Here is a 72,089-nt window from a genome sequence, read left to right on the forward strand (position 1 = left end):
GGTAAGGATAACCCTTTACTTTAAGGCTTTTTCTTTTTATTCATCATCTTGGCCAGTTTAACTGCCACCTACTGCATTACTTGCTATCTCAGCATGGATCGAGGAAGGATTCCTATAAATAATTGGCTTCATTTTGGTGTCAAAACCCAAATATCCAACTTTTATGAATCCTTGTACCCTATATTTCAAAGCCATGCAATCTTTAAGAGAATGGCTCGCGATGCCAAAATGGTATTTACATTGGGTATTAGGGTCATACCATGTGGGAAAAGGTGGTTTACGGGGTTCAATAGGGACATGGGCAATGAGGTAGTTTTTCATGAGCAATGGGTATAATTCTCTGTAGGACATGGATATTGGGTCGATAGAGATTTTTCCTTTGGTGTTGCAAGAGTTTTTCTATTCTATGGTTAGTTTGCTTTTCTAGAAAAATGATGGTATAATTGGTCTTGGAGTGAATTGGGAAACTTTGGGCCGAAAATTAGGTTAAAAAAATGGTGACAAGATAGCATGCTGAACAAGTGGTTATGAAATAAAGGTGGTGGATATGAATTCAAGTGTGAACTTTTCGGAGGTTACATGAAATTTAGGGGCCTAATCCTAAGTGCTTTGACAAGAGATCAAAAATAGTCATGAGAAAAATTTAGGTGCAGGTTTGGACTTAGGATAGTTAGTGAGGGTCATTTGAAGCTAGGTGAGTCTATCTTCGAAATTAGACTTTTAAGTTTAATCATTTATGTGCCCAAGTCACCCATTCCTTTCTTGAGCTCGTCCAAACTTTGGTCACTTTTTGAACTGCCTAATGCCTTGGTATGCTTGGGAAAAATGTTGGAACCAACAGGAGCTAAGTGATTTTGATTTGATGGAATCGAAAGTGACAACAATCTTTTAGGAGCAACAAACTCAACTATACCACTACCTTTATCCATTTCTATCAATTGAGTAATCTGTTGTTTCATCTCTTAAAGCTCGAGCCAAAATTTCTCTCGATTCAACTCCAACACACTAATCTTCGTTTCCAATTGATTTTTCATTTTCACCATTCTAATTTTCACCAAGACAGATACTTTACTACGAGCCTTAGGCCAAAAATTTTATATTATTACCCTTATTCAATGAATGCCACAAGAACAATTTTTAACTTATATGACACATAGAATCATGTTTATGAATGCACGAACATGATAAGGATGTAAAAAAATGTCATAAACTGTAAATATGCCTAAGGCAAATGGATTTTCACATGTACAAGCCCCAAATGACAAAAATTTCATCCATAAATTTTATGCAGGGAATGTAATGTTATGTTACAGAGATGGTGGGATATGAAATACAATGCATGTTCTATAAAACCCTACCATTTATGAATCTTTGTGCATCAAATGTAATGCATGTACTATCTATTGATGTGGATGAGATTAAAATACATGTATTTTTTTAATATGATATTCATGAGATATGATACATGTACTACCTACTAAGATGCCTGAAATGTGATGCATGTACTATCTATTAGGATTCATAGGATGTTGGTGATATACTATCCTATTATTTCCATTTAAAAAATAATAAAAAATGTATAAAAATGCAAAAGATGAAATAACATTCAAATTTAAAGCTTTTTTTTTCTTTTTTTTTTAGGAAAAGGAAAAATTCAAGAACACATTTTTTATTACACAGAATGATTAAGATTCAAAGATTTTTCCTTTTTCATTATTTTTTATTTAGCCTATAAATGAAGAATTTAAGAAAAACCTTTATTTTTGAAAAAAATTGTTTTTTTTTTGGATAATGCTAAAAAAATTTCTTCATTTTATTTTAAAACATTTTTTAAATGCAAATTTTGGATAACCTTAAAATGAATTAACTATATATCAAGAAAAAATTCATTTTTTTTCAAGAAAATGTTTTTCTTTATTATCTATTTTTTCAAATTTTAATACATATTTGGGTTATTTCTATAAAAAGGTCGATAGGGCTCTACTCTAGGCAAGCTTCATATGGCTCACAAATATGCTGAGTTTAGATTTATATGCTTAAAGGTTTCTAGATTATTCCTCACATCATTATCTGTTATAGACTAGTAGGGCTCCTTAATCATTACCCATTAAAGGTTATTAACGAAAAGGCTTCAATATGAGTGAAAGTATATCACTAACAAATGCGTAGGTTATCATCTCATGAAAGCATAACTACTCTACTTTCTCTTAAAAGAAATAGATGTCATAACATATAGATCTGTAAATCTATAGCTAGACTTAACAAATAGATGGAGTTATCACCAATCTTTTTTACTAGGTGCAATTGGCCACCTAAGGAATCTATCATCTTAAGGAGCTCTTAAGGTTAACTAAGGGTCCCCAAAAGAATAGGTTTGGGTCTACAAACCAAAACAAGGTTTGGGAGTTCAGTTACATGTGAGAAAGGTTATAACACCCCTACATGCACATCCGAAAGATGATACCATATTATTTTAAATTCATCATAGGGTCTTAGTTCTAATGGTTTTAAACTTTTATATTGAAATATTAGAAATAATTCTTACGATTTGTCCATCAATTTGATAGAATTCTTAAAAATATTTTCTCACCTCAAGAGTATTCAAGAATTCCATTTGTTTTCTTGAAGAGGCTCCGTGGTGGAAAAAGATTTAATTAATTTTATGTTTGTTGAAAATATATCTAATTATTCCATCATTTGGGCCAAATTAGAAATATTTGCTTATTTTTAATTTTTAATTTTTTTCACAATTTGGGCCTATTTAGAAATTCTTTTTTTATTTTTTAATTTTTAAATTTTTCATCATTTGGGTCAATTTAGAAATATTTTCTTTTTTTTTAATTTCTAAATTTTCCACCATTTGGGCTTATTTAGAAACTTCCCCTCTTTTTTTTTCTTTCTTGGAAGGAAAATAATATGAAAATTATTTTTATTGAAATTTTATCTAAATTATTCCACCATTTAGGACAATTTTAGAGAAAAAATTTTTTACCTAGACATTTTTTAAGAATTTACCATTTGAAATTTTTAAAAATCTCATCCTTGGATAATTATCAAATATTTTCAACCAAAATTTTTATTTGGAAAAGAATACAATTACTTTTATTGAAATTTCATCTAAAATATTCCACCATTTGGGATAAATTTAGATAAAATTTTTTACTTAAAGATTTCTTAGGAATTTACCATTTGAAATTTCTAAAAATCTCATCCTTGGGTAATTTGTATTTAATTCCAAAATTTTTATATTTTTATGTTTTTTTATATTTTTTGGTTTGAAAATAAACATTAATTATTAATATTGAAACTTTATCTAAATTATTCCACCATTTGTGACAAATTTAGATAGAATTTCTCACCTAAGAATTTTATAAAAATTTACCATTTGAAATTTCTATAAATTTCATCATTGGATAATTAACATTTATTTTCAAATTTTTTTAATTATTTTTTATCTTTTTCTAAATTTAATCATGCAAAAAATACTCTTAAAAATAAACAAACACATAAATAAAAAAATAAAAATAAAAAATACCAAAAAAATACAAAAAAAAAACACATAACGGCTCGGCTAGAGGGTTGGCGCAGCTCGGCTCCAAACAAAAAAAATGACTCGTAGGTGCGGCTCAGGAGTAAATTGGCTCGGTTTGGCTCGACAGCAAGGTCTACGGAGTGGGTCGAAGTGGGTCGCGCTATAGGTCAGGTCGCCTAAGTGGAAACGCGCAAATCCTGGACTCTTTTAAATGCCAAAATGATGTCGTTTTGAAAAGGCTATAAAACCCAAGTTTCAACCCTCTACCTTATATTTCTCCTTCTCCCTTTTCCCTTCTTTTTTCCCCTTTTTTTCCCTTTCTCTCTCTCTACTCGGATGAACTCTGATTGAATCCTTCACCAGATTCTAGAAAACATTGTCAGAATCTAGGTTGGATTGTCGGATGGTCGCTAAAAAATTCAACCGTACCAAAATCTTTTACCAAATTCTAGAAAGCTTGCCAGAAAATTCAATCGACACCGAAAAATTCATCAAAAAATTCATCCAAAACTAAAAGTTTTTCGAAAATTTTTCAGAAATCTAGATTTTTCAGATTTCTTCCAAAAAACCCCTTTTGTTTTCTAAACCCAAAAATCTTTGATTTTTTTTTACAAATTTTTGCTTGTTGTGTTTTTTGACTTCTGCTATCTTATTTTTTATTTTCTGTGATTTAGCTCCTGATCATTACGGGCATATATAAAATGAAATCCAAGAGCCCTAAAATCAGATAGGATTTCAATCCCTTCTGAGTTTTAACTCTAAGCTTTAATCCAACTAAAACTCCTCAACCTAGTCCAACCCAATTTCAACCACCCTTTTTTTCTCTTTTTTAAAGCTTTTTCATTTTTTTTTATTTTTTTTAAAAAATAAATGTAGACCCTCGAATAGATTGGGGTGTCTACAATAGAGCTCAAGTCTAGAGCTCATGCATACAAATGAATATACAAAGTGTGTGCAAAGAGATATATCAATTAAACAACGTAAGAGAAAAATGAATAACAAAACCAAGGTAGGATGTTAACATGCAATTTTTTGCTTTCTTTAAAAGAATTAAAATGGAGGGAATTAAAATTAAATATAAATTAAAATCCAACAATTCAAATAACACATGATTAACTTTTGGCTTGACTCTTAAAAATTTTCCCAATAGAGTTGCTTAGCTGCTGTAACATATCGATTTGGAGACTTGATCGCTAAACATAAAAAATTTAAAAATCATGAAAAAACATAAGGAGTCACCACCAATATTTTTTAAGGTGTAATTGGCCACCTAAAAGTTTATCTTTTTAATAAAATAACGAAACGGGTTTAAAGTTTATTAAAAAGATGATTTTGGTCTACGAAAACAAGATCACGTTCAGGAGTCGATTACGCGTAGAGAAGGATTAGCACCCTATAGTGCCCATAGAATTAATATAAATTAATCATGTACTATTTATAATTCTGGATACAAATAGTTTTTTTATGAAATTTAATTATAATTCCTTTCATTTTTAAGAAATAAAATTAGTTTAAAAAATCTTTATTTAGGAACATTATAAAAATCTTCAAATTAAAGAAATACCTTCAAAGTCTCCAACATAAAGCCAGAATTCGTAGTCTTTTCATTTAAGATTTATCATAAAATGTTTTCAAAAAGAATAAAATAACACTCTTTGTAACTAATAATCATCGATGATTCTCTTATATTTATGCAGAATACTAACAATTATATTTCATAAAATGTTATTTTAATTTTATTTGTTCAAAATTAAAAATTTTTAAAATTTTTTATACAATAAAATAAAAATGAATAGTAATATAATTAATATTAAACATCCATAACTAGAGCAAACATATAAATATATGAATTATAAATCAGTACATTAATTTTAAAAATGAAACATATGCAAATGATGATCAAATATGAATTTAGAAATTGGGTCTTCAAATATAAAGAAGCCACCTAGACTCTCCAACTTTTAGGTAGAATTTGGGTGGACTTTTTACATTTAAAAATCCTGTCCTATTATTTTTATTATTTTATATTTTTATATATTTTTTTAACAAAATAAATTTATTTTAAGTTACGGATATGTATGAAAATTCTAAATAAAATAAAATTTCCTAAATACCCCACCATCTAGGCAGTATTAAAAAACAAATTATTTCATAAAAGGTTTTCATGTAAATTTTCAAAAACTTTCCTAAATATCCCAACATCTAGGTGGTATTTGAAAATTTATTTAATTTACTTGCATTACATTTATGATTAGATAAATATAATTATAATAAATTAAAATTAAAATTAAAATTTTAGCTATTTAATATATTTTGTCAAACATAAATTTATTATCAACAACTTCAAAATAATTAATTATGCATGCAAAAAATAAATAAATAAATAAACTAGAAACTAAATAAATTAAAATAAATTTACCATAATTTGGGTTCTAAACCCAATTCAATAGAAAGGGCTAAAGTAAATGGGCTAGTGGATCGGGCCTAGATCATAATGCAAGTTGGAACCTACTGAAAAAAATGGTAGGTTTGATAGGGAGCTGGGCTAGACAGCTGGTCAGGTCGAGTCATTTTAGTGGGCATGGATTGAATGATCTGGTTCATGGATCAAATCAATCCACCAATTTTTTTCATAAACTATAAAACAACTTTTTTTCTAATTTATTTCTATTCATTTTCTAAAAAAAACCTTTTATCTCTTTCTGGAAAACCAAACTTAATTCCAAAAGCTTTAGCCACCGCACAGATGTTACGTAATCATTGTTTGCCATTTACCGCTCCAGCTGTCAGAGCTCCTCGTACGTTGTCATTAAATCGTCAACCTTTTTCCAACATCATTCTTTTTGCGACACTGTTGCTTTTAGTGGCATTGATAACCTTTTTATTTTTTTATTTTTTCTCTCATTTATTTTTGTAAGTTGTGACTAATTTTTTTTTTCAAGTTAGCTTGGCACTAGTGGTTCCTCTTTATAGGGAGGACTGTGTTTTTTTGTTTTGATTTTTGGCTGGGTGCTTTTTGGTATTTTCTTGGTGATTTTTTGTTAGAGAATAGGTTTATGGCGATGATGAATTGGTTTTCTGGTTCAAAGGCTATTGAGTTGGTGTAGGGGATGAATGGCTTTTGGTTGATTAGAGCTTGCAAGGGCATGGTTGCATTGGTATGGATGAATGGTGAGGTTGGTGAAAGTGGTAGCTAAGGGCTATTGACATGTATACTTTTAAGGGTTTTAGGATGGAAGGATCGATGATAGGTGAATTGAGGGTTTTTTTTGTATTGAGAGGTTTTTTGTGTCTTAGAAAGGGCTGGTAGGCATGAAACTTGGGTCGATGGAGTCTTACGAAGGTTGTTAAGGAGGGCTATAGAGGAGGTTAGGTGAAATGATGACTGTTCAAGGTTGATTCCTATTAAGTTTAATAAGGTGTTGATAGAGAGGCCTTAACGGAATAGAAGGGCTAATGATGGCTTTAGGTAAGTGTTGACTGGGGTCTTGAAAAGAGGTTGATGAGTATGGGTTTAGTGAAGGGACAATGTTGAGGGGTGTTTGTACAGAGGCTATGAAGTGTAGGTTTTGGTTGAGAAAGATGGCGATGGTCGAATGGCTTTGGTCTGGTATGGGTGAAGAGGTTTAGTGCATACAAGGCTGGATAGCTTAGGTGTAAGGGCATGCAAAGGGTATGATGCTGGCGAAGGTGTTGAGGAGTGGCTATGAAGGTGCACTGGTACTAGGTTAGGGCAAGGGTCTTACGTGACTTGGTGATTAAGTTTGGGTTTAAGTTGGGTAAAGACCAGGTTCTAGTATCTGCTGGGACTGGGGCTGGGTGAAGTTGGATTGGTGCTTGAAAATGGTTTGGAACAGGCTGAAGGGTACCAAAAAGTCTTAGTGAGGTTTTAAAAATGGTGGCTATAATGCATGAGAGATACTGGTGCTGAGTTGAAAGCAAGGGTTTTGGGGGACAGTGTTAGGTTAAGGGTTCGTGTGGGGTGCTATATGTTGGGTTATAAGAGGCACTAGGAAGACTTGAGGAAAGGGCTGCTTAGGCCCTTATGGCTTGAGGGGATTATTGTACGAGAAGGCTTTAAGTGGAAAAATAAGGCTTGACCCCCTTTCCTCTGGTGTTTGGTCTCTTGGTTTTTAGTTTGTCAAATTTTTTGTTGCTTTGTAAGAAGAAATAGCTTTGGCTGCTTGTTGTGTAAAGCAGGTAGGGTGCTGGTGAGGGCTAGTCCTAGCCTAGTGCGTAAGGTAGTAGAGGGTGCACTATGCAAAACCGTAGTTGGCCTATTATGGAATGGTTGTCGGCCATTTTGTTTGTTATTTTTTTTCTTTTTTTGTAATTTAAATTTTTTATGCAATTTAATTTTTGTAATTAATTTTTATTATATATATTTTATAATTTGATTAATTAATTATATATATTTTTTAATTAATTAAATTAATCTTAAATAATAAAATAAAATTAAAAATAACTAATTCGGAGCAAGTTCGAACAAATTCAATTTAATGCTTAAACTGGCTCAAAAAATGTACAAATTGAGCTAAAAAAAATTCGATTAAACTAGCTTAAATAAAAACAATCAAATTGAGTCTGAAAAAAAGTTGAACTAATTCGAATTAATCAGGACAAAATTGAGTATCTACACCCATAATCAAAACCTTCTATAATTAGTGCACTCCCTTTAGGCGATGGGTTTTGTGTTTTTCTAAACCTTTCTTTCTCACGTAGCAAGGCAATCACATAATCCAACTTCAAAGTAGACTTACCCACTAACAAAGTCTGAACTAAAGGTCTATAAGACTTGTGCAAAGATGACAACAAAATTAAGGCATTCTCTTTATCTTCTTAACTCATTAGCACAAAACTACCAGCAATTGAGAAACCAACCTATTAAACTCATTAAAGTGATTAATGAAAACTTTAACCTTCATCCATCTTCAAACATAATCTGTTAGTCATAGTGTATTTGGATTGAGGGGGGAGGAACGAAAGGAAAGAAATGTAAAGAAATGTAAAGGAATGTAAAGGGAACAAAACCCGCTTCTCTTGTGTGGATAAATTTTTAATTTAAAAAAAAGAAAAGAGATGAAAACCAAATAACCTTTGGTTTCCCTTCTAAACCCAATTTTTTTAATACCCCAATTTAAAGGAAAAGCCAGGGAAAGGAAAGTTGAAAAATATTTTTTTTACAAAAAGACTGTTATGTCCAACTTTTTATTAATACTAAAAACCTAATAAAAAAACCTAAACAGATCATAATCATGCTATAATTTTTTTAAAACCATATCTTTTTTCAAGTAAGTTTCACATATCTTTTCTAATATAAAAATCTTTTATAATTTTTTGGTGATTTTATTTTGATGAATGGTTGAATATGAATAGATATATTTTTTAAGTTTATGAGATGACAGATTAGCTCAAAATCCATCAATGTATGTTTGTAAAATATTTTTTGTTTCACTTGATTAAAAACCATTGATATAGTAACAATTGTGAGGCCAGACAATATAGCAAACATATCATGATCTAGGAGTGCTCTAAAATCATAGGCAATGAAAGGTTATAATTGAAAAAAATTATTATAATTAATCATTTTCTTTCTTTTTCACTCTTTATCTAAACAATGGTTGTTAGAATTCCTTTCCTTTATTAATTTTAATTATCCAAACAAAGGTTACATGTTTCCTTTCTTTTCCTTTAAATTTCTTTTCCATTTTTTTCCTTTCCTTTCCTTTCTTTAGTAATATTTATCCAAACATAGCGTTAATGACTTCGAAGCGTAAATACCCTCAAGCTTATCTCACAAACTTTTTAGAGTACTCTCAATCAATACACTATACTTTACATTTGGAGCTAATGCCAATCTAATGTTACTAACAGCTTTTTTTTTTTTTAATTTTATGCCAGTTACTATAAGACATTCCTTCAGACTTACTAGTCTCTGATGCTTGATCCAACCCTTATTGTACTAATAAATCTTAAATCGTACTTTGCTATAACATAAAATTACTTTTTTCATCAAATAATAAATTTTCAAACTTAGGCATAAGCATACTAGACATACTTTCTTCAAACATATTGAAATTCTTATTTTAGATCTTTTGGGCTTGCTTTTCCTCTTTTTGAACCTTAAACCTTGAACTTCGCTCTAATACCACTTGTTAAAAAATCAATATGTACATGCAACATCCACACATAAAATAGCAAGCTCAAATCAAGACTAAGAACATACAAATATATATTTATTTCGGCCCAACTTAAAATGGCCTACTCCAAACTCAATTCACTAACAAATAAATTTTTACAACTGTGAGATTTTTGGAATGAGAATAGTCACTAAAAATTTCTTACTCAAAACTTAACTTAAAACTTAATTACGTCATTTTAATAGTCTACTCACTTAACTATTCTCTTGTATCTAACTATCTGAAATTATCAAACTAAAAAAAAATATCTTATTTATAATGGTGAAACCCCTTATAACTTCACTAAACTTCTGATATGAGATATAAAATAAATTTAAACTTTTATAACTTCACTTAACTTTTAATGTAGAATTATGAGATTAAAAGTAAATCCCAACAATATTTAAAATTATAAAACAAGTCATTTTTAATATTATTTAGGAATATTATATTAATTGGCCAAAAAAAATTATATTAAGATGTATAAAAAAATAATTGCGAGACTTAATTTTAAAAATTTATACAAAAGTACAATTTTTAGATTTTTAAAAATTAAATTCCTTCAAGCTAAAAATAAATAGATGTATTGTCTCTATATTTTTATTTTATGTTAAAAATATATCAATATATTAAAAGAGGAGAATGCTATATATTTAAAGTTAATTAAAAAAAGCTAAATTTATTAAAAATATAAAAAAAATAATGGAGGAATAATTTTATCATAATTTTTAAATAAAAAAAGTATTTGATAATTTCTCCTCTCAGCCAATCTGCAAAAGCACAAGCACTTTCCTAAAAGCTTTTGCAATCGACTTGAAAATTGCAATAAAAAAACAATTTTAGACCAAATTATATCATATTAGATATTGCGGAGCAGCCTAAATCTACATTTTTCAAGTCAACATACAAAACACTACACACGTCACTTCAAGGAATCATGTGCTTTATTATAAAAAAGACTTAATTAATATTATACTGGTTAGCTTTTCGTGTGTCCTACGATATTGTGTTTTTTTTTTTTTATTGGTTGAATTTACGTGTTAATGATTTTTCTTCCAAAAAATTTTAAATAAAAATTTTTAAGTGAAATTTATAAAATTTTTTATTAAAAATAAGTAAAAAATAAAGTTGATATATTAAAAATTTTTTTTTATATAAATTAAGTATATAAAATTTTAAAAAAATTTAAAATTTTTTTAAAAAACTTTGATATGTATATTTAGATAAATATTTTTAATAAAAATATTGATGAAATTTTATTTTTGAATAAATATTTATCAAATTTGAATTATAAATAATATTTTTAATAATTTTTTATATATTATTAATTTTTATATTAAATTTTATTAATTTAGTGATTTAAATTTTTTTATTAAAATTTTTATTGAATTATTTTTTTCAGAAAAAAATTTACAAATTTTACCTAAAAACCTTTATTTAAGTTTTGTCCACCTACATGATACTTATATTATTATGTTAGTTTGCAGGAGAGCATTGTAGAGGAGAAAGAAGATAGAAACATGTCAGTTAATGTGCTTGATCTTGAGCAAGATTATATCTCTTTCGATGCCACTCATTATAAGAAAATTTATTTCTTATCATTCAATTGGTTTATTTAGGTATTATCCCTTACGCAGCTTCATTTGAGACATTTTATTTTCGAAAGAGTTAATTGATTTTGTCGATGAAACTATTGCATGCCGCATGTACCATCTCTATGAGTGTTTGCCATTCTGGAACTGTTAATTTGTGTACTTTCTTGTTAGGTTAATGATGAAACAAGTGTTGAAGAAGAATTTTTGTATGGGTTTGGGATCTTTAGTTAAATTAAACTCTAAGTATATTCATCGGTTTATAAATATAGAAATTTTTGGATGATAAAATTCATAAATAGTAAATTTATGTAATTTAAATTTGATTTATAATTATTTATATTATTTAATAGTAAATATGAATTTAAATTTAAAATTTAAATGGCACGAAATATAAACTATATTTATTCATAATTAATCAAATTTATGAATACAATAAATTTATAAATATTTAAGTCATAAATAGTTAATTCATGTAACTTAAAAGAAATTATTTAATAATAATTTAAACATGCATGCAAGTGAATTTATACGTTAAATGAAATATTACTAAGAATAAATATCAAATATTAGTCAATATTTAAAAAAAAAAAACTGGTGTCAATCAAAGAAAAATTTGCAGATAAAAATAAATGTATGTTAGATAAAAGGAATTAATAGTTTTCAACTTTATCATTTTGTTTAAATAAATCCTTATAATTTTATTAGACTCCAATAATTACTTAATTTTTAATTTACACTTAAATAAGTTTTTAATTTTTAATTTATATTTAAATAAAATTTTAATTTATATCTAAATAAATATTTAATATTAATTATTTTTTATTTAAAATAATAATTTATTTGAATATAAATAAAAATAATAATAACTACAATAAAAATATATAAATTTATTTTAAAAATGCAAATTAACTTAGAATTTTTTTTAATATTTTAACCTAAATTGAATCTGTTAACGAATCGAACTACGCACTCAGGTTGGGTCTAGATATGATTTTTTAGACTCGGGGTCGATTTCTGCTCGGTCTGGGGCAGACCAACCCAGTTCATTTTACTCGATTTCCGAAAACCTGAAACTCTCTTCCTTGAGCCCTTGTCTCCCGAACTAGAAAGCGACACTACGCAGAGCTACGACTGTTCCAGCCGCCCTCTGTCACTTCGATCGGCCACAACTCACTCGTCCGCCCCCTTTCTCTCCCTGTTATGTCCACTTAAAAAAGGGAAATGTCTGATTATAGTAAAGCAGAGGTGAAAAGGTTGTTCATAGGAGCGGGTTGCAACAGAATAGTTAACAACGTTTCATGGGGTGCTTCTGATTTCGTGTCCTTCGGTGCCCAAAATGCTGTTGCTATTTTCTCTCCCAAGGTTCCCCCTTTGTCTTCTTTCTCCCCTTTTTCTCCTTTTACTTTTTTTTTTCTTCTTTTATCTTGGTTATTAATGAGCCTTTTCCTTTCTTCTTTTGTTATATATAGTCTGCGCAGATTTTGACGACACTTTCCGGTCACAAGGCAGCAGTGAACTGCACCCATTGGCTTCCAAGTAACAAGTTTGCATTCAAAGGTACGGTTTAAGATTGTTACTTTTTTTTTTTTCTGTGCAGAAGCGTATAGCTTTGTAGTTAATTAATTACCATTAAAAAAATGCGAACCTGTTTTGTTTGGTTTCTAGAATATGAAAAGGAAAAGGAAAAAAGAAATTTGGGTTTTGTACCTTGTTCATTTGGGTTTATGGATTTTCCGAGTTAGGTTTGATTTGCTACCAAATATTTGTTAAAAATTCAACCTTTTTGACTGTTTTATAAAGTTGGAGGCTAATTTTGAAGGATTTGAATATATTTTCCCCATTTTATCGGTCTAGTAATGAATGTTTTTCATCTGTTATTTGCAGCGAAACACTTAGAGCAGCATTATCTACTTTCTGGGGATGTTGATGGTGCTGTTATTCTATGGGAACTGTCTCTTGCTGACAATAAGGTATATACTCTTCAATTTTTTATTTTTTTTTTTGCTGTCTTAGTTAGAAAACAAAATAGAGTGAGTTACTGCAATGCCTTGGTGGTATTTTCAAATTATAGTATTGTTTGAAAGAAGTTAGTACAGTGAGTTTTCATTGGATCTTTTAGTTAGATTGTTTTATTTTTTATCTTCTTTTTGCCTTTTTTTACAGTGGAGGTATGTTTTACAACTGCCACAATCACATAAGAAGGGCATTACATGCATTACTGGATTCATGGTTTCTCAAAGTGATGCAATATTTGCTACTTCTTCTTCTGACGGCACTGTTTCCGTATGGGATTTTGTGTTTCCATCATCTTGTGGGGGTAAGTCTAATGTTTGACAAAACTTATTTCAACCATTTTGAATTTGGTGTCTTTGTTAATCAGAAGTTTTTACTGTTCTCCAGTTCTATAACTTGCTGCAATTGTAAAACTAGTTATTGCAAAAATTTCCCCATGTAGACACATGTTATCTTCCAATGTGCTTCAGAATTTAATTATGTCTTCTTTTTTTTTAAACTATTGAGTTTGATATTTGAGTCTATTGAGCTTTTATAACTTTAGGGTTTTGCCCTAGCGATAAGAGTTTGATATTTAAATCTATTTAGCTTTTATGGCTTTAGGGTTTTGACCTAGGTGAGCTAATAAAATCTACAGTCTTAACTGATGCGGATGAATGCTTATTTTTATTATTGAGTTTGGATATGTGCCAAGTAAGTGCTCTCTATTTGACAAGAGACACTATGCTGGATAATGTTTGACTTTAAGGATTTTTGCGGAAAGAGAAAAAGATTTTTGTTATCTCCTTTATCCTTAAGAAAAATTCATATGAGAGTCGTCCTAAAATGCTGCATAGATCAGCTATAAAACTGTCTTAAAGTGGCAAAAGAGATTTGAGGATTTGAAGCATGCTTGACATCTCAACTGCTAGTTGACATGTACAATCCATCTTGTTGTTTTAGGCAAATTGTTATCTAATAGTTAAGCAATATGATCTTCTTATGCAATGCGAGCATCAGGTTGATTTAATATCCTTATATGATTTTGAAAGGACTTTGGCTGTTCAAGTTCTATTCATGAATTAATTAGATGAATGGGCCTCACAAATCTGATTTCTTAAAAACTGGAATCAATTTGGTCCTCTAAAAAAAAAAATTGGTAGAGATAAGGGACAGAGAATAGGTTCTTTGAACTTTCCATTCCACTATTTTGATGTCTTGTTTCTGTTAAACAAGCATTAATTGGACCAAAAGATCATGGTTGCAATGCAGGATGCAACCAAGCTAGAGGCAGTGTCTTGTAGCATTCTCTTTGTATTGCTTCAATTATAATATTTTTTTTAGCATGTGGTTGCTGATAAATTTGGGTTCTATATAAATTTTTTGTTAATCAACCATTTATTATCATCTTAAAACAAATCATTGGACTGTAGTTAATTACCTTTGAAACCTTGATTTTTTTTCCCTCTAGGTGACTGTAAATTGTCATGTTTGGAAACTCTTTTTGTTGGCTCAAGACCAATGGTAACTCTATCACTTGCGCAACTGCCTGGAAATACAGGGCTTGTATCCCTGGCAATGGGGGGATTGGATAACAAGATATATCTTTATTGTGGGCAGAGGACAGGAAAGGTAACCCAACAGCTGCTTTTATCCATCTTCTTTTTTCGTGCATCAATTATTTTCTACTAATCTCAACTGAAATATGTTTTCAATCACAAACTGATAGAGTTTCAATATGTAAATCTTTTTTCTCCATTCTGCCTTATCTAGGGCCATGCCTTCTAAAAGGTGTCTAGATAGCCCAATAATTTTGGATATTTTTGAACCATGTGGTTTTTTATCTCCCTCAAATATTTTATGTGGCCTATAAATAATTTGGCTTTTATTTTTATATTTGCATGCCCAGTTTGTTTGTGCTTGTGAATTAAAAGGGCATACAGATTGGATCAGGAGTTTAGACTTCTCGTTACCTATATTCAGTGGTGAGGCCGATAGTATTCTACTTGTAAGTTCATCTCAGGACAAAGGTATACGCATATGGAAGTTGACTCTTCGAGGTTCTATAGCCAACACAGAGGGTACATATAGAAGAAGTGAAATAAGCCTGGCATCTTACATTGAAGGTCCTGTTTTTGTAGCTGGTTCATTCTCTTACCAAATATCTTTGGAATCTCTTCTAATTGGACATGAGGATTGGGTATATTCGGTACAGTGGCAACCACCTTCGGCAGCTGCTGAAGAAGGGATTGGCTTCTATCAACCCCAAAGCATTTTGTCTGCTTCAATGGATAAGACAATGATGATCTGGCAACCTGAGAGGAAAACTGGTATTTGGATAAATGTGGTCACTGTTGGGGAATTAAGCCATTGTGCTTTAGGTTTTTATGGTGGCCATTGGAGTCCAGATGCACGTTCTATCTTGGCACATGGGTATGGTGGATCATTCCATATGTGGAAAAATATTGGCGTTAGCACAGATAATTGGCAACCACAGAAGGTCCCTTCTGGACATTTTGCAGCTGTGACAGATATTGCATGGGCAAGGGGTGGTGAATACATGCTGTCAGTTAGTCATGATCAGGTAAGATGTTAACCATGTTTCAGAAGTAGGTTTATGAACTTTTATTCATGCTTTGAGTTCTCTTTTTGTAGTTAAATGGTAAATTGTAACATGCAAGATAATATAGTCGTCCAACTATCTATGTTTCCTTCCCTTGGTTCACATTTATATCTCTTTTGTGCATGTTGATTTAAGTGCATCTCCTTACTAACCTACCTTGCGTGGTCAGTCAATGCCTTGTTAGGGACAAGGTAAGTTCAAATCTGTTACATTTATTAAAAACTTAAATGCTTCAAACTAACACATAAAATCTGTGAGGAAAGTACTGCATTGGTACTTGCCAAGATACTTTTAAGTATGCTTGAAAGTATATGGAAGTAGATTAATAGCTTTAAGTTGAAACACTTTTTTTTTTGTCATTCAATGGAAAATAAACAAGTAATCAAGATTTTTGAGAAAAAGATATTGCAATGGTGTTTCCTGAAAGCATGTTCCTATTGGAGCACTTAATGTGTGTCCCCTTGGAAGACCATATCAGGGAGGAGAAATTGCTAATATTAGTTAAAAATGCCAGAAGAAAAGTCACCATCTTGTTACTTTCAAATCTCTTGTTTTGCATACTCATATGTGAGCTTTATTAACATTTTGTAGATACAAAAATCAAGTTGCATTTCTGGGTCCCTTTTGTAGTTAATTTATTTCAAAGAGTAGATGCTGATATTGATAGATACTAATGTACATTCCTTTGAATTTTTCACAAATATTAAATGGTCATATTGACACTTCAATCTCTCATTGCAGACAACTCGTATTTTTGCTCCATGGCAAAATCAAGATCCCCATTCTGATGGGGACTCCTGGAATGAAATTGCTAGGCCCCAAGTTCATGGGCATGATATTAATTGTGCAGCTATCATCCAAGGAAAAGGGAACCATCGTTTTGTCAGTGGAGCAGAGGAGAAAGTTGCGAGAGTGTTTGAAGCCCCTTTATCCTTCTTAAAGACACTGGATCATGCTACTTCAGAACAGTCTAGTTTTTCCGAAGACCTCCAAGCAGATGTCCAGGTCTTGGGTGCCAACATGTCTGCTCTTGGTCTGTCACAGAAACCTATTTATGTAACTGGTTAGTCTCTTCCAATTAACTTTACAATAGGCAATATGTGCATTCCATCTGAGATCCTTAGGATACCCACTTTTTACCCAAGATTATTATTTGATATCGAATAAATTTAAGTGCTGCATACTAGGTTTTTTTTTTTATTTTAGTTAGATGATGTGAACATGACATTTTTATTACATTTCAAATTATTAAAAATGTTTTTTCTTGATTTTTGACAATTGCCAAATCCCACAACTCAGTTCTTAGCTTCTAGAACAACAAATTCAATTCTTTTAACCTTCTCTTGACTTCCTAGTCTTTCCATTTCTCCTATGATACTAGGAGAAAATTGAAGAATAGTAAGCTATGGCTATGCCATGTAGCCTGCTATTTAATTGAGAGGCAAAGGGAGAAAGGTGCAATTACATGTTGGAAGCACTATTCTTATTGCCTGGTATGGCATCACAGAAAGCTAAGACACTTTTCTTGTACTTTTATATATATATATATATATTATATTTTATCAGATGACTGTGTGAACCAAACATAATTTTCACTGTCTTGCTTTCTAGTTTCTAGTGAATGATTTAGATTTTAATGGAGTTTCCTTCTATAAAGAGGAAAACCTTTGTTAGTTTACAGGTAGTTGGCATCTAATTTGGATACCCTAGTACCATTTTTGGTGCTTATGCCTTGAGAACCTTTTAAATGTAGACTAAATTAACATTTTGCTGTCCTACCGAAGCCAATATCTTGCTTTAAAGGGGAGAAAAACTGGAACGCAAGTATTTGGCACAGCTCTTTATTCTGGACAACTGCCCATTGACTGAAGCATTTGCTTCTGCTTTTCATACTGAACAACTGCCTGTGAACGCAAGTATTATGCAACACTAACACTTTTGTTATTGTTTTTGTTCTTGTTTCCTTTGTAAGGTGAAAGTTTCTTTCTTCGTTTATGTATGCACTGACCTAAGTTTATCTCTATCAGTTTTTGTGCATGAGTCTATATAAACAAATTATTTGACTGACAAATTTTCCTTGCAGCAACCCATGAGATCCCAGATAATGTAGGAAATGGTCTTGACACTCTTGAATCCATTCCTGATGCTGTTCCCGTTGTTTTAACTGAACCTCCAATTGAGGATCAACTTGCATGGCATACGCTATGGCCAGAAACGTACAAACTCTACGGTCATGGGAATGAGCTGTTTTCTTTATGTTGTGACCATGATGGCAAGCTCGTTGCTTCATCATGTAAGGTACATGTCTTTTTTACTGTTTGGTTTACTAGAAATTTAATTCCAATGAATTTGCTAGTAGTGGACTGTGTTTTGACATAATCTTGCCCCCATGTATGTTTCGAATCGACATCTCTTTTGACATTGGTTCTTAAATCGCAATGGTTACAAGACATGTGGGTGCTTATTTTGGGGACATTGTTATCTATGTTCATTTCAGAGAAAAACTCTGAGAAGCAGGCAGTTATTTCCCAGATGATGAGTTTACCTGGGGTGAATCTTGTGACAGTCATTCCGGAAAGAAAAAATGTTAAAAGTTAGAGAAACAGAATGGAAACATCATATTAACAAGTTTGGCAATATCTAAAGCATCATAAAACATTTAAGGAAAGAGATTTACATGCTAATTGAACTTTGGTAGGTTAATTTGGTATCTGGGAGATGTAAATGTCCTTGAAACTAGAGTGCTCTGTGATATTGATTTAGCAGTGCTGAAATGATTGACCATCAAACCAAGTCCTTTTTCAATTGTTTCTTATACCACTTATTTTGCAGGCCCAGTCAGCAACAGTAGCAGAAATATGGTTATGGCAGGTGGGTTCGTGGAAAGCTGTTGGTCGCTTGCAGTCTCACAGTTTAACAGTGACACAGATGGAGTTCTCTCATGATGACAATCTTCTTTTGATGGTCTCAAGGGATCGCCAGTTCTCCATTTTCCAAATCAATAAAACAGGTAGCCTAAGATCTAATTGTGTTATAATAATGTTTCATTTAGCTACTCTTTCTAGTTGGACCATCCCCAAATGAAGTGTGAGGAAGTATATCCATCTTCTCGTAGAAGGGAATTGTCACTGCAGTTGTGCCAAGAAGACATCTTTTAGCATCTTGTATACTTTTTATAGTCCAATAATCATCAAAATGAGGAGGGCAGTAGAAAACCATTATCCTACATTTTTATGCATATTTTCAGTGACTAAATAGAGGGGAATTAGAAATTCCATGGGGAATCAATAGAAAGTAATATTGCATTTATGGCTTTTCTGTTGTCATTTTTGCTCACTGTACAATGATTGAATGCTCCCTTTCTTACTTCATCTGCTGTTAAAATCGTCTGGTTTATCTGATGCCTTAGGCACTGGTGAAATTGATTACAATCTTTTGGCAAGGCAGGAGGCCCATAAAAGAATAATATGGGCATGTTCTTGGAACCCCTTTGGTCATGAATTTGCAACAGGTTCTAGGGACAAGACGGTGAAGATTTGGGCTGTGGAAAAAGCATCCTTAGTTAAGCAGCTTCTAACATTGCCGCAGTTCAACAGCAGTGTCACTGCCCTCTCTTGGGCTGGTCTTGACCGACAGCAAAATCAGGGGATTCTTGCAGTTGGAATGGAGAGTGGACTCCTTCAACTTTGGAGCCTTCAAGTTGAGAAAACTGATGGTAGCATTCAAACATCTGGTGTGACAGCTGCTCTAATCATTCAGCTTGATCCTTTCATGAGCCATGCTTCTGCAGTTAACCGATTGGCCTGGAGGAACCGTGAGAATAACGAAAATTGCAGAAGCCTCCAGCTTGCTTCTTGTGGGGCTGATCATTGTGTGAGGTTGTATGAGGTAATTGTTGACTAATGCGATAATTATTTTGTACTATTAGGTATTTTTTTTTTCCTCAAATCAAATACAACATAGCTATTCCTATGTCTTTAGATTTTATTCATATATCTATTTATTGTCTCATCCACTTGAAAGTTGAAACATGTATGCTTCCTTTGTCAAACATAGGTATTGTCAATGAGGTCTGCTATGTCGTATTAAATATTGGTAATTTATATGAAAATTATATGTTACAGTTTGAGTGGACACATGCAATATGAAATATATATTTTTATTTTTAGTAAATTTATATGTAAAATTTATTAAAATTTAACATGTTTTTGAAATTAAAAACCAATTTTGTAGTAATTCATGATTACACGTGTCTTGGAAAAAATATATATATATATATATGTATATGTGGACATCCCGGTCTTCTAACCAATCATATTAGGAATTAAACTCAAATTTGTTTATTATACTATCAATTAATATTTAATTTATCATTATATTTTAATTTTATTGAACTTTATGATCGTATTTTTAAATGTATTGATTTTTTACATAAAATAACAGAATTGATAGAAGAATTTGTATCAACTGAATATTCCGTGTGAAACATTTTAATTTCATTATATTTTTGTAACAAAATAACAAAATGAAAGTCAAATAGCAAAATTTGACATTTGAATTAATAAAATATTTTTTAAAAGATTTTTTAATCCAAAATGGATAAATTTTTTTTTAAAGAAAGGACAAATATTCAATAAATTTGAAGTATATTGACAAAATTTAATAATGAATGATGGTAATAGTGATAATTTCACCTTAATATAAAGGTATCGAATGGATTGGGTGATCCTTGACACAACATGATTTTGTACGATATGAATTATGTTTACATAATTTATTGTTTAATAATAGTGTTAGGCCAAACATAATATATATATATATATATATGTGTGTGTGTGTGCACGCGTGTATGTGTATCTACGTGTGCATTAGATTAAAAGATTTTAATTTTATGGATTAAAGGTGAAATGTCCATTGGCATAGTAAGACACGTAAGTCTAGATATGTTAGATTAGCCCATAACTGTTATAAGTGGGGCTTTTGTTCTTTGAGTATATTCATATTATTTTTATATTGCAACAAAATTATGCATATTTTTTATATTTTGTTGGTAATTTATAAAAAAAAAAAGTTATATTAAATATATTTACTTGTTAAATATTTAGATTCTTAATAGACAAATTATATTTAATTAGTGATTAGCAAAAATAAAATGATAAAAATAAATTAAGACTTCAAGTTAAATACAAATTTAATTAACAAAGTAAATTACTTTAGAATAAAAGGTATAAAATAAATGTCCAAAACAAAACACATTATATAAGTGAAGTATCAAATAATGAGAATGAAAAATAAAATAAAAATATTGAGTTTTATAATTTTTTTATACATGTGTATGTGTAGTTTTTTTTTTTTTTTAAATATTAGGATTGTAATTTTAATATTTTTATCTAAAGAATTTATTATCTATGCCTATGGATGTAGATATTTTGTCAAACCACATAAATTATGTATTCTTTTTATTTTATTTTACTTTTATTTATCTCTAGTATATAATTTTTAATAATAATAGATAAATTTTGTAAAAAATAATTAAAAATTTTAAAAAACTATTAATGTGTTGTGCTTGGTCTATCTCCACACAAAAAATAGTATCATATTTGATACAGCATAACTCATAAAAGTTACGAGTCATGTATTATATTAAATCGTACCCTTAATTTTTACATGCCATATTAGTATTACTAATTTAAAAATAGTGTTAGATCGATACAATTTATTAACACATAAATTAATATTTAAAGGGACAATCTAACTTAACATGGTAAATTTGACATCTCTACCTTAATCACATCATATGATATAAATGAAACTTGAGAAAGATAGCCGTTATCTAATATTTATTTAAAATTTACAAATAAGTTATACACTACCAAAAGTCCGCATGTGACAAGAAATTATAATAAATAAATTTGTAGTTTTTTTAATATTTGTAGTTGTAATATGTTATATATATATATATATATATATTTCTATGAGATTTTTATCGCTTTAAGAAATTAATTTTGTAAAGATGTGCCTGCCTATTTTAGGATAGGTACAAAATCAAGTAAATCTTGAAAGATCTTGGACCCTTTTCTATTACTAATCTTGAAGAAATTAATTCTAAATATACTCTCTTTTTTTTTGACATTTTTTAAAAAATTATTTTGGTATTTTCTCTTCACGCTCCTTTTACTTTCAAACTTTCGGATTTGTAAATCCGAAAGTTTTTAATAATTCTCAAATTTACAAATTTAAAAAACCCTTAAAACCTTTTAGAATTGTACATTTGAAAATTTTTAAAAACTTTCGAATTTGTATTTTCAAAGGGATTTAAAAGTTTTTAGATTAGCATATTTGAAAGTTTAAAAGTTTTTGTAAGATATTTTCTCTCAATTATTTTTTTTCAAACCTAAATATAATTTATCAATATTATCAAATTAATATTCAATATTATTAAATTAATATTAATTAAAATTAAATTTTATATTATATTCTTAATTTTTATCAATTAATAACTTTTATAATAAATTATAAGGGTAAAATAAACTTTTAAACTTATTTCATTTATATCTTTAAACTAACCAAATTTCATCCTCTATTCCATTCTAATAAATTAAATTTCATAATATATATATATATTCTATTCTTCTTATTTTCTATTTGAACAAAATACCAATTTCATTGTCCCTTTATTTCATCCCGCAAACCAAATAATATTAAACATATTAATATTAATTCATCCTCTATTCCATTCTAATAAATCAAATCTCATAATATATATTCTATTCTTCTTATTTTCTATTTGAGCAAAATGCCAATTTTATTGTCCCTTTATTTCATTCCGCAAACCAAATATGGTACAAACATATTCATCCGCCCAACCTCTGGATTTTGCACATTTGAATGACCATTATAGTTTATAGGAATTATAATTACTACACTAACACGTAGAATCGGTGATGCCAACGAAATCAAGAAAATCTTTGGTGCAATTTCAAGAATCTTATGTGAACCATAAAAGCTTGAAAAGATTTATTCATGTCTGTTTTGCCTATCTTTACTGAATCCGTAGTTATCCCAATTTCTCTTTATACTCCTCACTACATGATAACTCAATGTGCAGACCGTGGAGGTTCATGCCGTAAACCAAAATCAAACGCTTGGATCAAATGATGATAACTTTTCATCACCACCTTTAGATTCTGACGCAACCTCAAGATTAGATGATATATAAATCTTGATATGTGCCATTCTTTTTAATTTCTTCAAGTACATCAATAATTAGAGGGAATAGACACATCATATTCACACATTCAAAAGCGACCCACAATGAGATCTCCAATGAGTATCAGCAGTTCTTTTAATTATTGTTTCTTAGTTCAATCCTCTCTCTCTTTAAAGCTAATAATTAATTAATAATTCCATAACTTCTTGTGCTTGTTTTTCTTTAAGCTTGTTCTGATGCTTACAAGAAGCCCCAATCATATTTAACAAGCCAGAAATTGATTCAAAGAATTCATTAATAACAAAATGATTCTTGGCAACAAATATGAGTCCCAATTGCAATTGATAAACGAAGCAATGAACATAGTATGCACAACTTTTTCCTTCATAATAAGAGTTTTCAAACCATTAAACTCACTTTGCACGTTACTAGCTCCATCGTAACCTTGCCCTTGAATTCTTGATGAAATGAGTCAATGTTCTGAAAGCATATAATCAAAGGCAACTTTAAGTGATGTGGCTGATGTATCAGTAACATAAGTAAGTCCAATAAATTGCTCTATAACAAAGCCTCTTCGGACGACATAACGCAAGACCAAGGCCATTTTCTCTTTACAAAACACATCTCGAGATTATCAACTAAAGTCTCAAAATATCATCTCCAAGATCTTCAATTATAGCATTGGTAGTACATTTTGCAGCAACATGTACAATGTCTTTTTAATTGAAGGAACAACAATTTGTTGATTATTAAGAGCATTTTTCAATATAACATTACTTATTTTTAGATTTCGTTCTGCATAAAAATATAGAAGTTCAAGGAAAATCCCCTTATTACTTGAATCTTTCTATTCGTCATGACAACGAAAAGGCAAACTTTGTCATAAGAGGAATCTTGCACGATCAACAGATACATTCAATCAAGTTCTATACTTATTCTTTTGAAGCTTTGTTTGGCTATGAAAAGCAAAACTGCTGGATTGAGATGCTTTAATAAATTTTGGTATTTTTAAACAACTAATTTGTGAGCACTTCCAGTATCCTGACCACTGAATCATGGTTTTTGTTTTTTTTTTTTTTATTCCAAGTGTTAAATCCTCTAATGATTCAACATCAAAACTAAGCAAAGAACAACACAAACAAAAGCTTGTCTCTTCCTTCATACTATATTCTAAACGCTGGATTAAATTGACGCAATCTACCTCCAATTTCTCTTTGTGAAAAATTATGAAGGTTGACAAGGTCCTTTTTGAAGGTATGTTCGTCTGATTTCATCATGATTATTTGGATGGTAACTATCAATTGGTGGTTGTTCTACATGATTGGCTGGAAAAACATTCAAATCTAACTCAACCCTTGTTTGGAACTTTGAGATTTTGGACTAGAACTAGAAAGAGTATTACTAATTCTAGCTTGTTTTTGGTTCACTGACTCAAATGATTGCGGAGTACTAGATTCGGTAAAGGAGCAGTAGCACCTTGTTTTTTGAAATATCATAACATAATTACTGTTAATAAAGAATAGTATAAATCAAATTAGCACAAATTCCATTTAATCATACTGGATATATTGTTTTGCCAAAAATATTGATCATATATGATTTTCTCCACAATATTGAAGTACAATTGATAAATTATACCTAATTATGATCAAGTATTGATTCTTTTAAGGTATAAATATAATAGGTGAATTTAAGACTATCTTTAGCACCTCAAAAAAGGTCACGCAAAAACAAAGAGATATGGATGAAGATAATTTGTCCAAACACTGCTTAAATCTATGTGAAAGACATGATACTACAAACAGAGAAAACAGATCGAGCAAATAGTCATTTTCTAATTAAATGTTGGACAAAACATGAGAGGTTGGTGTAACTTTGGAAGATTGAAGAGTAAGTGCAACTATAAATAAGTCAGTGCTTAAAACATGAAGAGCAACAAGGAGACGTGAAAACTTTAATTAAGCAAAACCTAAAGTATTGCTTGAATTGAAATGAAGTATATAGGAAGGAAACAAAATAATCATAAATTATTTGACAAAAATAACAGACCAAGCAAAGAAGGTGCTAAAGGGAAAGATAAGAAGAGATGAGAGTAAGAGTAACGAAGGTTGTTTGTTTAGGGGAATTAGGGGCTTTTCGATTTAACTTTTTTTTTTTTTTTTTTTAATTTGGGTTTAGGGTACTACTTTAATATGAGTAGGTACTACTTTATTGAATTTTATTTTCTATTTGGAATTAAACACCTCAAAATAATTGAGTTTTATTTTTTCATTAAATATTTTACTTTTGTTTTGAATGTAATTTAGAAGGAAAAGCTAAACAATTGGTGAAAAAATGGGTACCTAAAAGATAAGTCATTTCTGCCGGTACTTATAAATGCCGGGGAAAGACCAAAAAGTGCCAATTTTACCATTGCTAGTAGTATTTTGACTATTGATTGACCGCCGATTGAATGCCAGCTAAGTGAGTGCCAGTATAAACTTTTCGACGATCAAGCCACATAGATCAAAATTGGACATGTACTCGCCGGCCTGACTTCAGTACTTTAAATTATTGTTATAAGTAAAAAATTTTTAAAGACATTTTAAAGTACCAATAAAAATTATGTTTTACTTAAATTTTTTTATATTTATTAAGTGAGTTATATTAACACTTAAAATCATTTTTAAAAGTCTGAATTTATATTTTAAAAAATAATTTTCATATTTCTAATATTTATGCCTAATGAAATTAGAAAACAATTTATACCAATTATAAGCCTTCTTTTTCCTAATTTTAATAGAGAATGAAGGTTTGGCAATGCAATTCCTTTTAGTGGACCAAAAGCAATATAATTTGTAGGCAATGCAATTAGATAAAACCTGATACTATATTTCTACTTTTCCCGTTTTCCTTTTGCATCATTACCAATCCCATTACAAATGGCATTGTAATTAAAAATTACAACCTATCAAAATATCAATGAACATCATTATAAAGTATAACAAAACTCAAGTATCAATTTCAAAGTATAATAGTTTAATGTAATTAATTAAAACATAATAGAACTAAGGAATTGATCCTCAAAGCTATCGCAACACCAAAAAATTAGCAGAATAAAAATTATCAATGATAATGCGGTAACATCATCGTCAAAGTATAATAGTGTAATGTAATTAAAAGATAATAGTGAACATCATTTTAAAGTATAACTAAACTACCAAATTTATCTTCAAAGCTATCAAAATACCAAAAAGTTATTAAAATACCAATTATCAACAATAATGTGATAGCATTATCCTCAAAGATTCCATATTTTTTTAGTTACACGTACTGATCCCAATGAACTTGATGCATTGGAAACCTATAATATAAAACAATTTTTAGATTATTTCAATTGATAAACAGTATTGTGATCATCCTATATCATATATATTCCATAGTTTGCTTATGTTGTTTTATAGATCTATTACTAAAAATAAGGAGACTAGAATTTCACCAAGTATTCCCTTTTCAACCTATTACTACATTAGAAGGTTATTGAACAATCAACCAACTAAATGTATATTAAAAACAACAATTGCTATTTGAGTTCATCACTTTCTTTCAATAATCTAGGTCAAACAAAGCTGATGAATTAAAGAAATTTAAGTAATTGTAGTAACTACCTCCAAGACTGGTATTAGCAAATAATCTCTATTGTACCTAGAGCAAATAACTATTATTTACTAATAAATAATACTACTTATTATTGTTACCAGTCTACTACCCATTGGTATAGAAGCTGAGCTGATGTCCATGCTTGGTACTTATGGAAATTTCTTTTGCATAGCAGTTACAAATTTAACTAACTCAACGTTTACCTTTTTAAGTGAAGCTGTTATGACCTCAAGTTTGCCCACTTTTGAAACTTTTTCTTCCAACTCCAACACTTTAGTTACCTTTTCTTCCAAATTAGCAACCTTATCTATCATAGCATCCAGCTTTTTTTACAGCCTAAGTACATCTTCATCTCTGCTATTTTCAACCTCATTCAAGGCTTGAAAGTGGCAAGAAGACAAACCCCAAATCTTTGTGGGTATAGGGTCTAGTCACAAGCCCCTTACACAACCAAAATGTTAATTCCTCATGACATCAACAAAAATTTCATCCACTAGAGAAGTTGTTGCTTATGATTGCTCCAAGTTAGTAGAATGTTGAGATAACAACTCTTTTAACTTCTCATATAAAATATTCATCCAATAAGTGAGGCCAACAATGGATATATCAATTTTGAGTTGAGGTTTCACAACAATGAGAGAGCAAATGTAATTTATAATCAAGTAACAGCTTACAACAGCTTGTACAGCAGCAACATCCATAAAGCTTCCATCGTTACGTTAATGAGTTATCACAAATAGTTCTATTTTGTTTGGCTCTTCCCTATTACTTTGTTTCTGTTACCATAAACTTCTTTATCAAATGACAGCTCTTTCACTTCCTAACACCATGCTTTAGTAAAAAAATGACCATATATACTCAACCTCTAAGGACAAACTACCAATAAGAAAGCAATAGTTAAAGTTTCAATCAACAATCATTAATTAAAACAAATTTCAACATTCATGTATAGCTCTAGTCACTAAGGATTTTAACAACACCCAAACTAAGATGCAAGACTCAATCCATAATTGTCAACAATTCAAATACAAGTTTCTATCATAATTACTCAGATATACAATGCTTGAATTATACAGGGACCAAAAACAAAAAAGCACAACACAAGACTTATTGCCACTAGCTAATCATATCCACAAAGGTAAATTATATTGTAATCATCATTAGCTATTTATGCCCCTTGTTAGCCTTGAATTGATCCATATTTTGATATGACAAAACATTAAGCTAAATAAGCTTGATTAAAATTTTGAAAAAGATTTATTTAGTACATATTCTTAAATTATATTGTTTTTAGTATTGAATAAATACTAGTAATATTTGAAATGAAAAATATTTTGGAAAAAAGATTTGGACTTTGAAAAGATTCATTTTGTATATGATTCTTATGATTTATTATTTTAGTGCTAAATAAATATTATGTCTTCCAAAATATTATTTGATTTGGAAAATGTTTCTATAAAGCTTAAAAGTTTTTACATATATATTTCATATTTCTCAAACCAAAATTGTCTTTAAAGATTATTTATTTGAGTTTAAATGCAAGTCCAATTGTTATTTTTAAAGTGAACTTATTCATCTCAGACTCAATACATATTTGATAATATAAGTTTTGAAAAATGAATTAACTTGAGAAAATTGTTTTATAAGAACAAACTTTTCAAACATTGAATTTATTTTATTTTTCTATATTAATCACAAAATTTTAATATTTGAATTTTATATAGATGGAAAGCTTTTTAAGTCTACTTTCTAATGTATCAAACAAAATCTAAATCTATGTTTTCTAAGAAAAGATTTTGAATTTTTGCTAGAGACTATGTAGGTTATCTAACAACTACGCAAGGAGTAGTTTTGAAAAGACACTATAATTTGTATATCTCAAATTAGATATTGAATTTTATATGAATAGAAAGCCCCTAAAGTCTAGTTTTTAAATCTTCAAATGGATCTTGATTTGGAGTTGTATAACTCAAAATGTGATCAACTTAGTTAGTAAAATATAAAACAAGACTTAGTTTACTATTCATCCAAAATCATCCCACATGTAAACCACTTAACCAAATCTATTCTCTATCAAATATATCGATCCATTCTCATATTACAGTCAAATTTTGAATGAAATTTAAGAAGTAGTCAATCCTTTAATGTACTCGATTGATCCCTGCATCCCTATTAGCGTCCAATGATTAGTTTTTCAAAAGATAAACATTCATTTTCTCTAAAGAATCCCCAAAGGCTCCAAATATATTTTCTCTATAAAAGGGACTCTTCCAATACTATTGAAGCCAAGAGACAACATTTAAAGAGCATTAATTCGATTTCTTCAAGCAATTCAAAAAAAAATCATGTGTTTAGAGCTTAGATTCTTTATCTTTATATTAAATATTCATTTGTATCCACTTAGTCTCTTCTTGTACTTATTTGGCAAACACCTAACATTTGTGAGGTTATCTAGTTTGTAAAAAACTTGTATCTCATTTGAGATTGTAGGTTTAAGGGAAATGAAACCACGAGTGAATTTATGAGATTTTGAGAAAATCATTAAGTGCGTGTTTGGATTGAGGGAAGCGAAGGAAAGGAAAGGAAAATAAATGAAAGTAAAGGAAATAAAAAAACCTTTCCCTTGTTTGAATGAAATTTTAATTTAAAGGAAGGAAAAATAGGTGAAAACCCAACAAGCTTTCATTTCCCTTGTAATCCTAACTTTTTTAATACCTCAATTTGTTAGAAAAACTATGGAAAGGAAAGTTGAAAAATTTTATTTTTATGAAAAGACTATTATATCCATATTTGTATTAACACTACTTAATAAAAACTTAGCTGCATCACTCATGGCCATCTTGTAATGCAATTTTTTCTCATCATCTCTCTTTTCAAGTAAGTTTCACATGTCTATTTCAATATAAAGATTGTTGATAGATTAATTGTTTTGGTGATTTGATTTTTGATGAATAGTTAAATATGATTAGACATAATGTGTTGAGTAGATCACACTTATATATAGGATAACCTTTTTTTAGATGCATGTACTTGCTTTTTGTTATTCACAACCTTATAGTCTTTTGTCTTTTGGATATTTATTTCTTGCTTTTGTTTATGTTGAACCGAATAATGTATTATTATTAGTTATGTAAAATCAATAAAAAATTTTTTAAAAGTTTCAATGACCAATCAAAACAAAAGTAAGATTTGACTACTAAAAGGTGTATTCTTCTAAAAAGTTCAATCATTTTTGAGTTCTTTATTCAAAGAATGTAGTATTTGAACTAATACCTATAAAGGAAACAGATCCTATTTATCTGAGTTTTTAATATTTGATGAATTAAAGATTGATCTTCGAAGTTATTAAACTAAATGTTTGAATGTATTTTTTAAAACTAAATTAGAAAAAACCTTATTAATTTGTTCAAAGAAGAAAAATAGAAGCCTTATTTCAATTAAAATTTAGGAAGCAAATCAAGAATTTTTATTTTAATGGTACAATATGGCATTTGATATTTAATTTAATGGTAAGTTACATGTATTTTTCAATTGAAAACTAGTGTTAAGTTGGAATGTTGTCTTTCTTAAGATAATATCCTTTCTAATTGTTTCAAAAACAATATAGATACAAAGATTGATAGAATTAAGTATTAATGCATTGAATGTGACAGATTATGTTTTATTAATAAATCTTAACCATGTTTCTTTGCAAACAAGAATCTTCATATCATATCTAGTTGTGCTAGTTGTATAAAACCTTTCTCCCCATTCCTCATAAATCAATGTTCTTAACAGTGACCAACATTTGTCACGAAATATCAATCAAGTTACATTAATTTGATCTGTAAGATATAGACAAGTTTCTAACTAAATATATTAGTTTTCAACTTAAAGAATAAAAAAAAACCCAACTATAGGGCTAATAATTTTCTGGCCAACTCTATTTCTAGAAGAGGTTTAAAGTAAATTGAAAGGCTTTAATATTCTTTTCTTTCATACAAGCAAAAAAATACTCAAATTAAATCATGAAACAATTTGTCATCTAGCTAAAATGTATTCATCATTTTGTAATTGAAAATCCTTGAAGAGGTTAAGATAATATATTATACTTAATTTTAGTTGTAGTAATAAAAACTTAATAATAAAAAATAGATAAAACTAAACAAAGTTAGAAATTTAGTTTTAGTTATATTGAATCATATGCTTATACATATGATTTCATTTTTGATTTGCTATTAGCTATTAAATAAACAAATTATTTTCTATGAATGTACACTACTATTAATTTGTTTCATACAAGAATATATATACAAGTGTAAGTATATTTATTTTTACGATAAAAATAATTATTGTTAATATTTTTCTATTATAGATGGATAAACAAAGAAATGAGGCAATGATTGAATATTTGTGGAGAGAAAGTCATTAAAAGGTAGTTGTTTGCATTATGTATTTAGTTGTTTATTGGTATGTACGTAAAAAAGATCATGAAAAAAGTTATTGATCATTGTATGAGTCTAGAAAGAGATCAGGTTAAAGATGAAATAATGAGTCAAATTGATGGTAGTGAAAAAGGTAGAGATATTGTAAGAATGGGACCTAAAGCTTTTCTATATTTATATGCAATACTAAAAGAGTATGATGGTCTAGAACTAACAAGAAAAGTTACCATGGAAAAACAAGTTGCTAAAACTCTTTATGTATTATCTTATCATGCAAAAACTAAAGACATACAATTTTGGTTTAGACATTCAAGAGAAACAATAAATTGCCACTTACATCGTGTTTTAAGAGCTATAATAAAGTTAGAGGAGAGATTCCTTAAACAACCAAATGAGTCACATATTTCAGTTGAGATACTTGGAATCAATAGATTCTACCTATATTTTAAGGTAAAAAATTATTAGTTACTTTAATTTATTCACAAGTTTGTTTTATATTCAGTAAATATTAATATATAAAATCAATATCTGGATCATGTAAGAACTGTTGATGAAACACATATTAAAGTTAAGGTATCAAACACAGATGCTTAAAAAGATCATGGTAGAAAAGAGTACCTAACGTAAAATGTATTGATAGCATGTTCATTCGATTTAAAATTCATTTATGTATTACTTGGATGAGAAGGTATCATGTCTAATTCAAGAATTATGAAATATGCACTATAAAAAAAAGACTTATGATTCTAGAAGGTAATGAATATAATATTTTAGATTTAACTTAGTTACTTATAAGACCAAAATAGTGATAGGGTTACAATTTTGAATAGATAAATATTATCTTATTGATGCTGGAATTATGTTGAAAAGTGGATTGATTGCACCTAGTACCATTTGAAAGAATATTCAAATAACCCGTTAATAAATTCTTAGGAATTATTCAATCTTAGGCATGTATCTTTGTGTAATGTAATAGAAAGAGCATTTGGTGTACTAAAAATCGATTTACCCTTATAGCAAGTGCAAATGCACCAACATATAGAGTTAGATCCCAGAAAGTAATAATTTTAACTTGTTATTTAATAATAATAGATCCTGATGATGCTTTTATTGATGAGGTTGATTGTGAACTAAAGGCTAGGTCCATTGAATAAAAGTATCATTCTCCTAGAAATGAGAATGAAGATGCTACACATGTATTTTGAGGTAAGAAATTATTAATTACTTTAATTTATTCATAAGTTTGTTTTATATTTAATAAGTATTAATATATAAAATCAATATCAGGATCATGTAAAAGCTATTGATGGAACACATATTAGAGTCAACGTATCAAATATAGATGCTTCAAAACACGATGGTAAAAAAGTATACCCAACATAAAATATATTGACAGCATATTCATTCAATTTAAAATTCATTTATATATTACTTGGATGAGAAGGTACTGTGTCTAATTCAAGAATTATGAAAGATGCATTATAAAAAAAATAGACTTATGATTCTAGAAGGTAATGAATATAATATATTATATTTAACTTAGTTACTTATGAGATCGAAATAGTGATATGGTTACAATTTTGAAAAGATAAATATTATCTTGTTGTTGTTGGAATTATGTTGAGAAGTTAATTGATTGCACTTAGTACCATTTAAAGGAATATTCAAATAACCCATTAATAAATTATTAGAAATTGTTCCATCTTAGGCATGTATCTTTGCGTAATATAATAGAAAGAGCATTCAATGTCCTAAAAAATGATTTACCATTATAGCAAGTGCAAATGCACTGACTTATAGAGTTAGAACTTAGAAAGTAATAATTTTAGCTTGTTGTATTTTACATAATTATTTAATGATAGTAGATCCCAATGATGCTCTTATTGATGAGGTTGATTGTGAACTAAAGATTAGGTCCATTGAATAAGAGTATCAATGCTCCTAGAAATGAGAATGAAGATACTATTCAAGGAGAACAATTAAGTGATTTTATAGCTAATGCTAAGTGGATAGATTACATAAATTAAATGGTTATTATTATTTGTGTATTTTCTTGAATTTATATTTTCTTTATTTAAGATAAATGAATTTTTTTGATTAAATAAATGTTATTTCGTTTGAACAATTAAAGTACTTATTTCTCAATGATTAGATTTAATTGTTATTATAACTTTTTGCATATTTTCTTTTGTTATTATGTAGATTTAATTATGTCGAGAAAGAAAAAAATGATTACAACTAATGAAATTGACAAAGAGACAAACAAGGATGATGTATTGACATGGACACCAATAATTAATGATGTTCTTGTTGATGGATTTTTGAATCAACATAATATAGGGAACAAGGTATATGAAACTTTCACTAAATATATCTATGATAATATAGTCATTGAGTTAAAAGAAAATTTTAGGAGAGATATAGAGAAGGAAAAAGTTAAAAAATCATTGAAAGACTATAAAAACTAATTTCTCAAAGTATTATGACTTGTTTAAGTAAGTAATCAGTGGATTTTTTTGGAATTCAGTTACCAAATTATGTAATGTTGAACCTAACGTTGTTAGAGATTGATTGAGGTAAATTTTATTAAAATCAAACTTTAATTATTATTTTATTAACTATTTTACATTTTATTATTAATATTCTCACAATATAATACTTATAAATTTTTAGGCACATCTTCAAGCCTAAGAGTGGACGGCTAAACCCATTCTAAATTATGACAAGATGGTGATTATTTATGGTAATGATCGAGCCACTAGGGAGCATGTTGAGACTATAGCAAAAATGAAATGAAGGAAGTAATCTTCTAGAACTGATAATGAGTTAAGAGAGAATATTGATGACATTGATAATTTAATCTCCCAAAATGAGATAACATTGGAGAATCATGATATTTCTCATGAGGAGTACATTGATCTCATGAGATCCCCTGGTGCTCGTTCTAAAAATCATTTAAATCTTTTAAATAGTTCAATGAACAAAAGAGCTAAAAAAATCAAAAGATGACAAAGAAGGTGAATTTATTCGAGAGGGGTTTGAAATGATTGCTAATGCACTTACTGCAAGAAATGTTATTTGAAAAAGCTCAACACTCATGTTGGTCAAATTTCAAAAAATCAAATATGAAATCTTTTAGAGTACATAGGAATTGGCTCACAACTAATCACCACTACTTACCTATATTTTATTAATAATCATAAGAAAGTAAAAGTAGGACTTGGATGCTTATGGGATAAAAGAAAGGAGGTAGTTGAATACTAAGGCTTGATTTACTTTAAAATTATCAATCTTTCGTTATTTGTTGTATTTTTTTGGATTGTATACACTATTGTTAAGGTCAAATGCATTTCACCTTATTTATTTGTGTTCAATAGAGAACAAACAAAATGACATTAGGTTTGAAAATTAACCATAAATAGTTTTGATAATGTAAGACCAATAAGGTCTCTTTAAATTTGGAGGTCAAACCATTAGGTTGCTTTAAATTTGGTGGTCAAACCATAAATAGTGATGAACAAGTGGTCATTACGAGAATTATTTATTTATACAAGCTACTATTATAAAGATATATTTTTATATTATATGTTATTTTATAAAAAAAAAAGGTTATAATTGAAAAAAATTATAATGAATCATTTCTTTTCCTTTTCACTCTTTATCCAAACAATGGTTGTTAAGATTCTTTTCTTTTTTTTTCCTTATTAATTTTAACCATCTAAACAAGGGGTACATGTATCATTTTCTTTCATTTAAAAAACTTACCATTTTGTTCCTTTCCTTTCCTTTATTAATATCTATCCAAACATAACGTAAGTGTTTTTGGTCTATTGTACTCTTAGCCTTGAATAGGCTATTTGTAGTATTCAACATATAGTGAATTGTACTTGGCTAAGAGTTAAGGGAAAGGATCTAGGTGTCATTGTAAAAGGACCAAACCTTTATAAATTCTTGTGTTTGATTATTCTATCTTTATTCCTTTAAGTTTTATTGTTGTTTATATTTGTTTCAAGTTCATTAATTATTGTTTATTGTATCATATTTTTAGTAAAGATTATATTGATTGTTATTTAAATTGAAAATTTATCTTTGGGAAAGAATTGGAGACAATCCAATTCTCTCCCCTTTTGAATTGTTATCTGTACTTGAGCTAATAATTGGTATTAGAGCCTTTGATCTCTTTTGTAGGTCTAACAACCATGAATAAAAGATCTTATGGCTCGATATAGTTTCCAAGATGGTGAGAAAGTCCACACAACTTCCAAGATCGAAAAATATGAGTTTTGTGATTGAAAAATGAGTACAAGAGTATTGATCATGGCTCAAGATTTTAGAGCATGGAATGTGTAGAATATTTGAATGAAAAAAACAAATTGTATAGAGTTAAAGGCCTTACTAAGCAAAGAAAACATCACTTTCATTTTCTTGAAAAAAATATACTTTTTCATCCACAAAAGTAGCATAGCTTTTTGAGTCTGTAGTGTAAAGCATAACTTGTTTGGGTTGTTGATCACTATTCAATTCAGCAAGAGTTTCCAATATGAAAAAAATGAGAAACAATAAATAATGAAATTTAAGCACGATCAATTTGACAGTTTGTTATGTAAACCTTACCTTTCCTTCAGGTGAAAGCCATGCTACAAGATATGCCTATTGATATCTTAGGACATTGAGAGGTTTGTTTGGAAACAAGTCATCTTCATTATTGGAGTGGAAGTATTTGGCTTTTAACTTAGCCTTATAATGCCTACACTTATTTCTTAGTGACTTGAATAACCAATTAGTGTGATGTTTGCGAAACAAAAAATTTTCCTACAAACAAGCAAAAATTATTGAAATATCTAATAGGAAGCTTCTTTTAAACAAATTAACACTTTGAATATTAAAAGAAAAAACCTTTATATGGTTCAAGGTGTTCATCTTGTACATTCAAGGCATCTTCCTCCAAGTCTTATAGTTCAAAGAGAGTAAATAGAAATTTCTTGCTAAGATCTTAAGATAAGATAACAGAATGTGGGTTTCACATTTAATGGGCTAACGTTTACTATTAAATCATATTTTAATTCACTACCCGAAAGAAAGATTCCATACATCAACCATCTTGTTATGACCACAAGTGCCAAGCTTCCTTGTAAGATCTTTTTAATAATATTTAAAAGAAGAAAAGTCAACTAGAAAGTTAAACATAAAAATTTAATCAACTTGTAGAAAAACATAAGTTAAGCATTTCTATATTGAAAGAATTTGGTTGTTCAATACTTTCTTGTTAAGGTTGATGTGTTATGAAGCATTTTTTTGATGCTGTTCTTTTTGAGTATCTTAAGTCACAATTACATAATTTTGCATGCTTCTAGTCTTCACCATGATGATTAATGAAGTAACTTACTTAAAAGAGAAAAAAAATAGATTTAAAAAACATTCAAACATGGAGATAAGTTGAAAAAAAAACATAGAAAGTAGATATTATAAGAAACACTAAGGCAAATAAACTTAATACATTTTTTAACAGCTAAAAAAACCTACATAAAATAATAATAATAATAATAATAATAATGGTTAGAAGGAATACAATATAAAGATAAAGTGCAGAGGAAAAAATAGAAAACAATATTAAAAGATGATTCAATTAAAGGTAAAGTTGTTATGTTCTCATTATAGTCTTTTAAAGAGCTAAGTAAACCTACACAAATGAGAAAAAAAAAGTTAAAGGACATAAAGTTACAGATATAAAAAGAATAGGAAAAACCAAAAACATTAAATACTAACACAAAAAAAAAAAAATTTAAGACTTACCTATTTCATCATCAAAGAAATCTTGTTATAGAAAAACAAGATCATAGTATATTCAACCTTTTTCATTAACTAATTCCGCTCCCATATCATACAAATCTCTTGATATTGCATTCAATACAATTTTTCAGTTCTCATGCCGAGGATCTTGTACATAAAATACTTATTTGGCTTAGGATGCAAACACAAAAGGTTCATTTTTTATATCTTTACCCGTATGTATTAAATTTGAGAAATTCACAATGGTAAATCCATATTGATCTTCTTTAATGCCTTTACCTTCAATAAGGTTAACCCATTCACATCAAAACAATACAACCTTAAATCTATCAAAGTAGTTAAGTTCTATTATACCTGTTAATGCTTCATAATTGGTATATTCCATAACAAGTGGATCTCCACTTTGAGCATTTGGATAATGAGTCTTTTTTGCAATCATAGTGACTCTGTTATTGAGTTTTTTTTGTCCCTTTATGACTTTTGGTATGAAACTTAGTTGCCACCCTATTAGGACTTTGAGAAAGATACCTAATTTCTTTTGTAGTTTCCAAATGATCCATTTTTGCAACCTAATTTAACATTGAAATGTATAAAACTTGTTATTTTGATCCTAAATTAGGAAAAAAACTAAAATAATATGATAAATTATAAAATTACTAACCCAATCATGAAACTTTGTGAAAATGTAGAATTTAACATGTCATTTATTTTAATTAGACGAGCTCAACTACACCTTTGTTATCTTTTTACACTTTTTTCAAATTCTTTATAGAAAGCTTAATCATGTTAACTATAGTTTAATTAAAATACTTAATTAAAGAAGAAGAAGACTTTCTTAGAAGACTTACAGGTAAAACTCATGAATTGTTTTATATTGAAATAACATATAACAATGAGCTTTTACCCACCTTTTTTTATCTAGCTCAAATCGGATAAGACTTTCTTAGAGGACTTATAGGTGAAATTCATGAATTTCTTCACATTGAAAAAACACGTAAAGGTGAACTTCTACCCACATTTTATCATCTAGCTCAAATCCTATTGCCTTTCCTTATGGTCTCCTTAAGCATGGAAATAAGTTTGAGTTTTGTCGTAGTTCACTAGAGACATCATAATTTCTAATTAGGGGATAGAATCAGGTTTTAAACTACACTATTTAGCCAATTAAGCCTCTACAACTGAACCTTCTATGTGAGTTTTATTAGTCTTATGAGAGTTTAATATTCAAAAGAACCTATATTAAAAGGACCATAAATAAAAAAAAAGAGAATACTTTAACTCATAAAAATTTCTATAATTGAAAGATCAAATTAAATAAGAAACAAAAAAAACTATTAAATTATACCTTTAACTGGATACATCCTATCTATAGTAAATAAGTCTTGCAATTTTTTCCTGTTCAACCAAAAGAACCACCAAATGTACCATGATTGTAATGAATGAATGATTTAAAATCTTTTCCAATCAATAAATAGTCAGCACAATCTAGACTTAAGTTTCTCAAGCTCTTCTATTTGGAGAACTTTAGCACATAATGACTTGAAAAATTAACCCAATTCAACCATAATCATAATCACATCACTCAATATTTTCTACCAACCCAAAGGATTGGATCTATTTTTCTTTTTATTTTAATGACTTTTTCTTCTTTTTTTCTCCATGATCCTCCTTCGGTTATGGCTCCTCTTCTTACCTTCCTCCATTTTCCCCTTCTCTCTTCTTTCTAATGCATATTTTACCTTTTTCCTTCTTTTTTATCCTTTTTTCTTTTATTTTCTTTCACTTTTCTCCTTTTCTTATGTTCTTCTTTTTCTTCCATCTTTTATCTTTTTGTCTAATTTCTCCTCGAATCTTATTTTTCTCTCTCTATTTTTTTTCTATGTTTTTTTATACTTTCATTTCTCATTTTAACCTACACAAAAAGGTACATTTGTGTGACTTAAAAAAATATGTTTCTAACTGTTATTAAATAAAAAATTATTTTTGTAGTCCAATTAAGTGGTTAAATAAGTGTCAACATAACATTAAAATCTTTGAGACTATTTTAAATAGTTTTTTATTTATAAATCAAAAAGTGTTGAAGATTTGTGAAAAATGTAGAATTTTAGGATTGACATTGTTAAAATATATAAATAATTAGGGTTTTATATTTGACTTCTTACTTTTATATAATTATCAATATGCTTGTTATAATTTATAAATATGTTGCTTACATCATGTGCTTAATGATTGATAAATAGTGCTAGTCCATTTATATCTTAAATGCTTATGTGTTTGATATATAATCATTTGTTATTGCTTAGTTATTGTCATAACGTCTAGATGCGGGGATCTATCGCTAGACATTGACTTGAAAGAGTCACCATCAATCTCTTATCTAGGTGCGGTTGGCCACCTAAAGAATCTATCCTTTCAAAGAACACCTAAGCTTAAGGGTCCCTAAAAGAATAGGTTCGGGTCTACTAACCAAAACATGGTTTGAGAGTTCGATTACGTGTGAGGAATGTTATAGCACCTTCACAACGCCCATCGAAAGATGGTATCAGCTTAATTTTGTGTTATCCAGTAAGCCTTAAAAATTTCTAAGTAATTAATTATTAAAAATTATTCTCAATTGACTCTAATACTTTTAACAGAAAATTGAGAAAATTCCTTCACCTCAAGAGTATGCAAAGAGACTATTGTTTCACTTGTAGAGGCTCTATTGTCAGATTATTTAACATTAAAGAAAATTCAAGAAAATAAAAAGAAAAAAATGATTGCTTTAGATGTAAACTCTTTTCTTTTCAAAAATTTGTTGCTTTTATACAAGGAAAATTGATACTTTTAACTTTTCCTCAAAATATTTTTTAGAAACTTTAATTTCAAGGAAAATTAATACTTTCAACTTTTCCTTAAAAAACCCTTTTTTGAAAACTTATTTTTAAGGAAAATTGATACTTTCAACTTTTCCTCAAAAATATATTTTTTAGAAAACTTATTTTCAAGGAAAATTGATACTTTCAATTTTTCCTCAAAAATATATTTTTTTGAATTTTATTAAAAGAAAATAAAATAAAAATTTAAAATAAAATAAAAAGTATTAAACAATTCTAATCTAACCAATAAATAATAATAATAATAATAATAAAATAATAAATAAATAAATAAATAAATAAATAATAAAAAAATGAAAAAAAAACCCTGAGAACGTCTCGGCTCGGCTCGATTTGAGGAAGAAAAAACGGCTTGAAGACGCGACTCGGGTGTAGACGGCTCAGCTCGACTTCACACTCGGGTCACATGCGGGTTGACGCTTGGGTCGGGTCGATCTTGGCAAAACGCACGGATCCTGTAGTTCACTAACACAAAAACGATGTTGTTTTGGGGAGGGTATATAAGGCTGAAGGTCAATTTTTTTTCAGACTTCCCTTCTCCTCTTCTCTCTCTTCCCTTCTTTTCCTCTCCCCTCTATCTTAATGGATGAAGAACTTCGGTTAAATCTCGTTGGATTCTGAAAATTTTCACCAGAATCTAGGTTTTTCACCTACAGTTTGCCAGAAAGCTAGTCGATTTCTGGAAATAGTTGTCAAAAACTGGGTAGCTGACCGAAAAATTCAAACTTGGTCGAAAAAGTCACCGAAAAATTTAAACTTTGTCAAAAAATTCAACCGAAACCTGAAAATTTTCTAAAAATTTCCAGAAAAAAAATTCGCCAAAATTTTTAAAAAATCTTGAAATTGATTCTGACCTTTCTGGATGCCTTTCTCTTTCTCTTTTCACTCACTCTCAGCCAGTGTCTGCATTTCTATGTTTTGGTCTTTTGATTCGTGGATCTATTTGTAGGGATTGATCAGAAGAGTTTCTGATCAATCCCAACTCGTCTTTGGATTGGGATTCAATCCTTAAATCCAATATAGACTCTGATTGAATCCCAAATCCACGGTATAATTCCCAAATTCCATCCCAATCTCAGTCGAATAAAAAGAAAAAAAAATCAAATCAAATAAAAAATGTTAATAGATAATTAAAAGAAAATAATTAGATAAATAAAAATATTAATAGATAAATAATAATAAGTGATAAATAATAATATATAAATAGATAACTAATAATAAATACATACATATACTAACAGATAAATAAAAAATAAAAATAAATATATATTAATAAATAGTAATAATAAATAAATAAATAAATAAATAATACAGAAGATATAAAAAAAGAAATATATATAAAATACCAAATAAAAAAAAATGGACCTACCCATTTGGACTAGGCCCAATTGATCCGAGCCTGGACTAAATTGGGTGTTTATAGTTGTCCCTCTTTGCATATTTTCTGTGAAACAAAAATTACGCAAAGACATAGACACCCATTCAAGACTCCACTCGACCTTTTTTTTTATTTTTTTTTGTGTTAAAAATTTGATCAAAACTCCTCTAAGCAGATGCTCAACGACTTTGAAAAACATAAACAAAGCTCTTCTAATCAGAGGCTCAACAACTTTGAAAATAAATGGCTGTTCTAAGCAGAGGCTCAACTGCTTTTGGGAAGTAAATTGCTCCTCTAATTAGAGGCTCTGCGACTTTGCAAAATAAACAAAGCTCCTTTAATCAGAGGCATCACAACTTTGGAAAATAGATTACTCCTCTAACCAGAGGCATCACAACTTTGGAAAATAGATTGCTCCTTTAACTAGAGGCATCACAACTTTGAAAAATAAATTGCTTATTGACAATCATGTCCAAAGGAATTGAAAATTGTGTTTGAAGGAATTTCAGGAGATTATGCCCAAAGGTCTTACAAATCAACCCTGATATCGAGAGATATCCTATTTCAAGGATTAGAAACTTACCTGACAAGCTTTTTTTCAAATTTGAAACTATCTTCACATCTATCTTCTTCTCTATGTAGGATTTTGGAATACCCCTACTTCTTGAATTTATGCACTATATTTTCTTAAATGTAGTATATGCTATGCAATGCATGTGAAATTCAATGCATGCTATGCAAATGTTGGCTAATTGATTCCTATTCAATTATGGTACTCGAGTTTCTCAAGCTCTTTTCTTAAGCCTCGAACTCTTGATTCTTCAAAGGCCAAATTACGCTGCTCTTTTAAGATCGAGCCAATGTAGCTCTCAATCATCTCTTCCACTCACATTCTTCTTGTAAGAAATCTCTTTCAATGTCCTTATCAGAAACTAAACATCTCGATTCTGCCTTTATCACTCTTGACTTCTTCAATGTAATGTAAAAATCTTTCATGCCATTATTCATTTATCAATCATTATTTCAAACTCAATAAGTAAGAATGCATTTGCACATTTCTTTAATTATAGAGTATTAAGAAGAAAAGAATAAGAATGGTTGAGAAATCGTCAATAGAAAAGAGACAAAAAAAGTGAAATAGAATGTCTTTTATTAGCAAAATGTTGGTAAACTTTGGCCAAGGAAGAATTACAAGGATAAGTATGGGGGAAACAAAGCCCACAAATGAACAATCAGACAATCATGATAACACATCTCAAGGTTTTTTTCGAAAACCTAACCTTCTGATACATTTAACAACTTAGAGCTTCTCCGAATTTACTAGCCTCTATGCTAATGGATTTTCAAATTTGATGTTGTATTCTCCTTATCTAAGCTGCCTTTTCAGGTTTTCAACTTAGATAAACCCCCTATGACTCAAACTGTCCTTTTAAGGTTTTCATCTTGACTCCTCATTTTTCATTCACTTTTTTTTTTCATTTTTTTTTCTTTTTCATTTTTCCATTTCAGTTTTTCTCTTTTTTTTCAGCATAATATTTTTTCATAGCATCAAAATTTATAGGATGGGGTAAATCATTTCCATCTATCTCAGTCAGTATCAGCGTTCCACCCGAGAAAACCCGTTTCACCACATACGGCCCTTCCCAATTCAGAGTCCATTTTCTTCTATTAATGTGTGAGATTGAGAGGATTCTCTTCAAGACCAACTCTCCTTCTCGAAAGTGATGTGGTCGAATCTTTTTATCATGAGCCCTCATCATTTTTTTTGATATAGCTGACCATGACATAATGCAATCAATCTCTTTTCTTCTATGAAATTTAACTGTTCATAGCATTTTCGAATCCATTCAGCTTCTTCCAACCAAACTTCTTTTAGAACCCTCAAGGATGGGATCTCCACTTCCACTGGTAGTACAGCTTCCATCCCATAAATCAAAGAAAATGGGGTTGTCCCAGTAGAGGTGCGCACTGATGTTCGATATGCATGTAGTGCAAATGGCAACTTCTCACGCCAATCTTTATAAGTCTCGATCATCTTCTCAAGAATTCTTTTTATGTTCTTGTTGGCTGCCTCAACTACCCAATTCATTTTCAGACGGTATGGTGTCGACTTATGATGCTTGATCTTGTATTGAGCATATATTTTTTGCATCATCTTACTATTTAGATTCTTCGCATTATCTAAAATAATTCTCTTTGAAAGTCCATATCTACATATAATCTCTCTCTTTATGAACTTACAAACCACAGATCGTGTTACACTTGCATATGATGCTGCCTCCACCCATTTTATGAAGTAATCTATCATCACAAAAATAAATCTATGCCCATTAGAAGCCTTTAGGGTAATAGGCCCAATGACATCCATACCTCACATTGAGAATGGCCAAGGTGGTGCCATAACATGTAAAGCAGATGATGGAGCATGGATCTTATTAGCATATATCTGGCATTTATGACATTTATGAGCATAGTCAATGCAATCACTCTCTATTGTCAACCAGTAGTATCCTACTCTCATGATCTATCTCACCATCATATGTCTACTGGCATGTGCCTCACATATTCCATCATGTACCTCTTCAATGATTTTTCTTGCTTCAGCCTTGCTTACACATCTTAATAATACTTTATCATGACTTTCTTTGTACAGAACATCCCATCTAAGAAAAAGATCATAGCCAATCTTTAGATGATCCTTTTATCATTTTTTGTTGCTTGAACTGGGTATTGCTAATCTTTAATATACTGTAAGATATCATAATACCAGGACTTCCTATCTTTCTCCTCTTCTACATTGGAGCAATGAGCTAGCATATCCTTAACATCTAGCCTGATAGGCTAAATGTCAGTATTATCATTAATTCGAATCATTGCAGCCAGAGTAGCCAATGCATCGATAATTAGATTCTCTTCTCGAGGTAAATGGTCAAACTGGATATCTTCAAATTATTTTATCAACTCTAAAATATACTTATGATATGGAACCAGTTTTGAATCTCTCATCTCCCATTCCTCTTTCAACTAATAGATAACTAGAGCTGAGTCTCCAAACACTTTTAATACTTTCACTCTTCTATCTATAGCAGCTTGTAAGCCCATGACACATGCCTCATATTCAGCAATGTTATTTGTGCAATTAAAATTTAACCTTACTGTTACAGGACAATATTGTTCTTCTGGAGAGATTAAAATTGCCCCAATTCCATGTCTCAAGGCATTGGTAGCTCTATCAAAATACATTCTCTAACATTTTTTTTCAAGCTCCCTTTTCTTCAGTTAGGAAATAGTCATTAGATCTTCATCAGGGAATTCCAACCTCATTGGTTCACATTTCAGTAGCACGATCTACAAGGAACTCTGCTATAGCACCCCCCTTTATTGCTTTTTGGCTTACATATATAATATCATATTTCGAGAGCATTACTTACCATCTAGCAATTCTTCCAAACAAAGAAAGCTTCTCGAAGATGTATTTAATTGGATCTAGTTTTACTGTGAGCTATGTGGTATGATAAAGCATATACTGTCTGAGTCTTTTGGTAGTCTACACTAATGCACAACATAGTTTCTCCAATGAAAAATACTTGGATTCATATTCTGTGAACCTTTTACTCAGATAGTAAATAGCTTTCTCTTTTCGACTAGACTCATCTTGCTGCCCCAGCACACATCCCATTGAATTTTCACACACTGTCAAGTATAAAATTAAAAGTTTCCCTAGAACATATAGCATCGACATTGGAGGGTTTGACAAGTATTGCTTAATTTTATCAAAAGCCATTTGACATTTCTCATTCCATTTTCTAGGATTATTCTTATGGAGAAGCTTAAATATGGGATCACATTTGTAGGTAAGCTGAGAGATAAACTGAGAAATGTAGTTCAATCTTCCCAAAAAACTTTAAACTTCTTTTGGTGTACTCAGAGGTGATAAATTCTTGTTTGGATCGACTTCAATTCCTCTTTCACTAACCACAAAGCCTAGTAGTTTCCTTGACTTTACCCCAAAGGTGCATTTAACTTGAGTTTGAACCTTCTTAATCTCTCAAATAACTTTCTGAAGTTGGTGACATGATCTTCATTCTCACAAGATTTTACAATCATATCGTCTATATACACTTCAATCTTTTTATGCATCATATAATGAAAGAATGTTATCATGGCCTTTTAATATGTTACCCCAGCATTCTTTAACCTAAAAGGCATGACTTTGTAACAAAAGGTTCCCCACATAGTCACGAAAGTGGTTTTTTCCATATCATCTATAGCCATTTTTATCTGATTATACCCTGAGAACCCATTTATAAAAGAGAAAATTGAATGTTTAGCCATATTATCTATCAGTGTGTCGATATGCAGTAAAAGAAAGTTATCCTTTAGACTAGCCCTATTGAAATCATGATAGTTTACATGTATTCATACCTTTCCATCTTTTTTAGAAACTTGTACTATATTGGTTATCCATTTTGGATACTTAGCCACTTGTAGAAAACCTGCATCAAACAGTTTTTTCACCTCTTCTTTGACCTTTAGTAGCATTTCAAGCTTCATTCATCTCAATTTCTGCTGGACTGGCTTACATTTTGGCTTTAAGGGCAATCCGTGCTCTACTATTTTCATGCTCAGCCCTGGCATATCTTGGTAAGACCAAGTGAACACATCTATGAATTCTCGAAGTAAATCTGCCAAATGTTGTCTATCTCTTGATGAAAGTGAAGTGCTAATTCTGACATCTTTTTTATTCTCTTTATCCTCAGATTCACTAAGTCAACTATCTCCTGATGAGACTCAGTTGGCTTATTTTCTTGTTCAATCAATCTTATTAGGTCTAGAGGCATAACATATTCTTCAGAATTCTCTTCATTGTCAAGTTCATCAGTGTTAATTTAATTCTCAAAACTTACCTCTTGATTGTTATATAATTATCTTCATGTTCATTTAAGGACCTGAAATTGAATGAAATGGGATATGTTGGTAAGATGTGTTTGAAAAAATGGCAATAATGAAGACACAAGAAGAAATGAATGAAAATGCATCTTTCCTAATTTTTATTAAAATAATAAAAGATAAATGGCTCAAATAAGAAAGATCACCCCAATGCCTTAGGTAATAGCTATTGGGATGTTACAATTACATTGTATTAGTTTCAAAAGTCACAGGTACTTCAATGGCACTCCAATTGTTCAGCTCATAATCTGATGGACAAAAACGGACCCATCTCTTTTGATTAAGCCCCACTTCATCTTCAATAGCATTAGTGGTTAACTGGGCAAAAGCCTTTTTCATGCTTTTTCTTGTATCTAGCTACATGAATCCTTCAGGTCTGAAAGTCTCATACAGGTGTGGGATAACCATTAGTCTTGCTATTTTTCCTGTCGGCCTTCTCTTGATCTTCCATTCTGCTACCTCATAGCCTAGGCCTAACCTTTCACTATTGTCTATCACTGTCGGGGGTTCTTTTATTCCCTGTAAGTTCTTGCCCAGCCCTAATCCTGGATACCAGCCCTTATTGATGACTTGGCTCATTACTATCCTTGAAAAAAACTAATTTTTAAGTCCTTCATCTACATAATTAACTATCTCAAAAGATTGGTAGGAGCATTCTACAGCTTCTTTGGTAGCCTCTACAGATGAAGCATTCAACGATTGGGTCACTAGCATGTCTTTTTCCCTAACTACCACTACTAATTGACCTTCTATGTTAAACTTAATCTTTAGGTGCAACGTAGAGGGCGCAGCTCCTGTCATGTGAATCCATGGCCTTCCTAATAAACAGCTGTATGATGGAAAGATATCTATCACTTGAAACTTCATATTAAAAGTGCATGGCCCAATTTACTAAGGCATCTCAATATCCCCCAAGACTTCTCTTCTGGTCCCATCAAAAACTCTTATGATCATCTGACTATCTTTCATATGAGAGTAGTCAATAGGTAGCCTCGCTAAAATTGACATAGGCATGACATTGATAGCAGGCCAATATCAATAAAGACCTAGGCTATGATATGGCTCTTACACTTGATCATGATATACAAAGCCTTGGCATTTCCCTTTCCCTCCAAGAGAATCTCATCACCGCTGAATGAAACGTGATTCAGCATGACTAGATTTCCAGCCAGGTGGTTCACATATTTAATAGATACATTATGTGCTACATATGCTTGGTTTAATACTTTCAGCAGGGCATTTTGGTGTGGTGTCGAATTTAATAACAGTGATAATAATGAGATTCATGTTGGCATTTTGTTCAACTGTTCAACCACTGAATACTCATTATGTTTTACCAACTTCAAGAATTCACAAGCCTCTTTTTTTGATACCAACTTCGGGTGATCTTCCTCAAGTTCTACTTCAGTGTTATTTCATTCTTCTCTTTCTTTGGCTTTTTCTCTTTTAGCTTTCTCTAATATTTTTGGAGTGTGGCACCTTCCACTTCGGGTAATGCCTCATACACTAGTTATATTAGAAGCATCAGCTTTAGAGCCATCCTCTTCTTGCCCCTAAACTACTATATCACAGCCATATCTCCAGGGTAAAGCTTTATCATCCTTGTATGGGAAAAGAGTCAAAACTTTAAAAGTTATCAGCCTGGGAATGAGTTTATCTATGATTGACTTTGGCTTGTTCCCATAATGAATTGTCACCGACTTTGGAAACAGTCTTGCAGGCTTATCAGTCATGGACACTTCAACACCTTCTAAATCTTCTCTTTTTTAGTAGACCTCAATCTGGTATGAATCTAAGAGCTTTTACACCTTTTGGTGGAACTGCTCATAAGTTTTGATAGAGTGACCCATTGCCCCACTATGGTATTTACAACTAGTGCTAGGTATATATATTCCATAATAGCTGTGTGGACTCACTGGTTGTATCATGTCAACTTTTCATAAAATATCAAATAGCTGACTAAGAGGTGTCTTAATATCTGCCACTTTTTTCTTCAAATGGTGCTCCTGTTTTTCACTTAAAGCATTCAATTATGATTAGGTAATAGATTGCCGCTAACATTTGGTGTAGTCACCCCTCTTGTATCAAAGCTAATCATTCCATCCTTGATCAATCATTGCACTTTGTGTTTCAGGGCGATGCAATTTTTGATGGAGTGATCGGTAATCCCATAGTGATAATCACAATAGGCTGTGGGATCGTACCACTTAGGGTAAGGTGCTTGAGGGGTTTTAACTTACTAGGAGTAATCAAATGACTGTTGTAAAGCTCTCGATATAATTCTTTATAAGTCATTGGGATTAGGTCAAATACAAGTTTTTCACGAGTAGTTCGTTGCTCCTGCGAACCACTTATTAGGTTAGCTGGATGAGTTTAGGGTCTTGGGATAGGTTGAGTGTTAGGACTATATGTGGTATTCTGAGGCCTAAGAAAAGGTTGATATGTTTGAGAATAAAGTTACTGTACAAATGGTTGGTATGGGTAAGGGGAAGTGTTATTTATAGTAGGGTAATATAAAAGGTATCCTTATGGTGAGTAGGGTTGATAACCCTCAAATTGCTATTTATCAAAGCTCATAGCCTGAGCTTCAATCTCTTGCTTCTTCGAGACTCTTTTGCTAGATGCTTCACTTTATTTCAACTTGCCATTCTTGATGGCACTTTTAATAATTTCTTTCGAAATTACCATATCAGCAAAATTTTTGGTTGCATTCCTTATATATTTTCATTATAGGGAGGTTTCAAAATGCTAAGAAACAGCACTGTAGTTTCTTTCTCAGTCAGAAGAGGTTGTACCTGAGAAGCTACATCTCTCAATCTTAGGATGTATTCTTTAAAGGACTCATTTACCTTTTTCTCCAAGTTCTGTAAAGACAAACGATCAGGAGCCAAATCGATAATATGTCGATATTGGCTGATAAAGTCATGAGCCATATCACTCCAAGAATAGATGTGGGTTTTGTCCAGTTGGACATACCACCTGGCAGTAGAGCTTGTAAGGCTATCTTGAAAAACATGCATTAAGAGTTTTTCGTTACGAGCATGGGCTGCCATCTTCCGGCAATACATGGTGATATGAGTTTTGGGGTATTTCATACGATCATATTTTTCAAATTTTGGTACTTTGAACTTTGGTGGAATGACTACATCCAGGACTAAGCACAGCCCAATAACATCAATAGAACCATAAAATCCAATCCCTTCTACAGTCGGTAATTTTTATTTCAGCATACTAATCTTTATATCTTTCTGAGACTCTGTCACTTTTGCTTTCTTCTTATTTTTTAAGTCATCTAGATCAGAAATCGGTTCTACTACCTTTTCAATAAAGACAGGATTTACATAGCTATGTAATGCCCTAGGTTGGAGGCTGATAGCATTCCAGGATATGTAGGATATGTGAAGTGTTGTGGTGGAACCTCTTGTGTAGACTAGGCTTGAGATGGACCAAAACCTGAAAGATACAAAGGGTCAGCCACTTCTTGTAATGGGGAACTTGTTAGCTTGTATTTTCTTCTACTCCTTTTCCTTTGTTCAGCTTATTGAGAGCATCTAGAATCTTGCTTAACTCATTTTCAATCTTTTCCTATGCTTTTTCTAGCTTTTCAAATCTATGAGAGTTTTTCTGCTTTATTTGTCTGGCTCTGGCTCTTGCGTTGTATTGATGGACAGGGTTCTCGCTAGATGAAGCTATCCTTGAACCTTGAGTACCATATCTTAGAATTAGTAAATTTACATGACTATCTCATGGTTATTTTGTTAAGTGTAATGAGTGAGAATGCAATGAATGAGAATGCATGTATGCAAAGAACATTTGCCTTAAAGACGGTATTTAACTAAAAGATTTCATTTATTCTAAAAAAACTTTTATTTACGTTGAATTTATTATCCTAGAGTTATAACCATAAAATTGCTTGATCTGTTCATATTGGGCCTTGGCTTTTTCGATGAAGTGTAACAGACGCTGCCTATGCTCTCTTACTGAGGTCACCATTTGTTTCAATGCCTCTGCCTCTTCCACCATCTCTTTTGCCTTGCATACCCTTTTACAAATTTGGGTCGTTAGGTGCTCAATGTATTTCTGTCTTCCTAAGTTCTTTCTTTTACCACACCAGACTTGTTATGATAACTCTCTATGCTCCCTAACCAATGCAGTAATATGGTCTTCTTGTTCATTCAACTTCTATCTCAGCCTGCTTAGATAGCTATTCAGCATGTTATTCTTTGTCTGTACTTGGGTACTTTCTTCTTCCAATTTAACATACTCTTGCTTTAATCTTGCATTCTCTTCAGTCAGCTCAACAATAGTTATCTCTTTGGCCCTTTCTCTCACAGATAACCTTTTATGTTCTTGGTGTAGCTCTGTTAAGTCATCAACAACTGTATCATGTTCTTTAGCAATCTTATGAACTCTGGCTTCATGATTTTTAGCTCTATCTTTTCACTGGTCTTTTTCTTTTTGAAGCTTCTAGATTTTTTGCTTTAACTTACCCTTTTTAGACTTAAATTCTTTTGTCGTAACTTTAATTCTAATGGTGTCTCTTTAAGCTTTCCTCCTGTTGGTGGTAGAAAGCTTTCATAAGTGAATACCATTTTTTGTCTTCATTTTGCTCTCCAAACCAAATATCCTGGAGTGACTTTAACAGTAAACAATCTAGGACTCACTCTTCAGGGATTTTTCCATGCTTTAATCATCTAATTCATCCTCTGAAATGCTTTCGGCTCATTATAAGAGAAATCTAACTGATGAAGCCCATGCATCATAGAAATGAACTGTTCTGCCCCAAACTACCTTCTCACTAGGAGTGGTGCATAATTTGTCACTCCCCATAAACCCAGAAGTGGGACCATAATATTATCCCTACATTGATACAACACAGGCTCACGATTCATCCATGGGGCCAACCATCTTACTTTGGCACTGGTCAATTTTTGTAGCAAAGTAATCCATTTTTTTTAGACTTTCATTCTGACCACCCATTTTTACAGAATTTCTTAATCAGAGCTCAATTGCGAACATAAAGCTTTGAGAAAGCACCTTTTCCCCATTCGAAATGGCTTTTCATCCATAAGTATAATAACTACATGTAGCCTACAAAGTGCCCTCCATTTTGACGATAGTAATCAAAGATCTGATATTTTTTGCTAATATTACCGTTGAAGGGTTACAGCCATTGATCACACTCTCGAAGAAGTCAACCACCGCTATCTCAATATAACCTAAAACCTTTGGGAAGATCACCATTCCGTATATGGCTAAGGCAAATATATCTAACCCCCGTTCTTCATTGGCATGTTGCACTAGAAACTCATCAAAAAACTTCCAAGGTAGGCAAACCTGTTCTTGTTTTTTCTTTGTATGAGAATCCAAAACTTCTTTGTCTATCCCCATGAGTTGAGCCAAACCCTTATGAGATCCTGACTTGTGTTTTTTGACATATATCTTATCAGGAGCCTTGAGGTGCAAACCCAATAAAATTGAATATTCTTCGATGGTTGGTGTCATATCAACTTCATTGAAGATGAAACACTTGTATGCAGAATCCTAGAATTACGTTGTAGCTCTGATTAGTTGATCGTCGACAACTACTACAAGAAGGTATGCTATATGCCCGTGTCTTTGGTAAAACTGCTATTGTCTTGACGAACTCATCTTTTTCCATATGTCAATCAAATCCTCTAGATTATTTTGTTTGAGGAGGATAGATGTTTCTTAAGACAAAGTAGAATCATATCTGATTGGTAAACAATCCCCCATCTTCAGTTGAATCTTTTGTGACTAGACCCTTACTTCATTGGGTGACTCACAAGGTGCTAATACAGATAAAGAACAAACTAGTCGTTCTATGGAGTCCATGAAAAATTTTGTTGAAGACCGTCTTTCAAGGAAATGTTCTTTATGCAGCTTTATGATATGAGCATGAACCAATGCAAAAGAATGAGAGAAAAGGTTAGTATGCCAAGAAAAAAAAGAATAAATAAATAACTAAGTAAATTAAAACATCACACAGAATAAGAGGAATGAATCCTATGCTTTTGGTCAATTCTAAAAAGGAAGAGTGATGGCTCTATCTATAGGTTAGGCACTCTTAAGGTTCACTATATGTGGTTTAAGGTTAAAGTCTAAAGGTTCCCAAATTACTCCTTACATTATTGTCCATCACAGACTAGTAAGGCACCCTAATCCTCACCCATTACAGGATACAAGTGAAAAAGGTTCAATTTGAGTGGGAGTATTTCACTAGCCACTGCAGAGACATTAAGCCTCATGAAAGCAATAGGTACTTTACTCCCTCCTAGAGGGATGAAGCTCAGGTATAGAGCTCATGTTATGCATATGCATATGAATGACATAATTAAAAAAGTAAATAAACATGAATGAATAAAAAAATCTATACAAAAGGTTCAATTTTATTAGGCTTTTGGATAACACAAATTTATTTTCTGGCTTGACTCTCAGACTTCCCTAGTCGAGTCACCAAACTGTTATAACATCTAGATCTAGAGATCTATCGCTAGACATTGACTTGAAAGAGTCACCACCAATTTTTTATCTAGGTGCAATTGGTCACCTAAGGAAGCTATCCTTTCAAGGAACACTTAAGCTTAAGGGTCCCTAAAAGAATAAGTTCGGGTCTACTAACCAGAACGGAGTTCGAGAGTTCGGTTACATGTGAGGAAGGTTATAGCACCCTCACAACGCCCATCAAAAGATGGTACCAGCTTAATTTTATGTTATCCAATAAACCTTAAAAGTTTACCAAGTAATTAATTATTAAAAATTATTCTCAATTGACTCTAATACTTTTAGTAAAAAATTAAGAAAATTTCCTCACCTTAAGATTATGCAAAGAGACTATTGTTTCACTTGCAGAAGCTCTATCGTTAGATTATTTAACATTAAAGAAAATTCAAGAAAATAAAAAGAAAAAAATGATTACTTTAGATATAAACTCTTTTCTCTTCAAAAATTCGTTGCTTTTGTACAAGGAAAATTGATACTTTCAACTTTTCCTCAAAAAACCCTTTTTTGAAAACTTATTTTTACGAAAAATTGATACTTTCAACTTTTCCTCAAAAATATTTTTTAGAAAGCTTATTTTTAAGGAAAATTGATACTTTCAACTTTTCCTCAAAAATATATTTTTTTGAATTTTATTTAAAGAAAATAAAATAAAAAAATAAAAATAAAAATAAAGAGAAATAAAATAAGAATAAAAATAAAATAAAAAGTATTAAACAATTCTAATCTAACCAATAAATAATAATAATAATAATAATAATAATAATAAATAAATAAATAAATAAATAATAAAAAAATGAAAAAAAAACCTGGGAACGGCTACGCTTAGCGGCTCGGCTTGAGGAAGAAAAAACGGCTCAAAGATGCGGCTCGGGTGTAGGTGGCTCGGCTTGGCTTCGCATTCAGGTCACAAACGAGTCGCACGCGGGTTGGCACTTGGGTCAGGTCGGATCTTGGCAAAACGCGCGAATCATATGGTTTACTAACGCAAAAATGATGTCATTTTGGGAGGGTATATGAGGCTAAAAGTCAATTTTTTTTTCAAAATTCCCTTCTCCTCTTCTCTCTCTTCCCTTTTTTTCCTATCCCCTCTCTCTAAATAGACAAAGAACTCCGGTTGAATCTCATCGGATTTTAGAAATTTTCATCAAAATCTGAGTTTTTCATTGGAAATTCACCAAAAAACTGGTCAGTTTCTGGAAATAATCACCGGAAACTAGGTAGCTAGCTGAAAATGTCAAACTTGGCCGAAAAAGTAGACGAAAAATTTAAACTTCACCGAAAAATTCAACCAGAATCTTGAAATTTTTCAAAAATTTTCAAAAAAAAAAATTTCACCAAAATTTTTTAAAAATCCTGAAATTGATTCTGACCCTTCTAGACGCTTTTTCTTTCTTTTTTCATTCTCTCTCAGCGAGTGTTTGCATTTCTGTGTTCTGATCATTTATTTCGTGGATCTATTTATAGGGATTGGTCAGAAGAATTTTTGATCAATCTCAACTCCTCATTGGATTAAGATTCAATCTTTGAATCCACTATGGACTATGATTGAATCCAATATGGACTATGATTGAATCCCAAATCCACGGTAGAATTCCCAAATTCCATCCCAATCTCAGTCGAATAAAAAGAAAAAGAAAATCAAATCAAATAAAAAATGTTAATAGATAATTAAAAAAATAATAATTAGATAAATAAAAATATTAATAGATAAATAATAATATATAAATAGATAAATAACAATAAATACATACATATACTAACAGATAAATAAAAATAAAAAAAAATATATTTAATATATAGTAATAATAAATAAACAAATAAAAAATACATAAGATACAAAAAAAGAAATATATATAAAATACAAAATAAAAAATTAAAATGAGCCTGCCCATTTGGATCAGGCTCAATTGATCCAGGCTTGGACCAAATTGGGTGTCTACAGTTATTAATAGAGATGCCTGCCATAATCTAAATACTTTGACCAATTTGATCCAAAATGAATTAGAGATTAGGTTATTCTAAATAGGATTAAGATTTTTGATATATCTTATATCCAAATCTCTAAAATCAATTTTTTAATAAAAAAGTTGTAGTCTTGAAACCAATTTTTATTCTGACATAGAAATGAATCAAGTGACTTCAAGAATCGAACCTTACAAACCTTATAAAAATGAGGATTGACACTCATATCGCTCACACTTTGTAATAAAAAAAAGCCAAATCCATAGACCTAATTAATCTTAGATAGAATTTTTCAAATCCAAGCTTAATTGGAATATATTTGTTCATTAATAAAAATTTATTTTTATTTTTATTTAGTTTATTTTTAATTTTAAAATATATTTAAAAATATTAAAATCAAAATATTTTTAATAATTTTCATCTAATTGGGTTTAATTAGGCAAGTTTGGGTGAGTTTAGTTTAAGTTCACGTGTAGGATTCAAAAGTACCTATTAAGTCTAATTGAACTCATCTCCATGAATAACTTTAATGTCAAATACTAAAAAATCTTACATAAACAATTTTTCATTGCAATCAATTGTAACAATATTTTCAAACTAGACCATTTTAACTATAAAAACAATACCAAATTATGCTCAAATCACATGTTGCACTAACTTTACCTTGCTTAGGGTTTAAGGTTATTTGAAGCTTTAGTAGGTTAAATTTAGCTAAAAAACACCAAGATTGAGCCCACGCCTAATCAAACCATTTTAAGGGATTGATCTACCATCATTTTCTTTGTTAGTTATGAGTAGCTCAACTACTGTTAACTTTTTTTCTTAGTTGCTTTTCTTTCACACTCTTTCATTTTAAAGGATTAATAGTCATGCTTAACATTCTTTGTAACTTTTTTTTAGCAATTATTGAATTTTTTTTTAAGTTGAAGAATTTTTTATTACCGTTATGCTCAATTATTTGTTTAACAATCAACCTAGTCAATGCTTTGTCAATATAGCCATACCTTGAAGTCACCTAGATTAGGCATGCCCAGAGTGCCTTATCATCTATTCATAGAAAATAGCTTGCTTTTTGCCAAAGGAATGACTCGCCCTATACTTCACTAACATCCAATCAAGGCAGTCACTTCAGAACTGACCACATGGCATCCTACTTGCTTGGGACCATTAAATGTTGCCTACACCTACTTGGGATCATTAAATGTGACTCACATCTACCTACGTGGAACTTTCTTGAGCTCTATGGAGACATCCCATCAATTATCAACTATCCTAGTTACGTCATCGCCCTTTGGTGTCATATATAGGGTAAAAGAATGATAAGATACATAAGAGATAACCCTACAAACCCAATCTTCCCACTTTTCTAAAGCTTGTTACACATACTTCACCATCTTCATTTTCCTCCTTTTTTACCCTATCTTAGATAGATCACTAATTTAAGCATCGAGTAGCTATCTTTTTTTCAATCTTATCTCTTCTTCTTTCAGCTAAGACCACCCAAAAACACCATCAACAATTGGTGCTATTTGTAGGAATAACAAACACGTTTCACCAACCACATTTGTCTAAAACTTTTGTTCCACCATTAATTCTACAAATCAAGTTGCAACTGTGACTAATGCAACATCCTTGATACCAATTCTCTTTCAAATCCATCATCAAACATTCTTTCTTGGAACTCTTTGTTCCTCAACAACTCCCTCTCACTAAATGCACAGACTTCGTAACCTTTGGGATTTTATCGAAATATGATGGGAGTCTTATCTCTAAATTTAACATTAACTCCACCATTAGTCCACACCACTATAGCTGGACCCTCAAATCCTGTATCTCAAACACCCATAACACAAATCCAGTTCTCACAACCCATAAATGCCACTTATTGGCAAAACATTTCCCTTACAACTTTCACCATGTATGTTTCACTTCCTAAGCAATAAGGCTATTGTATGCTCTTTTGTGAGCTTGGTAGTTGTGAAGCAAAAACCAAAAAAAAACTTTATGGTAATATTTGAAAAGATTCAATGCCACTATATTGGATATCGAGGACTTGAACACCGAGTAGGCCATCTAGGCTTTTACCTCTTAGGTGAGGTATGACTTTTCAAATACTCATTGATTGAGAATAAACTAGAATAGTTGTATCAACTATATGAAAAAGCTTAGAAATTTGCTAACGCAAAAAAGATTAGAGCTACTGACAGTGATGAATGGCATGAGCAATACCAAGAATGTCTACGAAGTGAGAGTAGGCAGACAGATTCATCAAGCCAATTGTTCCATGATAATCATCAGGCCTATGGTTAGCAAAAAAGAAGAAATTAGCATAACAAAAACAACAAAAACTCCCAAACATAATCCTACTAGCACCAAAACCAAAATAGAACCTTTAATGCCACCACACAACGTCTTGCCCAAAGACCAAACCAAAGAACCAATGAGGTGAGACCCCCGCTTAGACGTCTAGACAACAAATCCCTATTAAAAAGACATTGCAGTTACCATTCAATTGGGGTTCACTCCACTAATGAGTGCATAGCTTTCCAAAATAAGATTGAAAGACTGAAGGGCCTCATTAACACTTAGGCTACCCACCTAACCAATAACCCTCCACTTTGTTCAAACCATGAAACACCTATCCACCAATAGGGCAAGGGTAGGTCTTGCCAAATAGAAAAGACCAACTAGGACAAAGCTACAGGCAAATGCCTAATCTAAAGAATTATTTATGTTATTATAGGGGCTACTGAGGATTAGACAAATAGCAAATCAAAGTGCAAGTCTTATCTATCAGTGTGATAGCCATTGACGTGGCCTTGAAAAAGTAAAAGGTTGAAGATTGGTAGGTGTAATTTTCAAAGAAGGGTATTGACATCTTGATAGACAATGGCAACAACCCCACAGCGGTCATAGTAACTATAGCCAACTACTAAGTGTAGCAAATATTGGTTGATAGTATAAATGTAGTATATCTAATACAGTATCAAGCCTTCAAGCAAATGAGATTCTTAGATGGAGATTTAAGGTCGTCAGGGCCTACCTATGGGTTTGTCAACCATCCTATAGTAGTAAAGGGATCATTTACTCTACTAGTAATAATGGGAGATGACGAGCATATGCTGCCAATGCTGGCAAACTTTTTGGTAGTCTATCAGCCCTTAGCTTACAATACAATCCTTAACAAGCCAATGATGAAGAAGAATAACATGGTAATAGCCATTTATTGTTTGAAAGTTAAATTCCCCATACCTATAGGGGTGGTTATATAAAGATAAACTAGGTACAACTTGTCAATACCATCTTTTAAGCTTTTAACCCACTTAAAAAAAAGACCAATCCACCAACCCATCCTCTCACCAGAGAACCCCAAAACACATTCCTTATCAATCCATGTCCTTAACCCTAACGTTAAGCATCGACAATCTGGATGTAAGATATGAGACTAATTGCACTAAAAATTTAGCATTTTTGTACTTATTTTTAGTGTAATTTCTCTTAATGTTTAGCTTGATCTTTAAAAATTTTGGCAAAATACTCCTAAATGTATAATCGTTGCATGTGTAGGTAAAAATATGAAAATGAGAAAATGTGGAGTATTTGGACTCATTTTGGAGAATTTATGGTGGTAAATGTTGGAAAAGGCTATAACTAGTGTGATTGTTCTATCTTGCCATTAGGGGAGTTATTTTTAAGCTTTCTTTTTATGATTTTTTTAAGCTCAAATGGACTTTATGAAACTTTATTTCTAGACTCAATTCTCATAATTTTCTTTTGGAATTATCTTCTTTAACTCATCAGTGCATTATTACCTTTTTAATATCTTTATACTTACTAAAAAGGTATTAATTGCATTAGTGTAGTTCGAAGCTAATTTCTAATTTGTAATTTTTCAAAATTTTTTTAGTGACTATAATGTAAAATTTGTTCACTTAATGTCTTGAAATTTGGTAGCAAACTGAAGAGGAAAGTTTTTAAAATAGGCATAAAAAAAGAAGTTGCTAAAGTGTAATGTGTCGTGAAGCAAGCTTTATGTGACAAATGTAATGTTGGCGCCACTTTTAGATATTCAAAGAAGACCACTAGAAGTTGCTAAGTTGGCTATTTGAAGGACTCCCATCGGTCATAATCTTGATTTCTTAGAGTGCAATGGATCATGAGAAGAGGGCTTGAAAACAAGAAGAGCTTAAGGAGCCAAATAAGTGAGCAAATGCTATGAAAGAAAGCGAAAAAATGATCTAGAAGATTAGCAACAATTAGATATTTTTACTAAAATTTTATAGGTGAAGGCATTTCCCATTTGCCTATAAATAAAGGTGAAGGGCAAGCCAAATGGAGGTGAAATAGATAAATTTTTAGATTTTAATTTTAAGTTTTCTATATTTACTTTCCTTTGCATTTTTATTTTCTTGCTTTACAAATAAAACTATTTGGCAGCCAATTTTCCTTTACTTTCTATGAAAAGTTAACTTTCTTGCATCAATTTTCAATGTACTTTCATATTTTTTCAATTAAATTTCCAAATTCCCATGTTCTCATCTTCAATTTTCATTGATTTTACATGAACATCAAATTTATTTTTGAACTTGCAATTTTGACCTCTTAATAGTGTTTTGATAGAAACGTAATGAAATCAAGCTTCTTTTGAGCTTTTTTAGATTCCTAGCTCATAGATCTTTAAATCTAAAAAGAAAAATCTAATTCAAATCCCATCTACAAAATTCCAAAAAACAAATCTCTAAAGTTTTGGCTAAACTCAATTGGTAGAGTCAGACTTTGAATAAGTGATAGCATATCAAGGGACTTTCTCTCCATCTTGGCATTTGGTTTGTAATTTCTACACTTTACGCTCTTCAATCTATGTGTTTACTTGTTAATTCTCATTTGATTGCATTTAAATTCATGTTTTTACCTAATGTTTGGATGATTTTCTTTGCAAGTGTTTTGTTTTTCCTGTTTTTGCATTCTATAGGAATTATAGTTCAATAAGCAAGATTTTTCATTATTTGTTGCAATTTCTTTCTTGATCTAGGTAGCAAACTTGTACATCGATGTTGCTATAGTTTAGTTTGAGTTCATTATATCTAGAGAGTTGTAGATCTAAATTGTCTTTTAGGAATAGGTAATTTCTAGAATTCAAAATCAGTTTCAATTTTCAACCTTTTGGTTAGAATTTGCAATCCTTTCCATTGCTTGCACTTTAATTATGTTTTTATCTTAGTTTACTTACTGTTTTTGCAAATTATAGCTTAAGTTCATTCAATATGTAGCCTCTTAGATCTAGGTTTCTTGTTCATATTTGGTTGTTCTAAATTTGCACTTAAGCATTCGATTATGTTGTTCTTCTTAGATTTTGCATTTTTGATACTTCAATTGCATTTTACTCTTTATTTAATCTTCATTTACATTATGTTTTTGTAAATTTTCAGCTTGTTTGGATTATTTCTTTAGGAGTTCTAGATGATTGGAAGTTGAAAGTTAGATTTTTGTTATAGTTAGTTATTTTGGTTATGTTCACTTAGCTACTGTTTTTGTTAAACTTTCTACTTGCACTTTTCAAATTCTTAGATTAGATTTCCATTTTAATTAATGTTTAGTTCATTACATTTTATTTTAACTACTATTTTTGTAATTTCTTGCATTTTACTCAGCTTCATTTTATGCTTACCTTCCGATTGAACCAACTTTAGATAAGATGTGGGAATAAAAGGTATTTAGGATGGGAACCTTGTTAGCTAATCCTTGTGGGATTGACATCTAGGCTTTTTAGTTTCTATTATTACTTATACGGCTTGTGTACTTGCATAAAAGTACTCGAATCAAGTTTTTGGTGCCATTGTCAGGGACTAGGTGTAAAGAGTTTTAAGCTAATATCGTGCTTCACCATGCTCGTCTATAGATTGGTTCACTCCTTAGTTTACATAGCTTTAGTGTAGATAGTTTAGTTGGATAAAGCATAACAAAAATCAAAATTGGAAAGCTACGTAAATGAGAAAATGAACAAGAACAAGAGGTAAATGCATGCTATAAAATGTGAAATACAGTAGCTAAATCAAATTAAAATCAAATTTGAAGTAAAAATGAAGTGATGAAAATGCAACTAAACTTACAAAACCTGTAAAACCCAAAATACAAGCTAGCCTAGACTAGAACATGACTTGCAACAATAAAAAGAACTGTAAATGGCAACCAAGTAAATGATCTGAAGCTTATAAAATGCAAAATCACATAATGAACTAGATGAAAAACAAGTTTGAAATGCAAGAAAGAAGCAAAAAGTGTAAGAATTCAAGTAAGCGATTTAAAATTGTAACTAACTTGCATTGTTGAAAATCAAAGTTTAAGCTACTATTTTATATAAAAAATGACACATGATCAAAAGGAATCTAGCTAGAATTTTACGATCTCTCAAAGAACATTATAAGAAATCAAATTTGAAAAGCAAAGGTTTGAAGAAAAACCCAAAATGGCTAAGAAAGAGCATAAAATTGAAACTAACAATCGTCTCTTTCTTTAATCTTAACATCAAAAAAAAAATTTTGAACTTCAACAGAATGTTCGTCACCATTAAAAATTATTTCGCATAAAAAAAAAATTTCTCTAAAACTTTGCACAAATTTACTGCTACTTCCTCCTCACTTTTCTCGTTAGTTTTTTCTCAAATTTTCTTCTCTTCCTTAAAGACTGCAAATATCTATAGACCAACACTATAGAGATGATTGGCCTTTTCACCCAGGCAATCACGTTATGTGGCACTATAGATCAAGAGACCACTGTTGACATTGAATTTTGTCCGGAATATTTTTAACATGATTGACCCGGGCTCATTTGCAAATATTGGTCGGAACCATTAATATATGACCATTATATAAACCATTTAGGAGGACTATTTACAACCCAAAAAAGAGCCCACAAATTAGTCCATTTGGATACCTAAAGTCAATTCGGGTCAAATTCGATCAAACTTGGTCAATAAAGTGAAAATTAGTCAAATAAAGTTAAAATTGCACAAAACTTATTCAAAATGAATAGAACCTAGGTTAATTCTCAAAATTCACAACCTAATTGGAATCAATATGGTTTAAAATTAAAATTGATGATTTTTAAAACACTAAAAATTTGTATGGCACTTAGAAAATTACAAAATTACTAAAATACCCTTTAGGGGTATTTTCGTAATTTGACCTTCTTGAGCTCAGATTTTTATGAAACTTTTCAGATCTTAATTTGATAATATTTCATGATTTTTTGTGCATTTGAAATCATAGTAGTACCCCAAAAACCATGAAATTACCAAAATGCCCCTTAGGGGTATTTTTGTAATTTGGCCTTTCTAAGCTCGAATTTTCATGAAACCTTTTAGATCTTAATTTAATAATATTTCATGATTTTTGGTGCATTTGAAATCATAGCAGTACCAAGTGGTGTGAAATTACCAAAATACCCCTTATGGGTATTTTTGTAATTTGACCTTATCGGGCTAGGATTTTCATGAAACTTTTTAGATCTAAATTTTATAATATTTCATGACTTTTCATGTTTTAAAATCTCAAAAATGACCATAGGAACATTGATTTTTAAGAAAATGGCTTAAATACTGAAAACTTTAGATTAAGGGTAAAGTGGTCTTTTCATTCGGTTTAGGGCTATAAAAATCCAACCTTCGTAGTGAATAATGTGGACCATTAGATCTCTTATTGAATCTTGATCCAATGGCTAAACATTGCTACTTGAAAAGAAAAAGGAAGGAACTTTAGCCATTGGATGAGATTTGATCTAAAGGTCTATTTTTAATCTCTTAAAGATGTTTTGGTGGATTTATTCTTTACATAAAAGGAAAAAAAAGGGGCTCTTGAAAAAAAAAAGAGAAAATTTTTGGAGTTTTAGAAGAGTATTTGAAAACCAAAAAGAAGAAAGGCATGGAGGACTAGTGGAACGGAAAGCAAGCAAGAAAAAAAGTCACGTTTTTGGAATAAGTTAATAAAAAGGGTAACCTTTTTTTCTTTTCTAGCTTGATCTTATACATGTGACTACTATCAAAATTCTACATTTTCTCTTAGCTCATATGGTTTCACATAAAAATGGAAAACTTTCTTCAAGTTTTGATGAGTTTTTAACAAATGATAGGAAAGAGTAGTGTTCATAGGTTTTTTTTTTTTAAATCCTTTCAATAGTATAAAAGAGCACTATACTACAAAGTATGCCAGCACCTTTGATTTTAATGTCGATTTGGGTAAAAAGTGTATATCAAATTTGCTAAGCTCTAGTGCACATTTGATTGGCCTTATTGACATTTCAAGCTTCTATAAGACTTGCTTTAGTGCTTGATCAGTTAAGGCATGGATCTTGTGGGCCTAAAAGTATGGCCTAAGTTTATTGGCTAAGGTAACCATGGCATAGGCTAATTTTTCTATACTGTTATAGATAACTTTAAGCCTTGTCAATACTTTGCTTACAAAATAGATCGATCATTGTTTTCCCTCTTCTTTTGAGACTAAGATTATGTTGACAGCCTGATCTATACTAGTTAAGTATAAGTACAATGCTTTACCAGTCCTCAATTTTGACAAGATAGACAGGGAGGGTAAAAACTCTTTGAGTTCATCAAAAGCTTTTTGGCATTGAGAAGTCCATCTAAAGTCAGAGACATTCCTAAAAGTTTTGAAAAGTGGTAGACATCATTCTGTCAATCTAGACATGAATCGGTTGAGTATAGCTATTTTGCTTGTTAACCTCTGCAGCTCTTTTATTGAGGTAGACACTTTCATTTCTAGGATCATCTAAACTTTCTTGAGATTTACTTTTATCCTCTTTTGGTTGATCATATAATTGAGAAACTTGCCTAATGTAAACCCAAAAGCACATTTGCTCAGGTTAAGTTTCATATTGTACTTTTTCAAAGTGTTGAAGGTTTCTTTGAGGTCTTCTAGATGCTTAGTCAAACTCTTGCTCTTGGCTATTATGTCATCTACATATACCTCTATATTGCAATTAATTTGATCCTTGAATACTTTGTTGACCAACCTTTGGTAGGTCACACTTGTATTTTTCAATCCAAATGGCATGATATTATAGCAATAACGGTCTTTTTTATCAATAAAAGTTATCTTATCCTCATCCCCTTTCAACATTTTGATTTCATTGTATCTAGAATAAGCATCCATAAAGCTAAAAAAGTCATGCTCGGTACTATCATTTATTAGTTGATCTATGCTAAAAAAGGGGAAGCTGTCTTTCAAACAAGTCTTATTTAGGTTAATAAAGTCTATGCACATTCTTTATTTTTTGCTGTGCTTTTTGACCATGACCACATTGGCTATTTATTCAATGTAGTAGACGTTCCTAATAAAGTCAACTCATAATAATTTGTTAACCTTTTCCTCAATGGCCTGTTATCTTTTAAGGGTGAAAGTTCTTTTCTTTTGTCAAACTGGTTTGACCTAGAGATTGTATGTAGCTTATAGACCATTATTTCAATATCAATCCTAGGTATATCAGATGGTGTCCAAGCAAATAGTTTAGGATTATCTTTTATGATTTGAATTAGTTAGTTTTTATGTTAGAGCTTGGCTTCAATCTACATGTATTTTTGAGAAATGTTGTTTCAGAATGAAATTATCATGAGGTCTTTAGTTGGCTCGGGTCAGTTTGCATCCAAGTTTGATTTTTGATCGATTATCTTTTTTTATTCCATTAGGTCAATATCATTTTCTATGAAAATAGGTTCTGACATTATGATTAGTATATTGAATGATTTGTTGAACGTATTAGTAGAAGTGAAATATGTTCTTCATTTAAGACTATATTACGTGTTAGCTCCATCCAAGTAACATCAATTTTTTACATTGACTTGCAAGCCTGATCATTTCTATTGTTGCCTCAAAAAATTTTAAAAATTGAACAAATTGAACTTTTACAAAGCTTAGAGCAGCTTAAGAGCACACTTGTCTCATATTGGTCTAATGTTCTGTGCTCTTATTGGTAATTTCTACTCTTTGTTAGTTTTTTATTTCAATTCCTTTTTGTCTTTCCCCTCGATATTGGCCCAGTTGCTTGTCTGCTTCCCAATTTTACCCTTCATCATTATGACATAACATTGCTGTACCATAGATTAGACTCCTTAAACTTTCCCAACCCCTATAGGTGTTGGGAATTTCACTTTCAAGTAGGGAGCTAAGCTTATGAACTGCATAACAGACTGGTTAGGTTAGCCTAATATCATGTTATAAGCAAATGGGACATTAACTACCATAAACTCCATGACAATTGTCTTCAGTTTTATCCCTAGAGAGATTAGGAGCTTGCTGCTTCCTCTTACTACCATTTGTTCATTTCTAAACCCCACTAATGTTGTAGTGATTACTTCAACTGATCTTTACTAATCCCTATTTTCTTGAAGTAGTCATAGTACATAACATTGATTAAACTCCCATTGTCAAATAAGAGTTTTTGACCACATAATTATGTACTAAGGCTATGATCACTATAGCAACATCATGTGGGTGTTGGATTCCTTCCAAATCTTTTGAGCTGAGCAAGACCAGTTTATCTCTCTAGTCTTTTTTTTTCTTAGCTGAGGTGCTTATTACAATTATCATGTCTGGTTTAAACTTATTTTTTGCCAAGGTGGAGTTACCCCCTGTGATCACGTTAATCACTCTAGCAATTGGCTTACTATTGTTAGCTTGACCTTTTTCCTGATTTAGCTTTTCTCCTTAGGCATCCCTTCTTCTTTGATTTGATCTACCCTCTCTACTTTGGTGGATGCTCTGTGGTCATTTTTGTAGTCTCTTCTAAATTGGTCTTATCTTCTTTATATGACAAATATTTTTAGCCAACCTCACCTTATTAGAGTTTTAATCTCATTTTTTAGGTCAACATAATCTTCGATATTATGGTCGATGTCTTGGTGGAAGGTGTATCTTTTTATCGGATCTTGCCTTGTGTTCTATCTCAATAGCTTAGGCCATCTAAGGTTGGAATTTCTTTCGATTTGCATGAAAATCTTCTCTCAAAAAGTATTTAGTGTAGTGTAGCTTATTTCTCTATTGGGGCTTCTAACATTGTATTATCTCCTTTTTGGAATTAATCAAAATTTAATTATCATAAGTAGGTGAAAGGAATCATAAAAATTGTATCATTTATTGTAAAATATATTAGAACGTCGTAATACCTAAAAAAAAGTTATGATAATTTCAAACATAATAAAATGTAAGAACAATCGTAAAAAAATATTACTAAAATTTAAATAATTAAATTAGCAATGAAAAATTTTAATTAATTATTATTCCTTAAAATATAAAAATATCTAATAAATAAAAAAGTAGATAACATAAATAGGTGAAAAGAAACGTAATATTTGTATCATTTGGCGTAAAATATGTAAGAAGTATCATAACATAGTAAGAAAAAATTAAAATAATTCTAAACATATTAAAAAGTAAGAACAAACATAAAAATATATTATTGTAATGTAAATAATTAAGATGACAATGTAAATTTTTGATTAATTATTGTTTTGTGTACATATATATATATAAAGAAAATAGTTATGAATTAAAAATAAATTCGTAACATAAACAACTGGGAAGAAATGTAAAATTAATATCATTTGGTGTAAAATAGACAAAGAGTGTCATAACATACTAAAAAAGAGATAACTTAAAAAGAGATAACAATTCTAAACATAATAAAAGATAAGAATAATTGCAAGAAGATATTATTATAACGTAAATAATTATGATGATAACATAAAATTTTAAATAATTATTATTTTTTAAATATATAAGCAAAATAGTTAAAAATCGAAAAACAAATAGATAACATAAAAAAGCAAGAAAAAAAACTAAAATGAATATCATTTGGTATGAAATAGATAAAAAGTGTTGTAACATATTAAAAAAGAGCCATTATGATTCTAAACATAATTAAATGTAAGAACAATTATAAAAAGAAATTATTGTAACATAAATAATTAAGTTGTCAATTTAAATTTTTAATTATTTATTTTTTAACATATAAGAAAAATAGCTAAAACTTAAAAAGATATTAGTAACATAACAAGTCAGATGAAACATAAAAAGGTAAGAATTATCATAAAATTTGTATTATTTGACATAAATTGTATTAGAAGTGTCGTAGTATCTTAAGAGAGAGTTGTAATAATTCTAAACATAATGAAAGTAAGAATAAACGTAGAAAGATATTATTATAATGTAAATAATTAAGTTGACAATGTAAAAGAATTATTACCTTAAACCCAAAGAATAATTCTAAACCAATAAACAAGTGTTAGCGTAAATATGTGATAATAATCGTAAAATTAGTGTCATTTAGCATAAAATAAATTAGAAGTATCATAACATCCTAACAAAAAGTTGTGATAGTTATAAACATAATGAAAGGTAACAACAGATATAAAAAGATATTATTGCAATAAAAAAAATTAAGTTGGTAATGTTAAAAAAATTATCAGAAATAAAAAATAATTTTTAACAAAAAAATTAAAAGTTAATGTAAAAGAGAGAGAATAATCGTAAAATTAATATTATTTGATGTAAAATAGTTACAAGTATCATTATACCTTAATAAAACATTGTTATAATTCTAAATATAATGAAAAGTAATAACAAGTGTAAAAAAAATATTATTAAAATGTAAATATTTAAATTAGTAATGAAAAAAATTAATATTATAAATAAAAATAATCCTACACTAAAAAATAGGTGTTAACGTAAAAAGATAAGAATAATCATAAAATTGATATATTTTAGCATAAAATGCATTAGAATGGTCATAATATCTTAAAAAAAAGTTATAATGATTTAAACATATTAAAAGATAAAAAAAGCATAAAAGATATTATTATAAAGTAATAATTAAGTTAACAATATAAAAAATTTATTATTATAAATAAAAAATAATTCTAAACAAAAAAATATTAATGTAAGAAAAGTGAGAATAAGTGTAATTAGAATAATTTGACATAAAGTATATTAGAAGTTTCGTAACATAAAAAGATAAGAATAGTTGTAAAATTGATGTCATTTGACATAAATTGGATTAGAATTATTGTAGCACCCTAATAAAGAGATGTGATAAATTTAAACATAATAAAAAGCAAAAATAAGTGTAAAAAATATTGTTATAACATAAATAATATTTTTTATAACGTAAAAGAATTATTATTACAAATAATTAATAATTTTAAACAAAAAAATAAGTGCTAGTATAAAAAAGGTGAAAATAATCATAAAATTTATATTATTTGAAGTAAAATAGTAAGAAGTGTCATAACACCTTTAAAAAAAAGTTGTAATATTTCTAAACGTACTGAAAGGTAACAATAAACGTAAAAAAAAAAATATTATTATAACATAAATAATTAAGTTGGTAATTTAAAAGAACTATTATTACAAGCAAAACAATAATTTTAAATAAAAAGTTAAGAGTTAACGTAAAATTGTACGAATAATCATAAAATTGGTATTATTTAGTGTAAAATAGTTAGAAGTATCATTCCACCTTGAAAAAAAATTGTAATAATTCTAAACGTAATAAAAAGTAAGAATAAACATAAAAAGATATGATTGAAACATAATAAATTAGTAATGTAAAAGAATTAGTATTATAAATAAAAAAAAATATTTCAATTAAAAAAATAAGTGTTAATGTAAAAAAGATGAGAATATTCATATAATTAGTATCATTTAATGTAAAATATATTAGAAGTGTCGTAATATTTTAAGAAATTAGTAACGTAAAAAATTAGTAGTATAAATAAAAAAATAATTTAATTAAAGAATAAGTATTAATGTAAAAAAGTAAGAATAATCATAACATAATAAATTGATAACATAAAAAAATTCGCATTATAAATTAAAAAATAATTCAATTAAAAAATAAGTGTTAACGTAAAAATGTGAGAATAATCATAAAATTGGTATCATTTAGCGTAAAATATATTACAAGTGTCATAATATTTTAACAAAAACTAATGATAATTCTAAACGTAATAAAAGATAAGACCAACATAAAAAAATTTTATTGTAATGTAAATCTAAGTTGATAACATAAAAAAATTATTATTATAAATAAAAAATAATTTTAAACAAAAAAATACGGGTTAATGTAAATGTGTGAGAATAATTGAAAAATGAAAATCATTTGATGAAAAATATGTTATAATGTCATACCGAAAAAAAGATAAGAATAGTTGTAAAATTGATGTCATTTAGGGTAAATTGGATTAAAAGTGTCGTAACACCTTAATAAAAAGTTGTGATAATTTTAAACTTAATAAAAGTAGGAACAAGTATAAAAAAATATTATTATAACATAAGTAATATTTTTGGTAACATAAAAGAATTATTATTACAAATAAATAATAATTCTAAACCAAAAAATACGTGTTAATATAAAAAAGATGAGGGTAATCATAAAATTGATATCATTTAACGTAAAATAATTAGAAGTATCATAACATCTTTAAAAAAAATTTATGATTCTCCTAAATATAATGAAAGGCAATAACAAGTGTAAAAAGATATTATTATAACGTAAATAATTAAGTTAACAATATAAAAAAATTATTATTACAAATAAAAAATAATTTAAATAAAAAATAAGAGTTAACATAAAACAATGAGAATAATCATAAAATTAATATTATTTTATGTAAAATAGTTAGAAATATCTTACACCTTAACAAAAAAATTGTAATAATTTTAAACGTAATGAAAAATAACAACAAATGTAAAAATATATTATTGAAATAGTGTAATAAATTTTTAATGTAAAAAATTACTATTATAAATAAAAATAATTCTAAATAGAAAAAGTGTTAAAGTAAAAATATGAGAATAATCATAAAATTGATATAATTTGACGTAAAATATGTTTGACATGTCGTAATACTTACGAAAAAGGTTGTGACAATTTTGAATATAATAAAATGTAATAAACAAGCGTAATAGATTTTATTGTAACGTAAATAATTAAACTGACAATATAAAAAATTATTATAAATAAAAAATAATTCTAAATCTAAAAATAAGTGTTAAGGTAAAAATATAAAAATGATCGTAAAATTGATATAATTTAACATAAAATGTGCTAAAAGTATTGTAACATAAAAATATGAGAATAGTCATAAAATTAGTACCATTTGATGTAAAATAGGTTAAAACTATCGTAATATCCTAAAGAAAAGTTGTAATAATTCTAAACGTAATGAAATATAAGAATAAGCATAAAAAAATTATTTTAACATAAATAATTAGGTTGATAATATAAAAAGAATTATTATTATAAATAAAAGAATAATTCAATAAAAAAATAAGTGTTTACATAAAAATGTGATAATTAAAATGTATTAGAAGTGTTATAACACTTTAAGAAAAAAGTTGTGATAATTCTAAACGTAATAAAATATAAAAACAAGTGTAAAAATATATTATTATAAAATAAATAATTAAAATGGTAACGTAAAAAATTATTATTATAAATAAAAAGTAATTTCAAATAAAAAAATGTTAACATAAAAAAGTAAAAAAAATAAAAATAATCATAAAATTGATATCATTTGACATCATAATACCTTAAGAAAGAGTTATGATGATTTTAAATGAAATAAAAATTAAGAACAAGCGTAACAAAAAATTAAAGTAAATAATTAATTTGATAATATAAAAGAATTGATATTTTTAAATTAAAAAAATTCTAAATAAAAAAATTGTTAACGTAATTAGTTAAGTTGATTTCGTAAAATAAATTGATATTATAAAATTAAACAATATATTATTTTTTATTTATTAAATTAATAAATTAAATAAAATTATTTATATATTTTTTAATGTTTTTCTGTTAACTTATTCTTCTTTTTTTCTTTTTTTTTAAAATTATATTATTCTTATATTTTATTATGATAATTTATGAGATATCATGATATCTCATGGCCTTAGACTAAGGTCGATATATTGCGACGTTATTGTAGACAAACCATTTCCTCATCTTTCTCTCTCTTCCTGACTTTTTTTTAGTGTTTTCTTCATTTTCTATTTCAACGATGAAAATTTAAAAAATTTTAAGAAAAAAACAATCTTTTAAAATAGTTTTCAAAAAATTAAAAATAATATAATAAAACAATATTTTTATTTGTTAATTTTTGACAAATCAATATTGGTGTTAATCAACGAGACAATGTGCTGAATAAAAACAAATTTTAAATATTTAATTATAAATTTTTATTCTTTAAATACTAAATTGAAACATAGTTCAAATATCAATTTAGTATTTAACAATTATCAAAATCTACGAGAGCAGATGATTGCTGATTAGAGATGGGAGAAGCAAAAAGGTCTAAAATGAAAATGTAGCAGATCAGCTGATACAGAGCAAAAGTAGAAGATAGGAATAAGAGAGGAGAAGAGAATACACACTGGAGTGGAATTTGACCGTTTTCATTCATGAATTTCAAGATGTTTACAAGTGGACCATATATGCAGGCCAGGTGTAACCCGTAACAGAATGGTGATACACCCTTAGCTAATACAGACAAAATAGCTAATCACTATTTCAAAAATAACTAACAGCGCTGACTCTTATGCGCCTAGCTAATGATTAGCCGCCATTTTGCTCCTTGTCCATATTCTGCATATCGGCTCTCTCTCAGCTGCATATCAGCTCTGCTTCATTTCCCTCCTGCTCCAAATCATCGTTCTTCAGCTCGACTACAGCTTCTCCCAGTTTCTTTACTTTGCTATGAGGCTCCATTTCCACTTCCTTGCTACGATTGTTTCCCACCACAGCTTCAGGAGTACTTTTACCAGCCATGTTCATGACAGAAAAAAAAAATTCAGAAGAAAACTATTGAACAGATAGGTCCATAAGGTCGTAATGATAACACCTTCTCTAAGAAAACAAGTCCATTTTAAACCTATCATTCTTTTATTTTCCACTTTCCGCTAGAAAAAATTATTAAATAGCTATTACTATCACCTTTTTGATACGTCCAACTAATAATACTAACGTATCTCCTAAATAATAATAATAATATAACACATCTATATAAAAAATCACAAAGTTAAGCTAGGATTAAAAAAAATTTAAAATAAAATTTGGATTCACTTTAAAATTTTATTATTCTAGATTTAATTTCAGTTTAGTTATTATATAGATACATTCGTTTTTGTAATATTTTCGATCCATAAATTGAAAAATCAAAATTATTTAAATAGAATAAAATTGCAGGATTTATTAATTTATATTATTTTTTATTTTTCATAAATAAAATTTCTAATTTTAAGTAATAAACTAAAAATAACATTAAAAAAGGATTAAAATTTTAAAAATAAAACCATAATAGCGATAAAATTGAATTAGGACCAATTCAATTTTTTTATGTACTTAGTTTG

At 29.7% G+C, this 72,089-nt stretch overlaps 1 protein-coding gene across 1 annotated transcript; it reads left to right on the forward strand.

The window, feature by feature from the left end:
- Positions 1 to 12,326: 12,326 nt before the first annotated feature.
- Positions 12,327 to 20,057, forward strand: LOC111282108 (elongator complex protein 2-like). The gene is made up of 10 exons (XM_022870059.2): positions 12,327 to 12,668; positions 12,776 to 12,863; positions 13,191 to 13,276; positions 13,470 to 13,623; positions 14,770 to 14,930; positions 15,208 to 15,882; positions 16,663 to 16,984; positions 18,005 to 18,219; positions 18,754 to 18,931; positions 19,331 to 20,057. The coding sequence occupies exons 1-10, from the start codon at positions 12,528 to 12,530 to the stop codon at positions 19,822 to 19,824; spliced, it is 2,514 nt and encodes an 837-aa protein (XP_022725794.2). The 5' UTR covers positions 12,327 to 12,527; the 3' UTR covers positions 19,825 to 20,057.
- Positions 20,058 to 72,089: the final 52,032 nt, after the last annotated feature.

This window comes from Durio zibethinus, chromosome 5, assembly GCF_047325235.1.
Source record: "Durio zibethinus cultivar Kanyao isolate XHJ-2024 chromosome 5, ASM4732523v1, whole genome shotgun sequence".
Classification (NCBI taxonomy): domain Eukaryota; kingdom Viridiplantae; phylum Streptophyta; class Magnoliopsida; order Malvales; family Malvaceae; genus Durio; species Durio zibethinus.

Coding starts and splice junctions, on each gene's coding strand:
- LOC111282108 (XM_022870059.2), top strand. CDS start 12,528: ATGTCTGATTATAGTAAAGCAGAGGTGAAAAGGTTGTTCATAGGAGCG. Junction 12,669..12,775: donor TTGCTATTTTCTCTCCCAAG/GTTCCCCCTTTG, acceptor TGTTATATATAG/TCTGCGCAGATTTTGACGAC. Junction 18,932..19,330: donor TTTCCAAATCAATAAAACAG/GTAGCCTAAGAT, acceptor CTGATGCCTTAG/GCACTGGTGAAATTGATTAC.